The sequence below is a fragment of the Halichoerus grypus genome, chromosome X (genome assembly GCF_964656455.1).
Source record: "Halichoerus grypus chromosome X, mHalGry1.hap1.1, whole genome shotgun sequence".
NCBI lineage: Eukaryota > Metazoa > Chordata > Mammalia > Carnivora > Phocidae > Halichoerus > Halichoerus grypus.
Genome location: NC_135727.1, coordinates 85,957,896 through 86,027,044, shown reverse-complemented (window position 1 = coordinate 86,027,044; position 69,149 = coordinate 85,957,896). Strand labels below are relative to the sequence as shown.

Below are 69,149 nucleotides of genomic sequence, written 5' to 3'. Positions count from 1 at the left end.
TTCCCGAGTTGTTCATTTTAGCCATTCTGACTGGTGTGAGGTGGTATCTCATTGTAGTTTTGATTTGTATTTCCCTGATGCCGAATAATGTGGAGCATTTTCTCATGTGTCAGTTGGCCATTCGTATGTCTTCTTTGGAGAAATGTCTGTTCATGTCTTTTGCTCATTTCTTGACTGGATTTTTTGTGTTTTTTTTGGGTGTTGAGTTTTTTAAGTTCTTTATAGATTTTGGACACTAGCCCTCTATCTGATAAAACATTTGCAAATATCTTCTCCCATTCCATAGGCTGCCTTTTAGTTTTGTTGACTGTTTCCTTTGCTGTGCAAAAGCTTTTTTTTTTTTTTTTTTAAGATTTTATTTATTTATTTGACAGATAGAGAGAGAGCATAAGTAGGCAGAGTGGCAGGCAGAGGGAGAGGGAGAAGCAGGCTCTCTGCTGAGCAGGGGCCCCGACGTGGGGCTCGATCCCAGGACCCTGGGATCATGACCCGAGCTGAAGGCAGCTGCTTAACCGACTGAGCCACCCAGGCGCCCCTGTGCAAAAGCTTTTTATCTTGATCAAGTCCCAATAGTCATTTTTGCTTTTGTTTCTCTTGCTTTTGGAGATGTGTCTAGCAAAAAGTTGCTGTGGCCAGTGTCAAAGAGGTTGCTACCTGTGTTCTCCTCTAGTATTTTGATGGATTCCTCTATACTGTTTTCCACAGTGGCTGCACCAATTTGCATTCCCACCAATAGTGCACGAGGATTCCTTTTTCTCCACATCCTCTCCACACTTGTTATTTCTTGTCTTTTTGATAATAGCCATTCTGACAGGTGTGAGGTGATATCTCACAGTGGTTTTGATTTGCACTTCCCTGATAATGAGTGATGTTGAGCATCTTTTCATAGGTCTGGTATAAGTTCTTTATATATTTGAATATTAACTCCTTATCATTTGATATATCATTTGTAAATATCTTCTCCCATTCAATAGGTCATCTTTTTGTTTTGTTGATGGTTTCCTTTCCTGTGCAAAAGCATTTTATTTAGGTATAGTCCCAACAGTTTAATTTTGCTTGTCTTAGGAGATATATCTAGAAAAATGTTGCTAAGGCTGATGTCAAAGAAATTACTGCCTGTGTTCTCTTCTAGGAACAGTACTTTTTTACATTAGCAGCAAACAAGTAGAAAAAAATGTAATTAAAAATAAGATACCTAAAATTAGTCACTAAGCCAAAATGTAAACTTTCCTAAATATCAGGGTAACTACAAAAATACCAAACAAAACAGACTGCATAATAAAATACTTTTAATATATGAACATAGAGCTAAAAAAGAAAATAAAACTTAAAATAATATGACAATATTAACACCAAACATCTTTTGTATCAATAAATATAAATGGTCTTATTTGTTTAAAGAAAAACATTTTTTTCTATTGGATCACTGAGTAAAACGCAAATGGTGTATTCAGGAAAATCAATTAAGGGGTGCCTGGGTGGCTCAGTCAGTTGGGCATCAGACTCCTGATTTTGGCTAGGGTTATGGTCTTGGGTGGGGTCTTGGAATCAAGCCCTGGGATGGGCTCTGCACTCAGGGTAGAGTCTGCTTGTCCCCTCCCTCTGCTCCTCCCCTGTCTCATGTGTGCGTGCGCTTTCTCTCTCAAAGAAAGGAAGGAAGAAAGAAAGATGGAAAGAAAGAAAGAAAAAGAAAGAAAGAGAAGAAGAAAGAAAGAAAGAAAGAAAGAAAGAAAGAAAGAAAGAAAATCAATTAAAAGAAATTGATTCAGAAAGGTTAAAAATACCAGAAAGGACAAAGGTATACCAGGCAAATGCAATTAAAGAACACATGGGTTGCAATCTTAATTATCAGACAAGTCAGGAACTCAGAACCAAAGGCATTAACTGACTGTCAAGGTCATGAAAAACAAGGATAGACTGAGGAAGTGTCACAGATTGGAGGAGATATGATGACTAAATGCAATATGGGATTCTGGGTTGGGGTCCGGAAAATAAAAGGGATATTAGTGGAAAAATTGGTGAAATCTGAATAAAGTCTGGAGTTTAGTTAATAACAATGTACCAATACTTAGTTTTGACAAATGTCATACAAGATATTAACATGAGGGGCAACTAGGTGAAGGGCATATGGAAACTTTGCACTAACTTTTCAACTGTTCTGTAAATCTAAAATTATTCCAAAATAGAAAGTTTGTTATAAAAAAGCATTAATTGAGGCAAAAAGGCCACAATTTACAATGAACATATAAAGTTATGACTATTTTTATACCAAATAACATAGCAGCTTTCATAAAGCTAAGATATTAAGGGATACAAGGAAAAATAGATAACAGATTGAAACACACTAAAAATAGGAGAAATTTAACTCACCTTTCTCATTCCAGGACAGATCAAATCAACAACAACAACAACAACAACAAACAAAAAACCCAGTAATATAAAAAAACTAAATAACAAAATCAATATTAGGCCAAGAAGAAAATCTCAACAAATTCCAAAAATTAGAACTAATACAATGTTCATTGATCACAATGAATAAAACTGGAAATCACTGTAAAATGGATCTTCCATCTGAATGTGTAATATCTCTCTGTCAAACAACTCTTGGGTCAGAAGGGAAACTCAAATCAAAACTGCTGAATTTCTAGACAATGATAATGAAAATACTAAAGTCAGAATCCATGGATACAGATAAAGCAAAGTTCATAGCCTTAAAATACTTGTTTTAAAAACAAGGGAAGGGCGCCTGGGTGGCTCAGTTGGTTAAGCGACTGCCTTCGGCTCAGGTCATGATCCTGGAGTCCCGGGATCGAGTCCCACGTCGGGCTCCCTGCTCGGCAGGGAGTCTGCTTCTCCCTCTGACCCTCTCATGCTCTCTCTGTCTCATTCTCTCTCTCAAATAAATAAATAAAAAAAAAATGTTTAAAAAAAAAAAAAACAAGGGAAAAATTAAATGAATAAGCATCCAACTCAAAAAGTTAGAGGAAGAAAAAATAATAAAATTAAGAACAGAAGGGGAAAAATAACAGTAAAGTTCAAATAAAGAAGTTAGAAAACAGATAACAATAGAACTAATATATAGATGAGCTGATTCTGTTAAATAGAAATATGTAAGCCATTAAACAGCATAATCAAGAAAAGGAGAAAGCTGGGGCCCCTGGGTGGCTCAGTCGGTTAAGCATCTGACTCTTGGTTTTGGCTCAGGTTATGATCTCCGGGTCATGAGATTGAGCCCTGCATTGGGCTCTGTGCTGGGCATGGATCCTGCTTAAGATTCTCTCTCTTCCTCTGCCCTTCTCCCTCTCCTCTAAAAAAAAAAAGAAAGAAAAAGAATAAAAGGAGAAAGCACAAATATACAAGTTAGGAAATGAAAAGTTGGACATAACCATAGTAAGAGGACATTTTAAACATAAAAGACTTTCTTGTCCAACTCTATGCAAATTGTTTAAGTACCTGGAAGACATGGAAAACATCCTAGGAAAATATAATTTACTTTAATTTGACTCTAAAAGAGAAAAACCCATATAGGCCAATTTCCATGGAAGAAATAGAGAAAGGTATAAAGAGGTACTTTTCCCCAAAGGTACCAGACTATGATGCTTTCACAGGGGAAGTCTATTAACACTAAAAAGCAGGTAATTTGAATGCTATTTTTATTTTCCTGAGTCTAGATGAAGGAGGAACACATTCAAATTCTTTTTATAAAGTGAGTATAATATTGATACCAAGATCTGACAAAGATTCTACAAAAAAAAAAGAAAAGAAAATGATATAGACCAATATTCACTTATAAATAGCAATGCAAAATTCTTTTTTTTAGCAATGCAAAATTCTAAATAAAATATTAGCAAACAGAATCCATGGCTGTGTGGAGTTTATCCCAAGAAAGCAAGAATCATTCAATATTACAAAATCCATTAATATAATCTAACATATTATTAAATCTAAGGAGAAAAATCATATCATCATTTTCAGAGATGCCAGAGTCATTTGGCAAAATTCAATACCCATTCTTTATTTAAAAAAAACATTCAACAAGAGGAATATAAGGTTTCTTCCTTGATATGATTTAATTATGTGTGTGTGTTTGTGTGTATCTCCCCAAATACAGCAGTCCAGTATTTCACTTAACCAGGAAACACTAGCAGCATTTATATGCTAAAATCAGAAACCAGGCAAGGATGTCTACTCTCTCCACTATAATTTAACATTGTATTGGAAGTAGCAAGCATCGTAATTAAAAAAGAAAAAGAAATTAGAAGCATAAAATTGGAATTGAGGAGGTAAAGCTATCATTATTTATAGATAAGATTATATAGCCAGAAAACCCAAGCAAATCAATATAAAAGCTACTATAAACAAGATAAAGTAGGAGGATATAAAATTAATATATAGAAATCATTTAGTTAGAAGATATATAGAAGAGGGGCATCTGACTGGCTCAGTTGGTAGAGCATGCAACTCTTGATCTCAGGGTTGTGAGTTTGGGCCCCGTATTGGATGCAGAAATAAATAAAATCTTTTTTAAAAAAGAAGATATATGGAAGAGAAGGCTCCATTTATTATAGCAACAGAAAAGGTGAAATACTGTCTTAGTCCATTGTGGCTGCTATAACAGAATACCATAGACTGGGTGGCCTACAAACAACAGAAATGTATTTCTCACAGTTCTAGAGGCTGAAAAGCCCAAGATCAAGGCAGACAGATTCGATCTCTGTTGAGAGCTGCTTCCTGGTTCATAGACAGCCATCTTCTAGCTGTGTCCACTGGGGCGCTAATTTCACTCATGAGGGCTCCAACCTCAGGACTTAATCACTTTCCAAAAGCCCTACCTCCAAATACCATCACAGTGGGGATTAGGTTTCAACATCTGAATTTTGGAGGCACACAAACATTTAGTCTATAGCAAATACCTAGAAACAAACTTAATAAGAAATGTCCAAAACCTTTATGACAAAACATTTATAACACTCTGAAGGAACAAACGGAAAGGCATCCCATGTTATTAAATAAGAAGATTCAGAATTATAAAGATGTCAAATTAATTTATAAATTTAGTATAAACTCATTTAAAATACCATTTTTTCTCTTTTTCTGAAACTAGACAAGCTGAATTAAAGTTCAAATGGAGGGGTGCCTGGATGGCTCAGCCGGTTTAGCATCAGACTCTTGGTTTCAGCTCAGGTCACGATCTCAGGGTTGTTAGATCCAGCCCTGCTTCAAGCTCGGTGCTCAGCAGGAGTCTGCTTGAGATTCTCTCCCCGCCCCCCCCGCCCCCCCCCGCCCCTCCCATGGCTCATGCGTGCAAACGCACATGCACGCTCTCTCTTTCTCTTAAATAAATAAATAAATAAATAAATAAATAAATAAATAAAATCTTTAAAAAAAAGTTCAAATGGAAAAATAACGAGCAAGCTTAGCCAGGATATCTCCAAAAAGGAAGAGCAATGATATGGGACTATTGCCATAATAATGCTCTGTGAAAAGACAAAATGAATATTTATGCACCAAAACCTAGAGTCTGGGTCATTTGGGAGGGTCTACAATCTGGATCAGGCTCTGTTGATCTCAACTGGGCTAGCTCATGTGTTTGCACTAAGTTGATGGCTTCACTAGAGATTGGCCACTATAGGATGTCTTAACTGGGAGGACTAGGCTCATTTCTACATGTCTCTCACATCCTTCCAAGGTTAGCTTCGGTATGTTCTTGTGGCAGTGGCAGGGGTCCAAGAGAGGAAACAGAATGTGCAAGAGCTTTTTCAAGTCTCTTCTTAATATCAAGTTTGCAACTATCCTGTTGGTTAAAGCAAGTTATATGGCCACACTCAGAGTTAATAAAGCAGGGCACTATGAAAGGGTGTGGATACACAGACACATGAGAAATTGGGGTCATTAATGCAATCTATCACCAACAACAACTCAAAATCTAGAATCCATAAAAGAAAACATAGATAAATTTGTTTACATAAAATAAAATAAAACTTGCCTGGAAAAAAATCCATTAGCAAAGTCAAAAGGATAACAAACTGAGGAAAAACACTGACAAATCATGATTCACAAAGGTCTAATCTCTCTAATATATAACAACATTCTAGAAATCAAGGAAAGACCAGTAATCCAACAGAAAAATACAGGATATGTATAGACAATTCACAGAAAAAGACGTAAGGGGCGCCTGGGTGGCTCAGTCGTTAAGCGTCTGCCTTCGGCTCAGGTCATGATCCCGGAGTCCTGGGATCGAGCCCCGCATCGGGCTCCCTGCTCCGCAGTAAGCCTACTTCTCCCTCTCCCACTCCCCCTGCTTGTGTTCCCTCTCTCGCTGTCTCTCTGTCAAATAAATAAATAGAATCTTAAAAAAAAAACAAACAGAAAAAGACGTAAAATTGACCCTTAAACATATGAAAAGATGCTCAGCCTCACTCATAATAAGAGAAATGTAAATTAAAACTACCATGAGATACTATTTCTTACCTATCACATTGTAAAAAATCTAAGTCTTTAACAATACACTTTGTTGGTGAGGCTGTAATAAAACAGATAAACTCATACATGGGTGGTAAGTGCAAAATGGTATACCTATGGAGGGAAATTTTGGCAATATCTACAAATATAATTATTGGAATGTACCTTACATAATTACAAATATAATTATTGGAATTTATCCTACATAATTATCTGCATATGTATGAAATGTCTATTCATTATGGCACCATTTGTAATACCAAAGGACTAAAAACATCCCAAGCATCCACAATAGGGGACTGCAGTCATTAAAAAAAACCCTATTATATATCCACATAATGTAACACTTTGAGTAAGTACTCTATACGCTTCCATACAGTGACTTTCTAGGTACAGGAAACTCTAATGCTCTGATATGGAAAGACCTCCAGGATGTATTATTAAGAGAAATAAGCAACATGTATAACAGAATATACATGCATAAGAAAGGGGGAGATGGAATAAGATACATTTATGTTTGTTTGTATCTGCATAAAGAAACACTGGAAGAATAAAAAATAAACTAATAAAACTGGTAACTGTGAATCAAAACAGTATGGTACTATCATAAAAAAAAAAAAAAACAGGCACATAGATCAGTGGAACAGAATAGAGAGTCCAGAAATAAACCCATGATTATATGGTCAATTAATCTATGACAAAGAAGGCAAGAATATATAATGGGTAAACACAGTCTCTTCAACAAATGGTGCTGGGAAAATTGGATGGCTATATGCAAAAGAATAAAATTGGACCACTTTCTTAACACCATACACAAAAATAAATTCAAAATGAATTAAAGACCTAAAATATGAGACCTGAAACCATAAAACTCCTAGAAGAAAACATAGGCAGTAATTTCTTGGACGCCAGCTGTAGAAACATTTTTCTAGATAAGGAAAACAAAAGTAAAAGTAAACTATTGGGACTATGCCAAAATAAAAAGCTTTTGCATGGCAAAGGAAACCATCAATAAAGTGAAAAGGCAACCTACTGAATGGTAGATGATATTTGCAAATATCATTTGCAAATGATATATCTGATAAGGGTCGATATCCAAAATATATAAAAAACTTATACAACTCAACACCAAGGAAAAAAACCAATACAATTAAAAAATGGGCAGAGGGCCTGAATAAGACATTTTTCCAAAGAAGACATACAGGTGGCCAACAGACCTATGAAAAGATGCTCAACATCACTAATCATCAGGAAATGCAAATCAAAACCACAGTGATGGGATGCCTGGGTGGCTCAGTCAGTTAAGCATCTGCCCTTGGCTCAGGTCATGATCCCAAGGTCCTGGGATTGAGTCCCGCCCGCATCAGGCTCCTTGCTCAGCAGGGAGCCTGCTTCTCCTTCTGCCTGCCGCTCCCCCTGCTTGCTCAGTCTCTCTCTCTGACAAATAAATAAAATCTTAAAAAAAAAACCCACAGTGAGATATCACCTCACACATGTTTGAATGGCTATTATCAAAAAGACAGGAAATAACAAGTGTTGGAGAGGATGTGGAGAAAAAGGAATCCTCGAAAACTATTGGTGGGAATGCAAATTGGTGCAGCCACTGTGGAAAACAGTATAGAGATTCCTCCAAAAATTAAAAATAGAATTATATGATCCAGTAATTCCACTACTGGGTATTTACCCAAGGAAAATGAAAACACTAATTTGAAAAGATACCTGTACCCCTACGTTTATTGCAGTATTATTTATAATAGCCAAATATGGAAGCAACCCAAGCATCCATCAATAGATGAATGGATAAAGAAGATGTGGTCTAGATCTATATCTATATATCTTTATGAAATAATAGTACTGATATATATATATATATATTATATATATATATATCAAACTTCTTATCAAATAGATCACTGGCTTTTGAACATAGGGATGTTTCAGTGATGTGATACTTTTCAGTAGAATCTGGTTAACAGAACATTCTGAAGAGGGAGATTGACTGTAATGTACCTACATATCTCCATCGTGTCTTTGTTAATTTTGTCTTTCCTTATTCTAGGGGAGTTGGCGTGTTCAGTTACTGGGTTTTCTATTTAATACATTAAAGAAACAATATACAAAAATCAAAATTAAGGAGGCATTCTCTACTTCCTTCCTTCTTTCCCTCTACTTCTTTCCTTCCTTACAGTCTTTGCTGTCCCTTTTTTGGTACAATTCTTATTTCATAATGTTCTTTGTTGAACTTAAAAGAAAGCAATTCTTAAGGTGGAAAGAAGCTTGAAGTCAGTATCTGTGTACCAAAATGACTGTACAAAGATACCAGATAGAGATCAGTGTGTATGTTTTGTTTTTTGTTTTTTATTTTTTTTATTTGACAGAAAGAGAGAGACAGCTAGAGAGGGAACACAAGCAGGGGGAGTGGGAGAGGGAGAAGCAGGCTCCCGGCTGAGCAAGGAGCTCAATGCGGGGCTCGATCCCAGGACCCCAGGATCACAACCTGAGCCAAAGGCAGACGCTTAACGACTGAGCCACCCAGGCGCCCCAGAATGTCTTGTTTTTTAAAAAGCATGTTAAAATATAGGGTTTTTTGAACCTCTTGTCATTCATAGAGTCTGTCTTGATTGTTGAAAGTAAACTTAAATACAAGAAAAAAATATTAAATATAAAATATTCTGTATATAACGGAATACTATGCAGCCATAAAAAAGAATGAGATCTTGCCATTTGCAACAACATGGATGGACCTAGACGGTATAATGTTAAGTGAAATAAGTCAGAGAAAGACAATACCATATGATTTCATTCACATGTGGAATTTAAGAAACAAAACAAATGAGCAAAGGAAAAAAAGAGACCCCCCCCCAAAAAAAAACCCAACAACATATCAGATTCTTAAATACAGAGACTGAACTGGAGGTTGCCAGAGGGGAGGTGGCTGGGGGGAAGGGTGAAATAGAGGGGATTAGGAGTACACTTATCTTGATGAACACTCAGTAATGTATAGAATTGTTGAATCATTAGACCTGAAACTAATATAACACTGCATGTTAATTATAAATAAGAAATTAAAAAAAAAGTGGTAACTGCTGGGGGTGTGTATAGTGGCAATTGGGTGAAATGGACAAGAGTGACACTTTTCAAAGTATAATTTTTATTTTGTTTTGATATTCAAAATGTATGTGTATTATCTATTCAAAAAGAAATAACTATAAAATATTCACAATAGTAACAAAAACTACAAAACAACTAGGAATTAAATTAGTAAAAACACACAATTCCAAAGAGAAAACTCGACTCTTAATAAAGGACATAGATAGAAGGTGAATTCAACAAATGAGGAGATAGTCCATGTTCTTGGATGAGTTATTATTTTGATGATGTCAACTCTCTCAAATTAATCTGTAAATTTAGTGTGATCCTAATAAGAATTCCAGTCGGATTTCTGAAGAGCTTGATAAACTCTTTTTAAAATTTATGTGGAGATATAGCTAAGACAATACTAAAAGAAGACTAAAGCAGAGGTACTTGCCCTATCAAATCTTATATTACAAAATATCAAAAGCAAGGCGGTATTAATGCAAGAACTGAAACAGACTTGTGCGTGTGTGTTTTATAATATGTGACAAAGGTGGCACAGCAAATCAATGAAAAAGTAAGGATTGTTTGGTGTTTGATGGTGGGAAATGTGGCTCACTGTGTATAAAAAAATAGAATTGCATCCCTACCTATCACTACATATGAGAGTGGATTCTAGGTGGATTAAAACCTAAAGGTGAAAGATAAAACTATAAAGTTAATAGAAAAAAATAAGAGAATATCTTTGTGACCTGGGAGGAGGTAACTAGTTTCTAAATAAAACTCCCAAACCAGAAACCATAGAGCAAAAATTTGATGGATTTGATTGCATTAAAAACAACAATTTCTATTCAAAAAAGGCTAACATGGACAAAGTTAAAATAGGGACAGAATATTTGCAATGTCTGAAACTGACAGGGGACTAGTAGCTAGACTACATAAGGAACTCTAGCAAATCAATAGGAAAGATAGGAAACTCACTGGAAAAATGGGCCAACTATATAAGCAGGCAATTTACAAAAGAGGCATTTAACACACATATGAAGTGATGCTGAAAAATTCATTAGTAATCAGAGAAATGCAATATTAAGGGTATATGGGCTTTCATTGTACTATTCTTTCAAATTTTCTGAATTTTGAAAAAGTGAAAAATAAAAATTTTGAGGAAATAAATGCACCTAAAACAATAATACATATTTTGCAAGAACACATATAAGCAAAAAGATCTGCATAAAATACCATAGAATGGATGCCTATGAGGGAAATAAGAGTTTGAAGTAGAGATTAAGGTGAATTTAAAACAAAAAACAAAAACCTCTCTGTAAAGTAATTCATATTCATTGACTATGTGGAAAACACGGAAAAGCACAATGAAGACAACAAAATTCACTGAGAATCTCATATTCTTTGCCAGTAGGTCTCAAAATATGGTACCTGGACTAGCAGCAGCCCCAGATGATTCTTCTCCCCCTCCCCCTTCTTCTCCATCATCATCATCATCATCATCATCATCGCTTGGAAACTTGTTAGAAATTCAAATTCTTGGGCCCTACCAGACTTACTGAAACACAACTCTGGGCATAGGGCCCAGCAATCAGTCTTCTGACAAGCCTTCCCACTGACTCTGATGCTGGCCAAAGTTTGAGAACCACTGATCTACATTTAACCATCATTAGTTTTTTTTATAGATCCTTGTAGTCTTTCTAAAAAAAAGTATGAAATATTTCAGGCATACAAATAAGTATAGAGAATAATATAACTCACATCCATGTACCTACTACCCAGATAAAGTATTAGACAAACAGTTGAAGTCCCCTGTGTATCTCTCATTCTGTTCCTTTGTTTTCTTCCCCAGAACTAATTACCATTCTGCATTTTCTATTTAATTCCCTGTTTTAAAAATACTGTTTATTTATTTATATAACCTATAACTAATTTAGTGCATTATTTTCTAGATTTAAAAAGTCTATATAGGGGCACCTAGCTGGCAAAGCCAGTAGAGCACCTGACTCTTGATCTCGGGGTCATATGAGTTCAAGCCCTATATTGGGTGTAGAGATTACTTAAAAAAATTTTAAAAATCTATATAAATGTCTCATATTTCATATACCCTTCTATAACTTATATTTTATCTCAGCACTGTGTTTTTGAAATTTATCTGGGTTGATATATGCAACTCAATTTCATTTCTTCTGCTGCTGTATAGTATTCTGTTGTATGGCTGTACTGCTATTTATTCATTCTCCTGTTGGTGAACTTTTAGATTGTTCAGATTTTTTCTCTATTATAAACAGTTATGCAATGTTATATTCTTGCACATGCCTCCTTATGCATATGTATTAGAATTTCTCTAGGACTTAAAGTCTGGAGGTTATATACATCTTTACCAGTAGAATTGCTGGGTCCCAGGGCCCACCTTCAACTATTCTGGATAACTTCCTAATTGTTTTCCAAAGTAGAGACACCAATTTTCTTTCTTATCAAAGATTTCATTGTGTTTTTCCCTTATAGTTTGCACATTTGGGCCTTTGTTGAAAAAATCTTTCCACAGTTGTAGGTGACAAAGATACTCTCCACCATCTTATATGTAAATAAGTAGGGATCCAGTTTTATTTCTCTCCTTATGGTGAGCCAAATTTCCCAATGCTATCTACTAAATTGTCCATTTCCCATTGATTTGTGGTGCAGGCCTATAAACTCACACATTTCACATATATTGGCTGAAGCCTGATTTGTACCAGTCTTGTGCTGGGTCTTGTTGAGGTCTTCAAGATATATGGTCCCTAATCTCAGGAGGTGAGACTGCATCTCCATTTACGTGGAGAGGCATCCACATAAATGATTACAGCATTAAGGAATAAGTGCAGAAAGGTGTTCTGAGTTTCTAACTCAGCTGGGAAAGTTCATAGAAGTGACAAGAGTTAGGTCTTAAAGAAACAGGAAGAATTTGCTAATGCAGGGGTAAGGGGGAAGGTGGTTGGGCCTGGTTTGGAGTCCCCAGGAGTTTTGTTTATCTCCAGGGTGAGAGGTTAGACCCCTTTCATCAGTGTAGGGGCAGTGAGTAGTGTGTATGTAAGGGGTAGGAGTAGGCAGAGATTTCCGCTTGTATATTCTGGAAGTGGAGGAACATACCCTAGGGGTAGAGGGGCTGGGCCCTACCCCAAAGTTCAGGTTTGAAGAAGAGAAGGGGCTGGAATTAAATTATCATAAAGAAGACATATTCAGACTAATATTTACTGTTTTTAAGGGGAGACCTCATTCTCCAACCATGTCAGGAGCTCCTCAAGATGGTTTCTAAAGAAATCCTTATTTGTTCCCACTTCAGAGGTATATATTCATTCCCTTCTTCATTTGCCGCTCTGGGGCCAAAGAAGGAGGGAGGAGGAGGGGAAGAGGACAAACGGGTGGGAGAGACTTCCAGTTGTTCAGCTCCTGGGCCTGACCATGGATTTGAACTTCTGCATAAAGAGCTGGGAGTACCTGCTTCAGGGTTTGTCTGGGGCCTTACAAGCCAGGAAGGTTGTTGGGAATAGCTAACCAAGTCACTTTTAGGTGGGGAGCACTCGGCAAGACATGTGACCCAGGCGGCCATTTTCCCACACCCTGCCCGTCGCCATCTTCCTTTGTAGACAAAGGGACTGACCCCCACCTGCGATCATGGTGATTGCTTGGTCACTATGATTCGGGAACACGCATATTCGGGTCCAGGTAGAGGCCGGCAGACAAGATCTTGGCTTACAAGTAGGTATATGACGACCGGCCGCTACCAACCTACCCCCTCTCGGCTTCTTCCTCACCTCACAGGGCAGCGGGGGAGGCGGGACCAGTGCGCCTGCGGAGTAGGGATGGCGGGCGCGAGCCGTCAATCCGAGGCCCCGCCCCTCGGGGGGGGGGACGTAAGGCGGGCCAACCAGGCCCGCAAGGCTGGGATCCGGAAGTCGGAGCCTAGCGGCGCGAGCGCAGTTTGCAGACCAACCCTATCGTAGTGCCATTCTCTCCTGTCTGATCCCCGCCGGAAGTGGAGGTAAGAGACGACTCTCCTCTTTTCTCGTTGTGAGCGCTCACCCAGCCAGCCGCGCGGTAAGGATCGTGTATTTGAGTTGGAAACTAGAGGTGTCCTCCACCCTGGAATGGAGACAGAGAGAACCGGCTGTCATCCACGGTAGAAGGGCCCAGATGAGGAACAGGGATCGCTCCGCAAATGGGCATGTGCCTAAATGCACTCTCGCTGGGTAAAGGAGCACGGCCCCACCCCATCTAGGCAGGTGTAGACCTCTGGTCACAATATGTGGAAAGTCACAGACCCCACTTGTGTGGAGAAGCATCGAGTGCCCTCTTGCCTTCAGGATAGCAAGGCTCCATTCTGCACTCCTCCAGTATAGACAGGCGTCTCCGTGTGGCGACATCGAGCCCATGGTTATAGAGACATAACCGCCCTCCCCGTCCCCCACTCCCCCGGCTGAGCGGCGCGGACCTTTACTGGCGCGGAGGCACACACAGCCGCCTCGGCGCATCTCTTCTCTTTGGCCAGAGGCTTTGATGTATTACCTCCTCCACAGACATACAATACCGCCTACCCCTGCCGGACCGCCAGTACTGAGGAGCTTAGAAACGTTTAATATACAGAGACGGAAGAGCTGGAGACTTCCTTGCCTCGCCCCCGTGTAACTAATTGTGGAAGCCCCGCCCCCGCTACTGCAGAGATGTTAGATCACCCCTCTTCCAAGTGGTTGGCACCTGCCTCAGCCCATAGAGAACCACGCAGATTTTCCTCCTCTTGCCTAGAGTGAGTCCCCGTTGTGGAAAATCAGACCTGACTCCTCACCCCACCCCATAAGAAGGCACTGGTTTACTGAATTTGTAAAGGCCCGGCCCCAAAAATGCCCTGCAGCAAAGAGAAACAGACCGTAACCTGGGAATATTGTCAGATCTGCCCCTTATTGGGCAGCTGCGGTAGAGGGGCTCAGGTTTGTTCTCCTTTTGAGGTAAACAGAGATCATCCTTCCCCTCCTCCTTCCCCAAAGATTTGGAATCACCAAATGTAGCAAAAGAGAGACACCCCCCCGCAATCAAGGGAGCAGAGAGGTGCAGCTCCCCCTCCGTGCAGTGTTGAGAGACAGTGACATCACTGATCACCCTACATTTTGTGCATGTGGGCTCCCCCCTTACCCAAGGTAGAAGAGCTCAAATCTCTTACTCTCCATTCAGGATAACTGCCCCCCTCCCTGCAAAGTGTAAGGGCTGATCCACTGAATTTATAGTTGTGTACCTACCCCCCACCCCATGTGGAGAACCAGAGGTCCTATTCCCTTCAGTGTTAGCACACTGCTGACTTCAACCCATATAAAAGATAAACAGATTGTTCCCCATCCCACCCCCGTGGAAGGGTCCAGAATAGCCCACAACAGGCAAGGTGCAGACCCCATTCATGCAAGACTGCATATACCCCCCCCCCCCGCTTTGTTAGTGTGTCAACTAATATCACCTTGTAGTGGAGACCAGCATATCATCTTCCCCTCACCCCAGCCCTCCCCAGGGTACAGAGACCCAGGATTCCTACTCGCCAACTTAGAGATGTACAGACCTGCACTTCTCTCCCATGTGGCAGAGATGCACACAGCCACTGTGCTGGTTTTCCCAGTTCCTCTACACCCCAGAGTAGAGCAACAGAAGGCATCTCCTTACCCACGTTCACCAAGGAACAGACCCCAATCACACATGCAGGCATACATCCCCCCCTACTTGGGAAAAGAGGTACTATTAATATGTAGAAACAGGCCATCCTTGTATACCCCATTCTCTCAGCCTAGAGAGGTTTAGTACTAGGGTATATAACACTACAGGGTGGAGGATTGAGGACCAAGGACTTCATCTGATGCATTGAGGCACTGACTCCACCCAGGAAGAGAGGTTTAGACTTAGCTTCCTTTTGGGTGGTGTGATGCTGCTTTCCCTGTGTAGATAGCTACACCAGGCCCCAACTCCATTATAGCCTCTTCTCCTAGTTCTCCAATTGTTAGGGCTTCCTTATCAAGTTCTTTGCACATTTCATTTTGCCTGTAGGGGGCTTGGAAGGGGGCTTCTGGCATTGTGGTTCCCCCCTCTGTCTTCACATTGGTTCTTCCATTCTGACAGGAAGGAAGACTGCAGATTTGAACCTACCTGCTTTCAAGCTAGTCATCATGATGAAACACAGACACAGTGAGTTTCTTTTACCACCCCTCCCAATGCTAAGCTTTAATGAATATTTGTAGTAGTTCATGGCAACTTTTTAAAAATTATTATTTCTTTTTTAAAAAATTTTAATTCCAATGTAGTTAACATACAATGTTATATTAGTTTTAGGTGTACAGTATAGTGATTCAGCACTTCCATACATCACCTAGTGCTCATCACAAGTGCCCTCCTTAATCCCCATCACCTATTTCCCCCATCCCCCCCCACCTCCCCTCTGGTAACCATCAGTTCTCTATAGTTAAGAGTCTGTTTCTTGGTTTGGCTCTCTCTCTCTCTCTCTCTCTTTTTTAACTTTGCTTATTTGTTTTGTTTCTTAAAATTCCACATATGAGTGAAATCATACGGTATTTGTCTTTCTCTGACTTATTTTGCTTAGTGTTAAACTCTCTAGCTCCATCCGTGTCATTGCAAATGGCAAGATTTCATTCTTTTTCGTGGTTGAGTAATATTCTGTTGGATATATACACCATATCTTTATCCATCCCTCAGTCGATGGGGGAGGTGGGGAAGGTGCCTCATGGTGCAGCTAGCTACCTGAGCTTGGGCTGTTTCCATAATGTGGTTATTGTAGATAGTGCTGCTATAAATATTGGGGTGCATGTATCCCTTTGAATTAGTGTTTTTGTATTTTTTGGGTAAATACCCAGTAGTGTGATCACAGGATCATAGGGTAGTTCTATTTTAAAAAATTGCTCAGTATGGCATGAGGGGATGGGGCAAAATGGGTGAAGGGGAGTGAGATACAGGCTTTCAGTTATGGAATGAATAAGTCTTGGGATTAAAATATACAGTATAGGAAATAGAGTCAGTGGTATTGTAGCATTGTATGGTGACAGATGGTAGCTATGCTTATGGTGAGCAGAGCATCATGCATAGACTTAGACTTGTCTTGTGGAATCACTATGTTGTACACCTGAAACTAGTGTAACATTGTGTCAACTATACTAAAATAATAAAAAAAAAAACCCTCAAAAAATTGCTCAGTAGGTACCAGATCATTTAGTCTGTCTTCTACGTATGGTATCGTTGTCTTCCCAACTTCCTTGGAGGTGATATTCCCCTTATCCCCCATTCCCATTTTACAGTTGAGGAAACTGAGACTCAGCAAAGTTAAATGACTTGATCCGAGGTGAATAGCAGTAAATACCAGACAATGGGGACAAATTGCTCTTCTTTTTGCCTTTGAGATGCTTTTCTTCCCTTCTCCCTCATTCTTCAACTGGATAACTCTTGCTCATTTTTCAGATTTCAACTTACACATTACTTCCTCTAGGAATCTCTCCCATTAAGCTTCTCCCTTGGTTTCCATGGTCTGTACCCCTAAGAACTGGGGCTGTTGATACTGTATGACTGGGTCTGTCTCCTCCACTGCACTGTTAACTTCTCACCCACATCTGGTTTATCTTTTTGTCCCAAGGGCCCAGCATAACTGGGCATAGCTATTTGGTACTTACTGTGTGCCGGGCACTAGAATGTCTCAGTTGTCCTAACTCAGTTCCTCCTCCTCCTTCCACTATGCTTACAGCCTAGAGAGAGAAGACAAATGTGATACATGACTCTCCCATATAAGAAGGAAGGCGAGGGCATTAGGGCTGGTCTGGTTCTGTGCTTCCTGCCTTTATCTTGCTATAGTCCACATAGAAAATGACATCATAGGCTAGACAAGACTTGTGCAACCCAGTGACCCCATACTCTGTGTGAATGGTGGCCCTGCCTATGTGGGCTTGGTGAAAAAAAGTTCAATACACTTACTTTATATAATCATAAAAAAATCAACAAGAATCAGACTTTGGTTATGTGAATACCAAAAGCAAATAATCATTTTTTTCAAGTAACACAAGAAAAATGAACAAAATTAATTATTTTCTATTTAAGAACATCAAATACCAGATGATAATAAAATATTGATAGTGATGAAAAAGACAATAATGAGCTGGTTGAATGAAGTAGAGTATATGCATACAAAAGAACATTGGCAGTTTATAAAGATTTTATTTATTTGACAGAGAGAGAGAGAGAGCGAGCACAAGCAGGGGGAGTGGCAGGCCAAGGCAGAGGGAGAAGCAGACTCCCCGCTGAGCAGAGAGCCCGATGTGGGGCTCGATCCCAGGACCCTGGGATCATGACCCGAGCCGAAGGTAGATGCTTAACCGACTGAGCCACCCAGGCGCCCAAGAACCCTGGCAGTTTAAAATAAATGAGGAAGTACTGAATGGAAAGAATATATAGAAAGACTATTATATGGAAGAAGTATTAGATGGAAAGATCTCTAGGATTTGTTAAGTGAAAAAAGCAAGTTGTCAACGGGAGGACGTACTATGTTATCTTTAATGGAGAAAATGGGGGAAATAAGATTACATATATTTGCGTTTGCACTAATAAGTGGTTTCTTGTTGCAGTGAGGAGAGTGCAGTGGCTAGGGACAAGTGTGGAAGACCTCTCAAAATACACCTTATTTTGGAACCATATGACCATTACCTGTTAAAGAACAATCATATACATCTGCATGAGTGGGAAAAATGGTGACTATTAAACAAAAACTTAACATGTGCTCATAAAACACAGACTATGATTGGTAAATTGCAACTAAGTAATGATCAGACTAAGTGGAATGACTGCAGTGGAAGGTGGGAGAGGTGCCTCATGGTGCAGCTATTTGAGCTCTCAGCAATACCTTGGACCCAGATGGTAATGATAATGGTTAAATCTGGGGAGGTTATTGAGGAGCCCTGCAAGGAGTGTTTTCTCCTTACTAAGTGATTTATTTTGTTTTTATTGTGTGCCTGTATCCGGCACAGGCCCTCAGTTTCCAGGGAAGTTAGGCAGATAGAAATTGTTGAGTAAAATGGCCAGTCCTGGTTCATTCCCAACCTCACATTCTTTTCATTACAACATGAGTACTTTGGAAGAAAAGGAGACTTGAGGTCTGTTTTTTGTTGTTGTTGTTACAGGAAAATTTGATCCATTCATATTCATATATTTGGTCTAATTTCTGCCATTTTATATTTTTTGTTTGTTTCTTCTTAGTCTCTTATTTATTTACTTTTCAAGTTCAAAAAAAATCCACCAGTGATTATAAAGTTTTTTTTAAAGATTTTATTTATTTATTTGTCAGAGAGAGAGAGAGTGTGAGTGAGAGGCAGGCAGAGGGAGAAGTAGGCTCCCTGCTGAGCAAGGAGCCCGATGCAGGACTCCATCCCAGGACCCTGGGATCATGACCTGAGCCGAAGGCAGACGCTTAACTGACTGAGCCACCCAGGTGTCCCCCAGTGATTATAAAGTTATGTTAGTAGTTGCATTCATGTTTATATCAAACATAATTAAACTTGAATTTCTCTGTCACTTTACCAAAGTTAAGTAATAACTATTTTATCCTATCCTTCCAAAGTAAGATCATGCTTTCATGATTTTACTTTTCCATCCCCTATTGCTTGATTCTAGGATTTTGTTGAAATAATTTGGTATTTGGTACTGAGCTATTTCCTATAATATGCTTCCTGGTTTTTAAAAATCTTTTCTAAACATGTATTATAGTTCTTAGCTACGTTAGTAGCATTTTGAAGATTTAATGGTAAGTTGTTTTTTTAATTTAATGGTAAGTTTTAATCGATTTCCTGCCCATCATTATTTGTTTCCTTTAGCTTGAGATCTTTATTCTGAATTAATTTTTATTTTTGCTGGTATACTTCCTTAGTACAATTTACCCTTGAACAACATGGGGCTTAGGGGCCTCAAGCCCCTGTGCAGTCAAGAATCCACATAGAACTTTTGACTCCCCAAAAACTTCACTACTAATAGCCTACTACTGACGGGAAGCCTTACCAGTAACATAAACAGTCTATTAACACATATTTTGTTAGGTGTGCTATGTACCGTATTCTTCCAATAAAGGAAACTAGAGGAAAGACAATGTTATTAAGAAAATCGTAAGGAAGAGAAAACACATTTACAGTACTACACGTATTTATCAAAAAAAAAAAATCTGTGTATAAGTGAATCTATGGAGTTCAAACTCAAGTTGTTCAAGGGTCAACTGTAGTTTTACCAGAACACAGGTGGTAATCTTTGCACATCTGAAAATGCCTTTTAACTTTGTGTAAGAGTAATCTGTTGGTTAAGTATAGGAATTTAGCTTGGTACACAGTTCTTTGTTTCAGAACTTTGTAATTGTACAGGGCGCCTGGGTGGCGAAGTCAGTTAAGAGTCCGGCTCTTGGTTTTGGCTCAGGTCGTGATCTCAGGGTTGTAAGATTGAACCCTGCGTCCGGCTCCGTGCTCAGTGCAGAGTCTGCTTCAAATTCTCTCTCCTTCTTCAGCTCTGCCCCTCCTGCTCGTGCTTGCTCTCTCTCTCAAATAAATCTTTTTAAAAAAGAACTTTGTAGTGGTTATTCTGTCTTAAATGTTAAGAGTTGTAGATTTGAGAAGGCTGTCTGCTTCTCTTGCCTTTGTTGGAAACTCCTGTTTGGAAGTTTATAAGATTTTCTTTTTATCCTTAGAGTTCAGAGTTTTCATCAGGGTATGCCTATGGTATTTCTTGTTTTGTTAATCTTGGTGTCCCATGAGCCTTTCTAATCTGAACCCTCAAGCCTGTTTTCAATTTAAGGAACTTTAATCTATTATTTTAACAAAATAATTGCTTCTCCATTTGTACCTTTTTCTCTTTCAGGAACTCCTGTTATTTAGATATCAGCTCTCCTGGGCCCATTCTCCATTTTTTATTTTTACTCATAATTTCCATTTCTTTAGATTTTTGTTTTAAGCAAGCTCTTCTCTTGATTTTCCAGCTTATTAGTTTGGTTGTTAATGGTGTCTGTGTTGTTTTTCACTACATCTATTGAATTTTTATCCAATATCAGGTTTTGGGAATTTTTTTTTTCTCACACAGTTCCTTTGAGGTATCTTCTTGAATCTCCTTAAGTATTTGCAATAGTATCTAAATTCTGTTTCCTATATTAACTCTGCTTTGGTGTGAACTACCTTATGTGATTGGGGAGCCTGTTCTCTGGTAATTCCAAGCTGCTCCTATATTTGTTTGTATATATCCTGACCTTCCAGAACCTCCCCCTCTAGGAATTTCTTTAGCCCCCTTGCAGGTAGTAAGCATTAAGGCAACCATTCTTCCCCAAGGGCCAGCTGTGAAGGGGATGACAGATGGGACTTCTCATGAAGAGGGTGAGGCCTCTTAAGTTCTTGGGCTCTGTTTAGATGTGATTGAAGAAGATGAGCTCTCTCTTCCTTGTATCCAAAGGAGGCCACAGTTTGGCTAGATAGGACAAGTCCCTTTGGAGTTAATGGCCTGAGCAGGGTCAGCAGGAAGGAGTAGTTCTCTCCCCATGTGCTGAGGGCATCTGCCCTGGCTTAGCCACCTGGGACTCCTCAGATCACCTTCCCATGCCAGCAGCCCCCAACTTGAGCCTGGTGCAGCAATTGTTGAGTTGCCCCCAGCCAGAAGTTAGGGGAGAGAGAGGAGTTAAAAACATGCATTCAGGTAGCCCTCTTCACAGGGTTCCCATAAGCATTGTTTCAGTCCACATTGAAATAATGTCTCAAACATTTTCTCCAGTACTTCCTCTGACCCTGTTGCTGTCATCTCCATGTCTTTGTTGTTCTGGGCCTGGACAGACATGGTAGCTCAGTCCTCCTTAGGTTCCCAGTGTGGCCTGGCTTTGATTAAGGTATAAACAGATGTTGGGTAGGTGGATAATGGCTTTTTTTTTTTTTTTTTTGTAGAAAATAAAAAACCAGGTAAAGGTTCCAAAGGCTGCAAGAAGGTAAGTTGGCTTGACCCCCAGGTAAGGTATACCCATTGTTGGTAAGGTCAGGAACAGGTTCCCTGCCTTAGAAGAGGTCTACAAACCCCAGTAGATGTTGGGTCATTCCAGACAGAGCAGCAAATTGGAGTCAGAGGATCTGGCTTTCCCTCCTTCTCTGGTTGGCTGCGGCAGAGAATCAGCAGCATTTATTAATTTTCCCCCATGAGCCATGTGCTGCTTTGTGCTTGAGTTACCTTGGTGTAGGGATCGCTCCATTTTTAAGATGAAGAAACTGAGCCTCAGTGAGAAAGTTCCTGCGTTCAGGGTAGCATGGCTGGGACTTGGGTCTGTCTGGCTCCCAAGTCCCTATTGCTCTTGTTGAGGAGGGAGGCCAAAACATAATCTTTGGCTCCAGCTCCTGGTCCTGCTAGGAAAGGTGGAGACAGGTAAGATGGGCCAGAGCAGTGGTTCTCAAATTTTAACGTGGTTAAAGTTTTCAAACCTTAACCAGCCCTCCAGGTAATTACCCAGAATTACCTGGAGGGCTGGTTAAGACACAGATTGCTGGGCCTCACCCTTGAGTTTCTGATTCGGTAGGTCTGTTGTGGCATCCCATAATTTATATTTCTAACCAGTTTCCAGGTGATGGTGCTGCTCTGGTCCACGAACCACACTTTGAGAGCTACTTTAGCATTTCCCTTGGCCTTTACTTGGGAAACTTTTCCATTTGCCCTGGGGTTCTTCAGTCAGTCCCTGCCTAGGAGAGGGAGGGTCTCTTCTCTAGCCAGATGGGCAGACCTCTGAGGACAGAGCCCTTCTTTTTGCTTATTCCTCTCTTTTCCCTACAACTACACTTTTGAGCAGCTTTAACCCTCCAGGAAGGGTGATTTCCATGGGTTCATTCGCTCTGTTTGATTGTTTCCTTTTGTGTGGTGACCAGCCTGCAAAGCAGAATGGAAAGAAAGCAGCTTCCAAAGTGGCTTCTGCTCCCCAGTTTGTTCACTCCAATGATCATGCCAGTCGGGAGGCTGAATTAAAGAAGAAGAGGGTAAGCCCTTGACCTTGGGGGAGGGAGAGGGCCTGGCCTGACTGCCAGGTCCACAGAAGTGGTGACTGGAAGGGCAAAGACCAAAGTTGTTAGGGTTGTTGAGGCTGTTTGTGGAAGAAGGAAGAGAAGGGGGTCACTTTGATACTTGATTTAGTGTCTCCGTTTGCTTATCTCCCCCTCACCTCCCCGTCCCTTGCTGCCCTGCTGTGTTCCCACTGCCCCACTGAAAACTCTCCTGTCAGCCTCACCAGTTCGTTCTGTGACATCACACTCAGGGATAGTCTCCTTCCATCGTCTCATCCGAATTGTCAGAATTTGAGACCATGCTTTCTTTGAAGCACTCTCACTTTGACTTTCTTGTCATCTCACTCTCCTGGATGTCGTCCTTCCTCTTTCCCAGTCTCTTTGGCTGTTCCTTCCTTTTCCTGCTCTTTAGATGATGGAGCATCCCAGGACCTTGTCCTCTTTCTCCCTCTGGTCTTAATTGATTCCCTTTGCCTAGAACACATTCTCTCTCCGTTTCACATGCCCTCTTTTTATTGTTCTCTGCCACACTTTCCCTTCCTTCATCTTTTGTTTCCTTTCTCTCAAACCCTGTATCTCCTGCTATCATATCTGCTCTCTCCCTGCATCCCTGCCCGTCCTACCTCTGCCACATCAACACTGTTTCTTCCCTCTGTCACGCGCTCTCTGTTACTGTAGGTCTCCCACCCCTCCCTTAGGTTACAGACCTATAACTATAGTCCTGCTGTGTGTTCCTTTGTTAGGTTGAGGAGATGAGGGAGAAGCAGCAGGCTGCCCGGGAGCAAGAGAGACACAGACGCAGGACTATCGAAAGCTACTGTCAGGATGTCCTGCAACGCCAGGAGGAATTTGAGCATAAGGTAAGAGGACAGCCTTTGCTTCTGGTTCAGATGCGTTCGGGTTTGCTGAAAAGCATCTATTGCCGTTGCTCTGTGAAAGGGAAAGAGGAAGGATGGGAGATTGTTGCCGGGGGGACGGAGGAAATAGGTGCAGAGAAGATGAGAAACAGTGGGGATGGAGGGAGGGAGGTATGAGAGGGAAGCAGAGAGCCATTTTGAGCCTTATCTGTGACTGGACAACCCTGGATAGGCCCCAAAGACAGGGTTGGGAGTAGAGGAAGGGAGACCTAGGACCAGGGGACAGGGGGAGAGGGAATAAGTGGGAGGGAAGGGTTGACAGAGGAGGGTATGTGAGGGGGATGCCAGCTTCCTTCTTGGACTTACTGCCCTTCTGGCATATGTTCTCACTTCACAGAATATGCACTTTCCAGCTCAAAGTTCCTTTCCTAAGGTAAAGTGCATATTTTGGCTCCCCCATCCCATGTTCCCACATGGGTTGTTTTTCTCACTTAATACTTCCCTCTCACATTCCTTCCTTACACACACAGGTGCACACTCAGGTCCCTAGCTAGTGCTTGAATACATATTTAAACATAGGCACACACATGCATTATGTGGTTCCATCCATTCTTCCAGTTCCCAGCTTTATTGGCTGGTCAAAGTTACTCTCCAGTGGGCTGGGACTCCCATGGCTCCCCCAGCCTGTCATGGTTTCCGAAGCCCTGACTTTCACTCCCTCTTTCCTCTCTGGACCATTCTTTCTTTTTTTTTCCTTTAGGAGGAAGTTCTGCAGGAATTAAATATGTTTCCTCAGTTGGATGATGAGGCGACAAGGAAGGCTTATTACAAGGAGTTCCGTAAGGTATGGAGACCCATTTCTTAAGGTTTTTTAGGGAGGGCGCCAATCCCATCCCATCGCCCCTCCATTTCTGCTTTTCCTGACTGAGATGGAGACTTTTCTTTTATGGGCCTGTGTGATTCACACCCAATCCTTGCCCTGCCTTCATCCCCTGTCCTTTCCCCTGCAGGTGGTGGAATACTCTGATGTGATTTTGGAAGTCCTGGATGCCAGGGACCCATTGGGCTGCCGCTGCTTCCAAATGGAAGAGGCTGTCCTGCAGGCAGAAGGCAACAAGAAGCTGGTCCTGGTCTTGAACAAGATTGGTGGGTGTTGGGGCAGAATTGGGTAAGGCAGGACAGGGGCCAGACCTTCTTGAAAGACTAGTTCAGACCAGACCCTGAGACTCAGCAACTCAGTGGTAATTATAACAGTTGTGTGAGGTAGGAATTTGTGTTCAGTTATTTAAAGCCAGGAATCTGAGAGGTGAAATCACTTGTTTAAAGACACACACACACATACACACACACACACACACACACAAACACACACACACGGTATAGCAGAAGTTGGGGATGGGGTCCAAGCCTGTTTGCCTTCAGTCCCTTGTTCTTGCCATTTTGAGCCTTATTGGCCAACCCCGGAGAATTCCTGTCTGCCCCGAACTGGAACCCAAAGACTAGGGCAGAAGAGTACATGGGCTCAGGAGTCACTGAGGTCTGGGTCTTATCCCAGTTGTACTGTCAATTTTCTCTAGGGTCTTGGACAAGTCGTGTCACCTGAGAGCTTCCGTTTCTCCAGCTGTAAAATGGGCTGTGATTGTCCCAATCTCACAGGGTTGTTGTGAGAATTAATGATAAAGTGCTTGGTGTATGCATGGTTAGTACCCCACAAATGGTAGCCATATTCTTGTCAGAGTTACTCTTGACATTTGGCCCAACCTAGAAGGATCTACAAAGAGAGTGGGAAACAATCTTTAGGAAGCCTGGCTTGGAAGGAAGGCATCTGGGACCAAACAGCTAATTTGCCCATTTTCCCCAAGGACAGAGGTCCCCTCAGAGAGGGCCAACTAGTCTCCTAGACTAGACTTTCCTTTCTAATTTTAACCTGGGAGCTGGACAGGTACTGATAGGGCCAGGGAGACATCTGTAGGCAGGAGGTGGGCCTAGCCTTGGGTGTGGGTGGGTATATCTTTAGAGTGAGCCATTGAAGTGATGTGCTCCTTATTAGTCCTACCTATTTCTATTTTCCCCAGACCTGGTCCCCAAAGAGATTGTAGAGAAGTGGCTGGATTACCTTCGGAATGAGCTGCCGACCGTGGCTTTCAAGGCCAGCACACAGCATCAGGTCAAAAACCTGGTAAGCTGGGGCCAGGGTTGGAGGATCATGACTTGGACTGGGGCCTCCAGCCCTTTGGCCTTCAACTTTGAGCTTTTTGCCTTACTAGATGACCTTTTAATATTTGTTTCACTTTACTTCTTCCTATATTTTAGCTTTTTGGGAAGGTTTTTTTTTTTTCTTTCTCAGATGTAAGGGTAATACATACTGTCCATAGAAAATTTGGAAAATATAGTTAACTATTTGTTAGCTTTTAAAAACATATGTCTTCATTTTTCTCCTTAACACAAATCACACTATTTTCTAATTGTTTCATTAACACAAATACATTTTAGTTGTAAAATATTAAAGTGCTACAGAAACATTGGTTGCTTCTGAGGAGAGAAACTGGGTTCTGGGGGATATTTTTTCAACTTTGCACTAGGTGTAGAAGTTATTATTTATGAAAAAATAAAGTAGAAAAAAATAAAAGCAATTACAGACAGCTTAAATACCCTTTACCAGTACCCTTAATTCTAGGCTCCTTTATCCATACCCAGATGTAACCACCATTGTTAGCTTGGTGTGTGTCCTTTCAGATACTTTTCTGTGCTTTATATATATGTAGATATATATAGAGAGAGAAGGAAGTGTTTGGGAGTGTCCTATGTGTCATCCCGGGGCTTGCTTTTTTTTCCCGTGGCAATTTTTTTTAGAGATGTACTTTTTTGATGCTAAATAAAATTAGTTTCCAATTTTTAATCATTATAAGCATTACTTTAGCACATACCCTTGCATATGTTATCTTGACTGGTGGGCGAGTGTTTATATAGGTTGGATACTGAGGGGTGGAGTGGGTATGTATTTTACATTTTCTTAGACACTGACAAATTGCCTCCCTTCCAGTGGCTGTACCAATTTATCTTCCTACCCCTGGGGTAGATGAATGTGTGAGAGGGCTTATTTCCCTACACCTTTTCCAACACTTGCTATCATTAAACATTTTAATCTACTCATTTGGGGAAACCTGATACCTCATTTATATAATTTTTGGCCTTCTCGATGGCAAAAATGTGGTGAGCATCCTTTTCTAACAGCTCTCTTTCATTTGTATTCCACTTTAAGGATGTATTTCCTTAACCTGTTTCTTACTGATGGAGATTTAGCTTAATTCCTAATTTGTAGTGCTGTGGTGGGTAAGTAAGGAGAGAGGAAGAGGTGGAAGGTCATTCTGGGCTGAGGAGGTGGCATCATGAGTAAGGAGATGGAAGCTGGAGTGGCCTTGTCTTATGTGAGGAATTAAGGGAAGGTAGGCTATGGGCCAGGCACTGTCTTCCCACCACAGGCAGGGAGGGCAGTGTCCCCATTTTGTGGATGAGGGCACTGACACCCAGAGAAGGAAAGCAGGATTTGATGCCCACACACCTGTGAGAGGCAGAGCTGGAACTCAAACTTGGCCTGACTAGAGGCCGGGGTGCCATCCTTTCCCTGCTGAGGGAGGCAAGAGATATGTGTGTCTAGAGAGAGGCAGGGACAGAGAAGACTGAAGACGCAACGACAGTAGAAAAACAGGCCTTGTGCAAGCAGGGAAATGGCAGGTATTCAGGGCCTGCATGAGAAGCCCTCTGCTTCAGCCTTGGGGAGCTCAGTGATCACAGGGAGGTGGCCCTGAAAGTTTCATTGAAAGTTGGAAATCTGGACTCAGACTGCATTTCCCACCTGATGCCTCTTCTGTAATACCCCTTGGTTTCCAGAATCGTTGCACTGTACCAGTGGATCAGGCCTCCGAGTCACTGCTGAAAAGCAAAGCCTGCTTTGGAGCTGAAAACCTCATGAGGGTTTTGGGGAACTATTGCCGCCTTGGCGAAGTGCGCACCCATATCCGTGTGGGTGTTGTGGGTAAGACCTGTGGGGAGGTCATGGGGCCCAGGCTCATTCCTTGGGCAGGGGTTTCACTGGGCAAAGGATTCTGGGAGCTTTGTGTTACCCCTCTGAGGAAGAGAAGAGCAGTTCAGGAACGGTTTTGTGACTTGTGATACATATTGGTGGACATAGGAAGGCATACTGGGAATCACCACCATGCATTGAGTATTAGAACCGTGGATCAAATACACAGGGTTGTGCTTGGATTTGGTGCCATCTCATCCTACCAGAGCTGTGGGTGGTTGGGGGGAGGAGTGAACATATCTCTGACAGATAAGGACACTGAGGCCCAGAGAAGTGAAAGGGACTTGTGGGGATCAGCTCTGTGTGAGACAAGGTAGAGCTGATACTCAAACCTGGGCCAGTCTGGAACCCAGGGCACTGAGGGAAGGATGATAGGGGAGAGAAGAGGGAAATTGAGAGAAGCAGAGATAGACTGTCAGGGAGAGGAAGTGAAGCCAAAAGAGAAAGACATTGGGAGAGATCTAGACACTGAGAAAAAGATAGAGATATATAGACCTGAATAGACATAGAAAAAGAACTGGGAAATGATGGGATTGGTGGGGAGTGGAAAGGAAGGGTGGATTTAAATGACAGAGGCATGCCGAGAGATTGAGATAATGATCAGAAAAAGATACCAGAAGGACTATAGAAGACCTGCAGAGAGAGACATAAGAGAGCTAGATACTTTATGCATGTAGAGAGGCAGACATGCATACCAAAGAAACAATGAGAAAGGGACACCTGGGGGCTCAGTCGGTGGAGTGTCTGCCTCTGGCTCAGGTCGTGATCCTAGGGTCCTGGCCCGCATTGGGCTCCTTGCTCAGCAGGGAGCCTGCTTCTTCCTCTGCTTGCTGCTCCCCCTGCTTGTGCTTGCACTCTCTCGCGCTCTCTCTGACAAATAAAATCTTTAAAAAAAAACAAACAAACAATGAGAGAGACAGGCAGACACAGATAGAGAGACAGATTCAGAGAGAGGTACATATGGAAGGAACCGGGAACAAAGAGTTAGACCTAGAGGAACACACACACACACAGTCCTGGAACGTATGCAGATCCACAAATACATGTACAGACCCACACTTGTGCAGACATGTCCACACCCAGAGGCAACACACGTGTAGACCCAGGTCCTTCCCACATACTCGCCCCAACTCTGCTCACAAGCGAATAGAGGCACAGAGAGACATGTGTGCCCAGATACACTGGACCCTTGGACCCAGTCACATCCCCAGAGTCACAGAGGGAGACAAATACACAAACATGTCTATGATGAGATAGATACATGTTCATAGAGAAATAGAGTCAGAGGGAGGGCTAGGGATATACAGACAGAGACAAGGAAGCACAGTGAAACATGTACAGAGAAGCATACAGAGACAAGCCCATGGAGAGAAGAAACACCGAAAGAGACTGAGAGAAGTTGGTGTCGAGGGAATTAAAAAGAGGGGCAGAATAAAAAAAAAAATGAAATCTTGCCATTTGCAACAACGTGGATAGAACTAGAGGGTATTATACTAAGTGAAATAAGTCAATCAGAGAAAAACAAGTATCATATGATCTCACTGATATGAGGAATTTGAGAAACAAGACAGAGGATCATAGGGGAAGAAAGGAAAAAAATGAACCGAAGAAATCGGGGAGAAAAACTGTAAGAGACTCTTAATCATAGGAAACAAACTGAGGGCTGCTGGAGGGGAGGGGTGTGGGGGGATGCAGTAACTGGTGATGGACATTAAGGAGGGCACAGGATGTAATGAGCACTGGGTATTACATAACACTGATGAATCACTGACCTCCACCTCTGAAACTAATAATACATTATATGTTAATTAATTGAATTTAAACTTAAAAAAGCAAAAAATTAAAAAAAGAGGGGCAGAATTGGTGGGGTGGGGAGAATCAGAAATGACAGTGGCCAGAATGAGAGACAAAGAGACAAACCAGCAGAGTAAGGTGCTTAGATAGAGCTACACAGAGAAAGAATATGATAGAGAAAAAGACTGAGCGGGAGAAAGTAAACATGGAAAAAAGAGTAATATTTAGAATGAGAACAACCAAGAGATATGGACATGCACATGTGTACACACACACACACACACACACACACACACACACACTGATGTACAGAGACTTCCACACGTGAGGGGTACACACACATAGGTACATCCATAAGAGAGGTGTCTGGGGGCGCCTGGGTGGCTCAGTGGGTTAAACGTCTGCATTCAGCTCAGGTCATGATCCCAGTGGGATTGAGCCCCACCTCGGGCTCCCTGCTCAGTGGGAGTTTGCCTCTCCTTCTCCCTCTGCCCCTCCCCCTCCCGCTAGTGCTCTCTCTTGTTCTCTCTCTCAAATAAATAAATAAAATCTTAAAAAAAAAATCAGAGAGAGGTCTGTGCATAAACTCTGGCACACAGAGAAGGAGAATGATGAGGAGAAGAGACCTAGTGAGGGGGTAGCACACAAAGACATCCACAGGCCTAGAGGTGCTCACAGATGCTTGAACACAAAACATGCACCACAGGCAGACAGCTGCTTAGAGAGACTGACATCTAGAGGGGGCTCTCCCACCCCCCACCAGGTGAATTTTACACCAGGACAGATGGTTCTCTGTTTCACAGACATTTCCTGATGTCTGCCCTCTGTTGGATCGTGTTACAGAGGCCTTGCATTGAGCACCTTTCCCAGGCTGGTTGTAGGTGGGAGGTGAGTGTCCTATCTAGAGAGAGGGACATGTCTACCCAGTATGCTCACAAATGGAGGAAAGGGGTAGGTAAGCCATGTTGGGGCTTGGTCAGGGCCTGGGATGGGAAGGCAGGAGGCCAGGCTCTGTTTTTGGCTTCCCCATAACTTGGTCATTGTCCCCTCCTGGGCCACCCACGTACAGGCCAGCCCAAATGTTCCTGAGGGCCCTTCCTGCCCTGAGCCATCTGCCGCCCCTTTGTAGGTCTTCCTAATGTTGGGAAGAGCAGCCTGATCAATAGCCTGAAGCGCAGCCGTGCATGCAGTGTGGGAGCCGTTCCTGGTGTCACCAAGTAAGCACCTGCCTGCTTCCCCACTCCACAGTTCCTTGACCCTCCCATTCCCCCATCTCTCATGTCTTCAGCCCCTGCCCTTTTCCTTATCTTGGCCCAGCCTCTGATTCTTCCCTGGGCACTCTCACTAACAGCTCTCATTTACTTGGTACGCCATAGGTGCGGGCCAGGCACTGAGCTGGGTGGTTTCCCCCTTAGCTTCTTCAGGTCTCTTAGCAGCCATGCAAGATTGGGCTACAGATAAGCAACTCCACTTTGTAGATGAAGCAATGGAGGCTCAGAGAATCAGAAGCTTGCCCACAGCCCTGCAGCTCAGTCCCCAGTGGCAGAATTAGACTAGTATTAGTAGACTAGAATTAGTCCCAGGTCTGTAGGCCCCAGAGCCCCCAGCCCCACATCTCTCCCATCTTCATCTGTATGCTGTCTGTCCCTCACCCCTCTCCCAGCTGTATGCCTGGGGCCTGGGGGATACTAGATACATCCCAGCTCATCAGTGTCCTGCATTCTCTCTTATCTCCTTTCCTGTCCTAGGTTCATGCAGGAGGTCTATCTGGACAAGTTCATCAGGCTGCTGGATGCCCCAGGCATTGTCCCAGGACCAAACTCAGAGGTGGGCACCATCCTGCGCAACTGCGTCCACGTGCAGAAGTTGGCAGACCCTGTGACCCCGGTAGAGACCATCCTGCAACGCTGTAACCTGGAGGAGGTACAGAAGGCTCTTGCTCGTGCCCTGCCCCACTCCAAGGGCCCTTCATTTTTCCTCATGATTTCTTTTCTTTCTCTCTTCACCAGATTTCCAACTATTATGGCATCTCTGGGTTCCAGACCACTGAGCACTTTCTGACTGCGGTGGCTCACCGCTTGGGGAAGAAGAAGAAAGGAGGCATATACAGTCAGGAGCAGGCAGCCAAAGCTGTTCTGGCTGACTGGGTGAGGTGAGGAGAGGGCTAGGGGTGAGGGTGCACCTGCCGAGAGTCAGGCTCCACAAAGGGGGGTGCATCTGTGTTTATTGCAGCGGTGGGGCAGCCTGGCAGCCTGTTTCCTAGGGTAGGGGAAGGCCAAGGCACCAGGTCATGTCCCCATCAGGAATTTGTGGCCAATGACTATCCGGCAACTCAACTTCTTGTTGTTCGGAAGCTACTGTGGGTTTTCTTGTTGTTCCTCATTGTTTCTGACTTGGGAACTCATCCTCTCTTCGATTGGTCATTTGTTCTCTTAATGACATCACCAGTTTCCTCCCATCTCCCAATGCAGTGGGAAGATCAGCTTCTATACACTCCCACCTGCCACCCACACTCTGCCTGCCCATCTCAGTGCTGAGATCATTAAGGAGATGACCGAAGTCTTTGACATTGAGGATACCGAGCAGGCCAATGAAGACACCATGGAATGTAAGTAGGGGCAAGTGGACTGGCCTGCCTGGTACTTTGTCTTGCCCTGGGTGGGAGCCAGACCCAACAACAAATCCCATGTTTGGGGTGCCTGGGTGGCTCAATCATTAAGCGTCTGCCTTCGGCTTGGGTCATGATCCCGGGATCCTGGGATCGAGCCCCACGTCGGGCTCCCTGCTCTGCGGGAAGCCTACTTCTCCCTCTCCCACTCCCCCTGCTTGTGTTCCTTTTCACGCTGTCTCTCTCTCTGTCAGATAAATAAATAAAATCTTAAAAAAAAAATCCCATGTTTGATCTTCCCCTGCCGTGGCCCTACTCTGGCTTTGGGAAAATTATTTAACCAACTCTAAGCTTAATGTTTTCTCCCACAAGGCGGAGAATTCTAATCTGGGCCTTGGGGGTGGTTGTGGGCTCTTGGTAGATAGGAAAAAAGTCAGCAAAGTACTGTGTACACAGTGAGTTGCTCAGGAAATATGAGGGTCCTTTCCCCATCTCTTGGGACCTGGAGTGGACTAAGACACTCCTCTCTAAAACCCCTTCCCTCGTGTTGCCCTAGGCTTTGCCTCAGCTACTGCATGTCTGTTCCTAGATTTTTGTTCTCACCCCCACTGGCGGGGAGGCATCTGAGTCACAGAAAGCTGCTATTTCCTGAACGATGCATGGTCAGTGGCAGGCAGAGGTGGCATTTAAAGCAACTCTTTTGCCCTCTAGTCTTTTTTTTTTTTTTTTTAATTTATTTATTTGACAGAGAGCGAGAGAAGGAACACAAGCCGGGGGAGTGGGAGTGGGAGAGGGAGAAGCAGGCTTCCCGCGGAGCAGGGAGCCCGATGCGGGGCTCGATCCCGGGACCCCGGGATCATGACCTGAGCCGAAGGCAGACGCTTAACGACTGAGCCACCCAGGCGCCCCTGCCCTCTAGTCTAAGACTGTCCCAGCTTGGAGTAGCTAAGTGGTTAAAAGAATGGACTGCCTGGAGTCAAATTCAAGTTTTGTTTCTTGTTAGCTGTGATTAAGTTACTTCATTTCTCCATGTCTCAATGGCATCCTCTGTAAAATGGGGACAGTAGCACTCACCCAATAAGATGGTCACGAAGACTTACTTAATATGTAAAAACGCTCACAGCAGTGCTGGCTTAGAGTACGTGCTTGGTGAATATTGTTACTAAGATGATCATTTGCTGGGGTACAGAGGTGTGGCTTTGAGAAATTCCTGTGGGAAATTTGTTCTCTTCAGGTACTACAATCTGCAACCTTGGCTTATGGCTCCTCCTTCCTTCTCTACCCCACCTCGGAGAGGTGCCTGGTGCTCTCTGGGCCTGTCTGTGGACACTCGGGCAGTGGAAAAAGCCCTGGCTGGCCTGGCTTCTGGTTTCTCTGTTTCTCTTGAGGGCCACTAGCTTTCCTTCTCTGGGCCTTTTAGTGTCCTTAGATTATAGATGAGGACAAGAGGACTTGCCTGCTTCAGAGTTTATTCCCCAGGTGGCTTCTGGCAAGTCAGTTCTTTTTCTGAACTTTACCTCCCTCTTCTACCAAGTGGGTAGTTGGGAGGAATTCGAGCTCACGTTCCTATGATGATGCTTGACCCTGGCTGCATGTGAGGGCAAGAGGGGCTCCATCACTGAGAATGGGCTTTGGCAAAAGATTGAGGTCTGGGAAATTGAGGAGAGGGAGAGGTTAATGGTGAGAATTTCCTAGGGAAGTTGGCCCTAGTGTTGTATCTTGAAGAGTGAGTAGGAATTAGAGGAAGGGGATGGTAGCAAAGTTTAGAAGTAGGTGGGAGGATAGCATGGGCCCAGGGCAATGGGTGCATTAATGGTTTGCAGTGGAGGCCAACTCCAGGCAAGGGGCCAGAAGGAAGGGGAGAGAGGCCTGGTCCCAGGGAAGGAAACCCAGTGGCTGCCATTTACTGAGCAGTATCTCAGGCCAGTGCATTTCAGGTGTCCTCTGCTGTGACAGCAGCCCCATGTCATAGGCTTGTGGTATTCTCATTTTCTAGATGAGGAAGCTAAGGCTCCAAGACCAGCTCCCAGCAGGCGAATGCCCTACTGCAAAACCCATGCCTTTAATCCTTTGTCATGTGGCCTCCCATCAGGAATGAAAGAGCCTTCCCTCCCCAACTCCCTTGGGCAGCGTCCACATACCCTTTCAACTGAGGCCTGAATGGGTGGGGGGGCTGGCAGCAGGGAGGAGCTAGGGCCCTGACAGTGGTGTTGGTTGTGTTAAAGGCTTAGCCACCGGAGAAGCAGATGAACTGTTGGGTGACATGGACCCGCTTGAAATGGAGATCAAGTGGCTCCATTCTCCGATGATGAAAATAGCAGATGCCATGGAAAATAAAACCACTGTGTACAAGGTACCCATCCCCTTTCTTCATGGTAACCCTCTCCTCTACCCAGGGCTCTGGGGAGTGGTTGGTCCCTTCTCTCTGGCTCCCACAAGGTCTGCCTATAATGGTGGGTAGATGTAGGTCATTCATTCACTCCCCATGGGCCCCCTGGGCATCAGGTGGTGTGCATCCTTTACCAGGCAATGGCAGGTCCAAGGAGGAGGCATGCTGTCTCAAGCAGCTTTTCCAGCCTGGGTCCAGCCTAGAAAGCAGGTATCCCCTTTCAGCCACTCAGTTGTTCAAGTTCCAAACCTGGGTACCCCTGACTCTTCCCTCCAACTAGCTTCCAGTAGTATCCCAGACAGTCAGTCAGCAAGTCCTGTGGCTTTTCCCTCCTAAGTCTCTTGAGAAGCTATCAGCTTCTTTCGATCCCTACCATTTCTATAACTCTAGTTTAAGCTTCTAACCCTTTCTCACCTGGACATATGTCCCGTGGTTTCTAATGGCACAATCTGACCATGTCACCTCCCCTGTCATGGCTCCCCAGTACCTACGTGATCAAGTCAATATGCCATGCTTATGATTCCTGGAGGCTTTTTCAGCTTCTACTGCCAGTGTCCCTATCTCTGCCCTTCAGGAGGTCACAGTTTAGTGGGTTTCACATATAGACCTCTGCACTGTTATGGGAGACACACAGACTAGGGGTGGGGGCAGAGTTTGGGAAAGCATGAATCTGAGGGCCCTAACCTATACTACTTGTGGGTCAGGGAAGTCTTCCTGAAGGCCTTGATCCTTGTGCCCCTTCTTGGAGGCTGAGGAATTCTCTGTACGAGGCGGGCAGCAGCCCGTGGCTAGGAGCTCAGACAGTGCTTATGCCGAGGCCCAAAGAGGAGAGAGAGTGGTGTTTTAGGGGGAAACGTTAGTGATGTGGGGTGGTTGGAATGAGAGTGGAGGCAAGGAAAGATGAATCCGGAATCAGATCACAGCAGTCCTTTAGACCTTATACCATGGATATTAGGAAAACATTGAAAATCGGTTATTTTTTTCTGTCAAAGGGTTTTCTATTTTTCCCCATTTTGTTTATTTAAAATATTTTTTATATTTTATATTTTTTATAAAAAAGATACCTTTTATTTATTTTTTGACTAGGTAGTATGTGTACGTGGTATAAAATTTAAAAGGTACTAAAGGGTATACAGTGAAAAGTAAGTTTCTCTCCTGCAGCTGTCTCCCAGCCACCTTGTCCCCGCTTTGGAGGCAGTCATTAGCACACTTGAATGTCCTTTTCATAGCTATCCCATCTTTATGCACATGCATACATACATATACGCAGATAGATCCATTTTAATTCAAATAATAGCATGCTATTTGTATTCTGTATTTTGCTTATTTCACTTAAAAATTCATCTTGTGATTGTTCCACATCATTACTTAAAGAGCCGTCCTTTATTTTTGATGGCTCCGTGATATCTGGAAGGGTTTCTTAAGCAAAGAAATGACACGGTTAGGTTTGTGTATTAGAACTGTCACTCTGGGGGCACCTGGTGGCTCAGTGGATTAAGCATCTGCCTTTTGCTCAGGTCATGATCCTGGGGTCCTGGGGTCAAGTCCCATGGGAGCCCGCTTCTCCCTCTCCCTCTGTCCTTCTCCCCCTCCCCACGGACTCGTGCTTGCTCTCTCTCTGTCTCTCAAATAAATAAATAAATACAATCTTAAATAAAAAAAATGAACTGTCACTCTGGCAGCCAGAGTAAAAATCAGGTTGGAAAGAAAGGGACCGGGGTGGAGGCAGGGGGCCTAGGAAGGAAACTGTCACTTATATTCTATAAGAGATGATGAGGCCTACCGTGTGGTAGTGACAGGAATTATGCCATTCTCATTCTCACATAGTTTTAAAGATTCCTCTTGTGCTTACAGGAAAACCAGTGTAAAGTTGTGTGCTTAAGGCCATCTGGTAGTATTTCTCAATGAGCCCATAAGCCCCAGAACATACCATTTTTCCTTAGGGACCTACAGTACTTCCCTGCTCTATGCTGCAGGTTCCAGACTCAGGTTCAGGGAACCTGAGCAGGGCCACTTCATTGTACAACTCTGGGAGATACCATTTATGTGTGCCATATTGTGAATGGTGCCCCCTGCTGCAACCCCAAAGATGTATAGTTTGGTAGCCTTGCCTTTTCCCCACCATAGTGTAACGGGTAGTCATACATACATATAAGCCTTGCTGCTAGGGTTCTTATTCCATTCTTTACTAGCTGTATGACCTTAGGTGCTTTGTTTGTCATAGCATTGTTGCAAGGATAATATGAGTTAACATGTGCACGTGCGCATGTGTGTACATATATATGTATACACACATGTATTTGTGTGTGCTTAGAATGGTACCTGGCACAGAGTGAGCTTTCTGTCAATGTTAGCTTTTACTACCCACATGTACCCACGTGTACTCCAGCCAAACAGATACCCTTTTGGGTGCCCAGCTATGTTCTGTGCTTTTCCATTGTTCACAGTCAGGAATGACCTTCCCATCAGTAGAAGCATATTGACCACCACCTTCCCCACAACCTCTGCTACTTAATGCTGTGTCTTTCTGGTGGGCACTTAACACACTCTGACTTGGCTTGTGGTATGGGTTGGTTGTATCCTCTTTAGACCAGTTGCTTCTCAAAGATGGGACTGCATCTGACTCATTTTTCCAGCATTTCCCCACATAGAGCTGGGCACAGAATAGACCTCCGAAAATACTTGTTAAATTGAGTAAGACTTTGTAGTGTCACTTGAAAAAAGAATCATAATACCAATTGTCATTGATCAAGTAACTCTGCTTTTTTATTTTATTCTTGTAAAAGGCATGCAAGCTACCCATTGTCTACCCCATTTGACAGATGAGCCAACTACAGCTGAGAAATTAACTAAGCACCTTCTAGTTTGTGATGGAGCAAGACTTGGAGCTTAGTTCTGTGAGGCTCTAGGCTTCCTGTTCTTAATCAAACCTTTCCCTGTCTCTTCTGCAGAAGTCTTTGGCGGTACTCTGGGGGCCCAGACCTCACTGTTGTCCTTTCTTTCTCCAGATTGGAGATCTCACTGGGTATTGCACCAATCCGAACCGACATCAGATGGGGTGGGCTAAACGCAACGTGGACCACCGCCCCAGGAACAATAGCATGGTGGATGTCTGCCCTGTGGACCGCCGCCCAGTGCTGCAGAGGATCATGGAGACCGACCCCCTGCAGCAGGGCCAGGCTCTTGCATCTGCCCTGAAGAATAAGAAGAAGATACAGAAGCGTACCGGTGGGGGCACCTGACCATACCCCTCTTCCCCATGCTCCAAAAAGCACCCACTTGGGCCCTGATTAGGAGCTCCTCCTGAATGAGCATTTACATATGTCCAGCATCAGGCTAACCCTGGTTAAGGGGCAGGGATGGGTTAGGCTCACCTACTAGCACAGTGGTTCTCGAACTTAAGCTTGTTAGAATTGCCTGGAAGGCTTGTTAAAACACAGATTTCTGGGACTCACCCCCAGAGTTTCTGATTGAGTATGTTGGCCATAGGGCCCAAGAATTTGTGTTACTAACTAGTTCCTGGTTGATGCTGATGTTGCTCTTCTGGGAACCACACTTGGAGAACCATTGGCCTAGTCTATGTGTCAAATAGCCACCATTTATTTCTTAGCTGCTTTCTATGTGTTTGGAAGCTTATAGGTTATATGTAATGTTTACTTTATCCATAGGCAATATATTCAAAATTCAAAAGGTACAAAGGGATATACAGTGAAATGTTTTTCTCCTTCCAGTCTCCCAGTCATCTAGGCCTCCTCACAGAGTGACCAGTTAATTTCTTCTATCTCATTCCTGAGATAGGTACACAGGCAAATATTTATATATTTTTTGTTCTCTGTTTCTGTGCAAACACTAGTCACCTGAACATAATTTTGCCACATCATGTTTCCATTTAATGGCCGTTCACAAAAGAATTTCCTTCTTCATTTTAATGGTGGTCTGTTGTATGGTTGGCTGATTTAGGTCTTCATGCTATACTAATCTTTACTAACTCATTGCAAGTCTTATCCCCATTTGGTAAGTGAGGACACTGAGGCCCAGAGACATTAAATGACACACTCAAGGTAAAACAACTAGTATTTAATGGATCCAAAATGTAAACCTAGGATTGATTGACCCCATAAGCCCAATTCTTTGCTCTTGGCCTGGTTTCACTCTGAGTGCTGGGAATCCAGAGGTGAATTACCCTTGAACTCCTGGTCCTATTATAAGGGAGTGAGGAGGAAATAAGAAAACAGACATTGGCAACACAGAGTATTCACAGACACAGAAAGCAGAGTGAGGAAACCTAACTCAGCCTGGTGAACCTAACCCGGATGGTGGTGGGGTAGGGGTGATCAGAGAAGGCTTCCTGGAGGAGATGATGTCTGAGGGGAATCCTGAAGAACAGCAGGGTATGGCTGGAGGATGGGAGGTGAGCATTCAGGCTTAAAGCCCTTACATCCATGCTGCCCTTTTGCTGTGAGAGCTTTGAGGGTAATGGCAGAGTGCTAAGCTCAACACAGTAAAAGAAAATTGCTGTTTGGTTACTAGGAAGGGATAAAAATACCTGGAGCCCAGTGAGTCTGACACTCTGAGATAGAAGCTATATTGGGGTGATCATTTCACAGGTAGACAAATGGTTCTACTTGTGAGATTGCACACTGGCTGCCAACACCCCCCACCCAGTTGTTTTGTTTGGTGTTGGGGGTAAGTGAGCCAGTTTGGGAGTTTGATGTAGAACAAGGTAGATCTAGGCCAGCTCCTGCAGGCATCCTGTTGGCGAGCCAGCCACCAAGTGACTGCCTGTATTTCTCCATCTGCAGATAAACTCGCCAGCAAGTTGTCTGATTCCATGATGTCTGTCCTCGACCTCTCTGGCAACGCTGATGACAGTGCTGGTGACTGATCGACTAATCTCACCTTCTCCCCACCGCCCCCCCCTTCCCTCCAAGCACCAGTTCCAGTGGGATGGGGGAATACAGATGAAATGGTGTGCTTCTCCCTGAAGTACCAGCATATTAAAAGAACTCTTCACCTACCATGCCCCTTTTCAGTCTCCCCTCCATTCTTCCAAAAAAGAGTCCCAAGTTGCCAAGGAACTAGCAAACCCCATACCCTTTATTTAACCCCAACTCTGTTTTACAAGAGAAATAAAATTACTATCAGATTCCTGATGCTAACAATTTATCCCTCATCCTGTAGGTTGGTCTGGTTGGAGGAGTAACTCTCACAAAACTCTTGAACAGCTAAAGGTACAAGGCGAGGCTGCTGGTAGACCTGGGGGTCCCTGGCAGGGTGATGATTTCTTTATCAGTGCAACAGATCTCAGTGGTAAGACATTCCTGTGATGGGCTGTAGGCTATGCATCTTCCACCAAGTCTGCAGATCCTCACCTGGGTGGCAGTGATGGTAGGGGGAACAGTGATGAGCCTTGTCTCTGGAGGGGTCTGGGGCTGGGATAGAGGGAAGAAGAGAACATAAGCCTGGCTGGGTGCTGAAGTGTGGTAAGTGCCACCTTGTTTGCATGAAAGGAAAACAAGGTGCCTGTTGGTAGGGTGGCTAGATGTGTTAGGGGCAAACCATACCTTGGGGCATTTCTAGGCACACTGGGTTGGAGGATCCCTTGAACTGAGGCACTCTGGCTGGGCCCCACCCTTCCATGACCACTTCCCATCCAGCACCAGTGTTTGAATTCTGTGATTCAAAAGGGTTATGGTACCATTTATTCACAGCCTGCATCCTCAAGGGAGTTGCTATATTGGAGGTGCATTGGCTGATGTCATTATACTCCATTAAAATATAGTTAGCCACCCTGGGCGGGGGGCTACCCCATCAGACAAAGATAGTGTCAAGGGGCCCTCAGGAAGGGACTGGAGTAGATGGCAGCAGGAACACAATCTTCTTACTTTACCCAGGTTTGTTTGGGTTGTGCACATGACCTCTGTCCCAGCAATCTACCTGAAACTGAACATATTTGAGGGGAGTGGCTGTTAGATCACTTCAGTCTTTTCCCCCTACCCCAAACTTCCACATCATCTTTGGACCCATAGCTGCATCTTAGCCTTGCCTCATGCTGTCACCCCCTAATTTACCTATTCAAATTCTAAGAGCAAAACTACATGATGGACTGGAGCAGTTGGCTGCAGGCTGATTGGCAGGGAAGTGCAGCCCACTCCTGCATTCTGGGGCAGCCAAAGAAGAGAATGAAGTACTACTTGAGCACAAATTATACCAAACCCTGAAAACCTGTTAGCTCCATTAACCCTCAATACAGCTCTGCCAGTAAGGGATTAGTCTCCCCATATGAAAGATAAACAGGTTCAGGAAGCTGTTAGGACATACCCAAAACATATTAAATGTTGGTACCAGGATTGAAACCCAGATGTGATAAAAGCTGTGTGCAGGTTCTTTCCTCTGCATTGTACTGTCTCCTTAACATTGATTAAGCACCTACTCTGTGCCAGCCTCTATTATCAAGCCCTTTAAATATATTCTGGTTTTAGTTTTTAAAAAAAACAGGGTCTTGCTAAAATTCCACTTCAGGTCCCTTTAGATGGGGTCCAACTTATTTCACACTATCTTATCAAACTCTCCTGGTGGGTAAATGATGTTATAATGAAAAATTGGATACTAAGATAGGTAAGTCCATTTTACAGCTTATATGGCATTTCATAGTTGAACATTTAAAATGTTTTCTAGTGCTCCTAAGAGATACTGGTGAACTACTAGACATAAGAGGTATCTTGAGTAAGAAAGAGTATGGGAGGGGAACCTGCCTGGCTCAGTAGAATATGCAGCTTGTTCTCTTGGTGAATTCAAGCCCCATGTTGGGCATGGAACTTAATGTAAAGCATGGGAACATAATTTGGCTTAAACAGAAGAACTGAAGTAGTCATGTCAAAATAAGAATGTGGGACTCCAGATTCTCTACAACATACCACAACATTTTATTATTTTTTTTTAAAGATTTCTTTATTTTAGATGAGCCAGGGGGAGGGGCAGAGGGAGAGGGAGAGGGAGAGAATTTTAAGCAGACTCCCCAATGAGTGTGGCACCTGACTATGGGGCTCCATCTCATGACCCCAAGATCATGACCCAAGCTGAAACCAAGAGTGGGGCACCTGACCGACTGAGCCACCCAGGCGTCCCATCACAACTTTTTAAAAAAGGTGTTTCTTGAGTCTTTCCCCTCATTTTAAAAAGAGATTTATTTATTTATTTCAGAGAGACAGCACGTGAGTGGGGGGTGGGGGAAGGGACAGAAGGGGAGGGAGAGAGATCTTAAGCAGACTCTGCGCTGAGCAGGGAGCCCAACAGGGGTTTCGATCTCAGGGTCATGAGATTGAGAGATCTCAACCTGAGCTGAAACCAAGAGTTGGACACTCAAAACTACTGCACCACCCAGGAGCCACACCCTCATTTAAAAATGTTTTTAATTTAAATTCAATTTAATCAACATATACTGTATTATTAGTTTCAGAGGTAGAATTCACTGATTCATCAGTTGCATATAACACCCAGTGCTCATTACTTCAAGTGCCGTCTTTAATGCCCATCACCCAATTACCCCATCCCCCCCATCCATCAACCCTGTTTGTTTCCTGTAGTTAAGAGTTTCTTATGGTTTGCCTCCCTCTCTGTTTTCATCTTTTATTTTTCCTTCCCTTCCTCTATGTTGATTTGTTTGGTTTCTTAAATTCCACATATAAAAGTGAAACCATATGGTATTTGTCTTTCTCTGACTGACTTATTTCACTTAGCATAATACCCTCTAGTTCCATCCATGTTGTTGCAAATGGCAAGATTTCATTTTTCTGATGGCTGAGTAGTATTCCATCATACACACACACACACACACACACACACACACCACGTCTTTATCCATTCATCTGTTGATGGACACCTGGGCTCTTCCCATAATTTGGCTATTGTGGACATTGCTGCTATAAACATTGGGGTGCAGGTGCCCCTTCAGATCACTACATTTGTATCTTTACAGTATAAGTATAAATACTTATACTGCAATTGCTGGGTCATAGGGTAGCTCTATTTTCAACTTTTTGAGGAACGTCCACACTGTTTTCCAGAGTGGCTGCACCAGCTTGCATTCCCACCAACAGTGTAAGAGGGTTCCTCTTTCTCCGCATCCTTACCAACATCTGTCGTTTCCTGACTTGTTCATTTTAGCCATTCTGACTGGTGTGAGGTGGTATCTCATTGTAGTTTTGATTTGTATTTCCCTGGTGCTGAGTGATGGTGAGTGTTTTTTTCATGTGTCTGTTGGCCATTTGTATGTCTTTGTGGGTAATGTCTGTTAATGTTCATGTTTCTCTATGCCCTTGTGCCCTTGACTTGAATGCCTGTTTCCTTCCCCAGATTATGGAAGTTCTCAGCTATAATTTGTTCAGATAAATATTCTGCCCCTTTCTCCTGCTCCTCATCTTCTGGGATCCCTATTATCTGGGTATTATTTCACTTAATGGAATCACTGAGTTCTCGAAGTCTCCTTTCGTGATCTAATAGTTTTCTTTCTCTTTTCAATTTCCTTATTTTCCATCATTTTGTCTTCTATATCACTGATTCTTCTGTTTTGTTCATCACTTTTATGGGATCCACTTGGGACTGCATCTCAGTAATAGCATTTTTAATTTCAGCCTGACTAGATTTTATTTCTTCTATCTCTACAGTAAGGGATTGTCTGGTATCTTCTATGCTTTTTTCAAGCGCAGCTAGTATCTTTATAATCGTGGTTTTAAATTCTAGTTCAGATATCTTAATTATATCCTTAAATCCCTGGCGGTGAGTACTGCCTCCTGTTCTTTCTTTTGGGGTGAATTTCTCCATCTTGTCATTTTGTCCAGAAAAGAAAGGAAGAAAGAAGAAGAAGAAAAACAATGAAAATAATAACAAGATCAACAACAAAAACTTCAGAAGTGTTTCTGGTGTATGTTTTGTACAGTCTGCTGTACAGTCTGCTGTGTTTTGACGGCTCTTTCCCACTGGCCTGTCCTCTGCAGAGTTCCTCCTTGTTTGTAGTGGGGAGTGTTTGGATCTTTAACTAGTTGTGCTTTGATTTTTTTTGTCAAGAATGTAAAGTAAAAAAAAAAAAAAAAAGGAGGGGCGCCTGTGTGGCTCAGTCGTTAAGCATCTGCCTTCGGCTCAGGTCATGATCCCGGGGTCCTGGGATTGAGCCCCACATCGGGCTCCCTGCTCAGGGGGGAGCCTGCTTCTCCCTCTCTCACTCCCCCTGCTTGTGTTCCCTCTCTCGCTGTGTCTCTCTCTGTCAAATAAATAAAAATCTTAAAAAAAAAATAAGAAGAAAGAAGAAAAATAAAGCCTGATCCAAGACAAGAGAAAGGGAAAAGGAACAAAAATGCAAACAAGAAACTATAAGCCTGACTCCAACGAATAAGAAAGAAAAAGAAGAAAGAATAAGGAAAGAAGAAAGAAAAAAATAAGCCTGATTCGAAAAATAAGGAAACAAAGCAACAAATGAACAAAAAATTATAAGCCTCATACCAAAAAAAGATAAAGCAAAAAGAATAAAAAAGGAAAAAAATATAAAAGATAAAAATAAGAAATAGAAAAGTAAAAAAGTAAAAAAATTAAAAAAGAAAGCAAATCTGGTCCTATTTTCATCAGAAGCTGATGTTTTAGAGCATTCTTTCATCAGTAGACTTGATATATGCAGGGACCTATGTTGGTCTTTTGAGGGAGCATCCTGCTGGGCTGGCCCACAACCTGACTTGCCCCTGTAAAGATGCCCCTGCCAGGTGCAGGAGAGTAGGGTTTAGTGTAGGGGACTCCGGTCTCCACTAGATGCGCTTGTTTCTCGCTGAAGTTGGACTGTTCTGGTGGGTGGTGGGGAGGGAAGGGTGGTGGAGGAGGATGAATATGGTCCTCGTTCCTGGGGAGGGGAACTCCCAGCTACTGTTGTTCAGGAGGCCCTCTCAGAAAAGCCAACAATCTCCTGTGTCCTGGGCTTTCATCAGTTCCATGAGCCTTAACCAGTCTGTTCCTGGCCATTGGTGCACCTGGCAGTACAGATCTCCAGTATTTTATCTCTGGCGGGTGGCTGGGACTCAAAACTCCAAGTTTTAAAGGGCCTGGTAATGTGTGGGCCCACTCCCCTCCCTCGGAGGAGAGTCTTGAGGTATGCCCAGCACCATTCTGTCCCCGAAAAGCAGTCATACAGTGTGCGAGCAGAGGCTAGAGTTGATTTTAGCACTCAGTAAACAGCTGGAACCAGGTTATCGGCAACTGTGTGTGACTCTGTCCCCTACTCTGTTCTGTCAGAGAAAAGCAGTCATACAGAGGCTTGAATCTATTGTGGCAGACAGGGAAGAGCAGTGGCCAGGTTATCTGCAGTCTGCCCGTCTCTGCTCTCTGTTCAGTTCTGCTGCACACAAGCAGCCGCTCTGTGCACACAGGTTTAAGCCTATTGTGGCTCACAGCAAAAAGTTGTTAGGAGGTTTTCTGCCCTCTGTGCACACCTCTGACCCTGCTGTTGAGCACTGCTCAATGGCTCCTGTCTGTCCCTTTGTCCTTGCAGAAGTAAAATACCCTTTTCCAAATGCACTCCAGGAAGGGGAGCGATCTCTCCCAGTGAGACCCAGGGGAGCTCCTCACCACAACTTAATGTACGATCCCTACCCACTGTGCTCTCTTCCACTTTCTCCCTCTCCCTGACTTTGCTCCATGAAAAGGGTTCCCTCCCCATTGTGGCACGGCTTTCCTCTCCCCCAATTCAGGGCTCTGGCCCCCTCATCTGCCATGTTCTCTCCCTCCAACAGTGCAGATTGTTTTCTTAATCCTCAGATTGTATTCCTAGTTGTTCAAAATGGTTGGATGTTGATCTAGCTGTGTTCAAAGGACAAGGCAAACTCCAGGTCCCCCTACTACTCTGCCATCTTAACTCCATACTAATTTTTTTAAAAATTAAGTTTAATGTACATACAATAAAGTTCATCCTTTATAGTGTAAGTTCTGTCACTTTGGACAAATATATACAGTAGTAAACTATTAAAATCAAGATATGGAATAGTTATTTCACCCCCAAAACACTAGGGCCCCTTTGTAGTCAACCCTTACCTCCACCTTCAGATTCTGGGAACCACTGATCTGTTTTCTGTCCCTATAAGTTTTGCTTTAGTGTGAATGTGATATGAAAAGAATCATACAACATGTAGGCTTATTTTATGCCTATAGGTTTTTAAATTTTATTCATAATTTACATAGAATAAAATTCCTTTTGGTGTACACTTCTATAAGCTTTGACAAACGCAGAGTTGTGTAAACAACACAATCAAGGTACAGAACAGTTCCATTATTCCCTGCACTCCACCACCAAATTTATTCCTGCTAGTTTATTTTTATTTATTTTTTTTGAAGATTTATTTATTTATTTTAGGGAGAGAGAGCATCAGCTGGGGGAGAGGAAGAGGGAGAGGGAGAGAAGCAGACTCCTCATTGAGCGTGGGGCCTGATACTGGGTTCGATCCCACAACTCCGAGATCGGGACCTGAGCCAAAATCAAGAGTTGGATGTTCAACTGACTGAGCCAGCCAGGTGTCCATTCCTGTTACTTTATAGTAAAAACCTCCCTACACCTAACTCCTGGAAACCCTGATTTATTATTCGTCCCTATAGTTTTATCCTTTGGAGAATGTCAGGTAAGTGGAATTGTATGGTATTTAGCCTTTTGAGACTGGCTTCCTTCACTAGGCATAATACATCTGAGATTCATTCATGTTGTTGGGTTTATCAATAGTTCCTTATTTCTGAGTCATAATCCATTGTATGGATATACCGCCATTTGGTTTATCCATTCCCCAGTTGAAGGGACATTGATTAGGTTACTTCCAGTTTTGGGTGATTACAAATAAAGCTGCCATAAACATTTGTATGCATTTTTTTGTGTTTTCATTTCTTGAGAGTGAATACTTACAGTCGGATTGCTGGCATATGTGGTAAGTATGTGTTTAACATTCTCAAAAACTGCTATACTGTTTCTCAAAGTAGCTCTACCATTTCACATTCCCATCAGTGTCTGAAAGTTTAAGTTGCTCTACATCCTTTCCAGCACTTGGCATTGTTGGTTTTGTGACATTAGCTATTCTAGTAGGATGTAGTGGTATTTCGTGATTTTGATTTGCATTTCCTTACTGACTAGTGAGTTGAACATATTTTCATGTGCTTCTTTGTCAACCATATATGTTCTTTGACAAAGTGTTTAAATCTCTTCCGCATTTGGTATTTGGTTGTTTTATTGTTGAGTTTTGATAATTCTCTATATATTCACTGGATACAAGTTCTTTGTCAGATATATGCTTTGTAACATTTTTACCCAGTTCCTGGTTTGTCTTTTCATTCTCTAAAAAGTGTCTTTATTTTCCATTCCAAAGAGCTCTTTAAAATTTTTTTTTTAATTTAAATTCAATTATTAACATATAATGTATTATTAGTTTCAGAGGTAGAGGTCAGTGATTCATCAGTCCTATATAATACCCAATGCTCATTACATCAGGTGCCCTCCTTAATGTCCATTACCCAGCTGCCCCATCCCCCCGCCCCCTCCCCTCCAGCAACCCTCAGTTTGTTTCCTATGATTAAGAGTCTCTTATGGTTGGGCGCCTGGGTGGCTCAGTTGGTTAAGCGACTGCCTTCGGCTCAGGTCATGATCCCAGGGTCCTGGGATCGAGCCCCACATCGGGTTCCCTGCTCGGCAGGAAGCCTGCTTCTCCCTCTCCCACTCCCCCTGCTTGTGTTCCCTCTCTCGCTGTGTGTCTCTCTCTCTGTCAATTAAATAAATAAATAAAATCTTAAAAAAAAAAAAAAGAGTCTTATGGTTTGTCTCTCTCTGATTTCGTCTTGTTTTTTTTTCCCTCTCTTCCCCTATGATCCTCTGTTTTGATTCTTAAATTCCACATATGAGTGAGATCATATGATCATTGTCTTTCTCTGATTGACTTATTTCACTTAGCATAATACCCTCTAGTTCCATCCACATCATTGCAAATGGCAAAATTTCATTTTTTTGATGGCTGAGTAGTATTCCATTGTGTGTGTGTGTTGTTATATATATATATATATACACACACCACTGCTTTTTTATCCATTCATCTGTCGATGGACACCTGGGCTCTTTCCATAATTTGGCTATTGTGGACATTGCTGCTATAAACATTGGGGTGCAGGTACCCCTTCAGATCACTACATTTATATCTTTGGGGTAAATACTTATACTACAATTGCTGGGTCATAGGGTAGCTCTATTTTCAATTTTTTGAGGAACCTCCATACTGTTTTCCAGAGTGGCTGCACCAGCTTGCATTCCCACCAACAGTGTAAGAGGGTTCCCCTTTCTCTGCATCCTCACCAACATCTGTTGTTTCCTGACTTGTTCATTTCAGCCATTCTGACTGGTGTGAGGTGGTATCTCATTGTAGTTTTGATTCGTATTTTCCTAGCCGAGTGAGGGTGAGCGTTTTCTCATGTGTCTGTTGGTCATTTGTATGTCTTATTTGTGGGTAATATCTGTTCATGTCTTCTGCCCATTTCTTGACTAGATTATTTGTTCTTGGGTGTTGAGTTTGATAAGTTCTTTATAGATTTTGGATACTAGTCCTTATTCTGATGTGTCATTTGCGAATATCTTCTCCCATTCTGTCATTTGTCTTTTGGTTTTGTTGACTATTTCCTTTGCTGTGCATAAAATATTTTATCTTGATGAAGTCCCAGTAGTTCAGTTTTGCCTTTGTTTCCTTTACCTCTGGAGACGTGTCTAGCAAGAAGTTGCTGTGACCGAGGTCAAGGAGGTTGCTGCCTGTGTTCTCCTCTAGAATATTGATGGGTTCCTGTCTCACATTTAGGTCTTTCATTCATTTTGAGTCTATTTTTGTGTATGGTGTAAGGAAATGGCCCAGTTTCATTCTTCTGCATGTGGCTGTCCAATTTTCCCAACACCATTTGTTGAAGAGACTGTCCTTTTTCCATTGGATATTCTTTCCTGCTTTGTCGAAGATTAGTTGACCATAGAGTTGAGGGTCCATTTCTGGGTTCTCTATTGTGTTCCATTGATCTATGTGTCTGTTTTTGTGCCAGTACCATGCTGTCTTGATGATTATAGCTTTGTAATAGAGCGTGAAGTTCGGAATTGTGATGCCACCAGCTTTGCTTTTCTTTTTCAACATTCCTTTGGCTATTCAGGGTCTTTTATGGTTCCATACAAATTTTAGGATTATTTGTTCCAGCTTTGTGAAAAAAGTTGATGGTATTTTGATAGTGATTGCATTGAATGTGTAAATTGCTCTAGGTAGCATAGACATTTAAGCAATATTTGTTCTTCCAATCCATGAGCATGGAACATTTTACCATTTCTTTGTGTCTTCCTCAATTTCTTTCATGAGTGTTCTATAGTTTTCATAGCACAGATCCTTTGCCTCTTTGGTTAGGTTTATCCCAGGTATCTTATGGTTTTCGGTGCCATTGTAAATGAGATTGCTCCTTAATATCTCTTTCTTCTGTCTCATTTTTAGTGTATAGAAATGCAACAGTTTTCTGTGGATTGATTTTATATCCTGCCACTTTTCTGAACTCCTGTATGAGTTGTAGCAATTTTTGTGTGGCGTTTTTTTTTGGGTTTTCCACATTGTTATCATGTCATCTGTGAAGAGTGAGAGTTTGACTTCTTTGCCAATTTGGATGCCTTTTATTTCTTTTGGTTATCTGATGGCTGAGGCTAGGACTTCTTCTTTTTGAATTTTTAAAAAATTTATTTGAGAGAGAGAATGAGCGAGAGAGCACAAGCAGGGGGAGCAGCAGAGGGAGAGGAAGAAGCAGGCTTCCCACTGAGCAGGGAGCCAGAGGTGAAGCTCCATCCTAGGACCCTGGGATCATGACCTGAGCTGAAGGCAGATGCTTAACCAACTGAGCCACTCAGGCGCTCCTAGGCTAGGACTTCTAGTACTATGTTGAACAACAGTGGTGATAGTGCACATCCTTGCCGTGTACCTGACCTTAGGGGAAAAGCTCAGTTTTTCCCCATTGAAAATGACATTCGCTGTGGGCTTTTTGTAGATGGCTTTTATGATATTGAGGTATTATCCTTCTATCCCTACACTGTGAAGAATTTTAATCAGGAAAGGATGCTGTACTTTGTCAAATGCTTTTTCTGCATCTATTGAGAGGATCATATGTTTCTTGACCTTTCTTTCATTAATGTGGTGTATCACACTGTTTGATTTGCAGATGTTGAACCAACCTTGCAGCCCAGGAATAAATCCCCCTTGGTCGTGGTGAATAATCCTTTTAATGTACTGTTGGATCCTATTGGCTAGTATTTTGGTGAGAAGTTTTGCATCTATGTTCATTAAGGATATTGGTCTCTAATTCTCCTTTTTGGTAGGGTCTTTGATTTTGGGATCAAAGTAATGCTGGCCTCATAGAACGAGTTTGGACATCTTCCTTCCATTTTGATTTTTTGAAACAGCTTCAGAAGAATAGGTATTAATTCTTCTTTAAATGTTTGATAGAATTCCCCTGGGAAGCCATCTGGCCCTGGACTCATGTTTTTTGGGAGATTTTTGATGACTGCTTCAATTTTCCTGCTGATTATGGGTCTGTTCAAGTTTTCTATTTCTTCCTGGTTCACTTTTGGTAGTTTATATGTCTCTAAGAATGCATCCGTTTCTTCGAGATTGCATAATTTGTTGGGATATAATTGCTCATAATATGTTCTTATAATTGTTTGTATTTCCTTGGTGTTGGTTGTGATCTCTCCTCTTTCATTCATGATTTTATTTATTTGTATCCTTCCTATTTTCTTTTTGATAAGTCTGGTTAGGGGTTTATCAATCTTATTAATTCTTTCAAAGAAGCAGCTCCTAGTTTCATTGATCTGTTCTACTGTTCTTCTCATTTCTAGTTCATTGATTTCTGCTCTAATCTTTATTAATTCTCTTCTCCTGCTGGGTTTAGGCTTTATTTGCTCTTCTTTCTCCAGCTCCTTTAGGTGTAAGGTTAGGTTGTGTATTTGAGACCTTTCTTGTTTCTTGAGAAAGCTTGTATTTCTATATACTTACCTCTTAGGACCGCCTTTGCTGCATCCCAAAGGTTCTGAACTGTCATGTTTTCATTTTCATTTGTTTCCATGAATTTTTTTTTAATTCTTCTTTAATTTCTTGGTTGAACCATTCATTCTTTAGTAGGATTCTCTTTAGTCTCCATTTATTTGGGTTCTTATCAAATTTCTTCTTGTTTTTTTTATTTTATTTTATTATGTTATGTTAGTCACCATACATCATTAGTTTTTGATGTAGTGATCCATGATTCATTGTTTTCCTATAACACCCAGTGCTCCATGCAGTATGTGCCCTCCTTAATACCCATCACCAGGCTAACCCATCCCCCCACCCCCCTCCCCTCTAAAACCCTCAGTTTGTTTCTCAGAGTCCATAGTCTCTCATGGTTCATCTCTTCCTCTGATTTCCCCACCTTCCTTTTTCCCTTCCTTCTCCTAATGTCCTCCATGCTATTCCTTATGTTCCACAAATAAGTGAAACCATATGATAATTGACTTTCTCTGCTCGACTTACTTCACTTAGCATAATCTCCTCCAGTCCCATCCATGTTGCTGTAAAAGTTGGGTGTTCATCCTTTCTGATGGCTGAGTAATATTCCATTGTATATATGGACCACATCTTCTTTATCCATTCATCTGTTGAAGGGCATCTTGGCTCTTTCCACAGCTTGGCTATTGTGGACATTGCTGCTATGAACATTGGGGTGCATATGGCCCTTCTTTTCATTACATCTGTGTCTTTGGGGTAAATACCCAGGAGTGCAATTGCTGGGTCATAGGGTAGCTCTATTTTTAAATTTTTGAGGCACCTCCATGCTGTTTTCCAAAGTGGCTGTACCAACTTGCATTCTCATCAACAGTGTAAGAAGGTCCCCCTTTCTCCACAACCTCTCTAACATTTGTTGTTTCTTGCCTTGTCAATTTTTGCCATTCTAACTGGTGTAAGGTTGTATCTCAGAGTGGTTTTGATTTGGATTTCCCTGATGGCTAATGATGATGAACATTTTTTCATGTGTCTGTTAGCCATTTATATGTCTTCTTTGGAGAAGTGTCTGTTCATGTCTTCTGCCCATTTTTTGACTTGATTATTTGTTTCTTGGGTGTTGAGTTTGACAAGTTCTTTATAGATCTTGGATACCAGCCTTTTATCTGTAGTGTCATTTGCAAATATCTTCTCCTATTCTGTGGGTTGCCTCTTTGTTTTGTTGACTGTTTCCTTTGGTGTGCAGAAGGTTTTATCTTGATGAAGTTCCAAAAGTTCAGTGCCATCCCGATCAAACTTCCAATGACATTTTTCAAAGTGCTGGAACAAACAATCCTAAAATTTGTATGGAATCTGAAAAGACCCCGAATTGCCAAGGAAATGTTGAAAAAGAGAAACAAAGCTGGGACATCATGTTGCCCGATTTCAAGCTATATTACAAAGCAATGATCACCAAGACAGCATGGTACTGGCACAAAAACAGACATATAGACCAATGGAACAGAATAGAGAACCCAAATATGGACCCTCAACTCTATGGTCAAACAATCTTTGACAAAGCAGGAAAAAACATGCAATGGAAAAAAGACAGTCTCTTCAATAAATGGTGCTGGGAAAATTGGACAGCTATATACAGAAGAATGAAACTGGACCATTCTCTTACACCATACACAAAGATAAACTCAAAATAGATCAAATTCCTTTTGTGATTGCATTCCATTTTCAAAGGATTGTGGTCTGAAAATATGCAGGGAATGACCTCAATCTTTTGGTACTATTTGAGACCTGATTTGTGACCCAGTATATGATCTGTTCTGGACATTGTTCCATGTGTACTTAAGAAGAATGTGTATTCTGTTGCTTTAGGGTGGAATGCTCTGAATATATCTGTGAAGTCCATCTGGTCCAGTGTGTCACTCAAAGCCCTTGTTTCCTTGTTGATCTTCTGCTTAGCTGATCTGTCCATTGCAGTGAGGGGGGGGTGTGTGTTAACGTCCCCTACTATTATTGTATTATTATCAATTTGTTTCTTTGATTTTGTTATGGTTGATATAATTGGATGCTCCCATGTTAAGGGCATAAATACTTACAATTGTTAGATCTTGTTGGTTAGACCCTTTATGTATAATGTAGTGTCCTTCCTCCTCTCTTATTAGTCTTTGGTTTAAAATCTAATTTGTCTGATATAAGGATTGCCACCCCAGCTTTCTTCTGATGTCCAGTAGCACGATAAAGTGATTTTCCACCCCCTTACTTTAAATCTGGAGATGTCTTTGGATCTAAAATGAGTCTCTTGCAGACAGCATATTGATGGGTCTTGCTTTTTTATCCAATCTGATACCCTGTGTCTTTTGATTGGGACATTTAGCCCATTTACATTCAGGGTAACTATTGAAAGATATGAATTTAGTGCCATTGTATTACCAGTACAGCCACTGTTTCTGTATATTGTCTTTGTTCCTTTCTTCTTTTTTTTTTTTAAGATTTTATTTATTTGACAGAGAGAGACACAGCGAGAGAGGGAACACAAGCAGGGGGAGTGGGAGAGGGAGAAGCAGGCTTCCCACGGAGCAGGGAGCCCAATGCGGGGCTCGATCCCAGGACCCTGGGATCATGACCTGAGCCAAAGGCAGACGCTTAACGACTGAGCCACCCAGGTGCCCCTCTTTGTTCCTTTCTGATCTATGTTACTTTTGGGCTCTCTCTTTGCTTAAAGGATCCCTTTTAGTATTTCTTTTAAGGGCTGGTTTAGTGATCACAAATTCTTTTAGTTTCTGTTTGTCCTGGAAGCTTTTTATCTCTCCTTCTACTTTGAATGACATCCTAGCTGGTTAAAATATTCTTGGCTGCCTATTTTTCTCATTTAGCACTCTGAATATATCATGCCAGTGTTTTCTGGCCTGCCAGGTCTCTGTGGATAGATCTGCTGCCAGTCTAATATTTCTACTGTTGTAGATTATGGACCTCTTGTCCTGAGCTGCTTTCTGGATATTCTCTTTTCCCTGAGATTTGCAAATTTCACTATTATATGTCAGGTTGTTGATCTATTTTTATTGATTTTGAGGGGGGTTCTCTGTGTCTCCTAGATTGAATGCCTGTTTCATTCCCCAGATTAGGGAAGTTCTCTGCTATAATTTGCTCCAATATACCTTCTGCCCCCCTCTCTCTTTCCTCTTCTTCTGGGATCCCACTTATTCTAATATTGTTTCTCTTTATGGCATCACTTATCTCTTGAATTGTCCCCTCATGATCCAGTGGTTGTCTCTCTTTTTCTCAGCTTCTTTATTCTTCTATCATTTTGTCTTCTATATGACTAATTCTCTCTTCTGCCTCATTTATCCTAGTAGTTAGAGTTTCCATTTTTTTATCTTACATTTTTTTTATTTTATTATGTTATGTTAATCACCATACATTACATCATTAGTTTTTGATGTAGTGTTCCATGATTAATTGTTTGCATATAACACCCAGTGCTCCATTCAGTACGTGCCCTCTTTAATACCCAACACCAGGCTAACCCATCCCCCCACCCCCCTCCCCTCTAGAACCCTCAGTTTGTTTCTCAGAGTCCATAGTCTCTTATGGTTCATCTCCGCCTCCACAACGTGGATGGAACTGGAGGGTATTATGCTGAGTGAAATAAGTCAATCAGAGAAAGACATGTATCATATGATCTCACTGATATGAGGAATTCTTAATCTCAGGAAACAAACAGGGTTGCTGGAGTGGTGGGGCAGTGGGAAGGATGGGGTGGCTGGGTGATAGACATTGGGGTGGGTATGTGCTATGGTGAGCGCTGTGAATTGTGTAAGACTGTTGAATCACAGACCTGTACCTCTGAAAGAAATAATACATTATATGTTAAAAAAAGAAGAAGAAGAAGATAGTAGGAAGGGAAAAATGAATAGAGTTTCCATTTTTGATTGCATCTCCTTAATAGCCTTTTTGATTTCAACTTTATTAGAGTTTAGTTCTTTTATTTCTCCAGAAAGGGATTCTCTATTGTCTTCTATGCTTTTTCCAAGCCCAGCTTGTATCTTTATAATCATTATTCTGAACTCTAGTTCTGACATCTTACTAATGTCCATATTGGTTAGGTCCCTGGCAGTCATTACACCTCTTGTTCTCTTTTTTGAGGTGAGTTTTTCCGTTTTGTCATTCTTGCAGAAAGTGGTCGCTTTTCTATTTGTAGAGTTGCAGCTATTCTCTTCTTAGTTCTCCAGTTGAGTTCACATGTGTTCAGAATGATTTGATAGCTATCTAGCTGAATCTGTGGGACTAGACGAAACTAAAGTCTCTTCTGCCATCTTGGACTCAGACCACTTTTAACAGATTTTTTTTATTTTTAAAAATTATGGTAAAAGTTCTTTTAGCAGATTTTTTTAATTTTTAAAAATTGTGGTAAAATACATATAACATAAAATTTACTATCTTAACCACTTTTTCCCAAGGAAATAAATGTTTGCTGTATTTCAAAGCAGTAACTTTCTTATGTTGTAGCACTGGCCAAAATTCAATACTGATACAAATATAAACTTCTCAGGAGGTCAAGATATGTATGTCAGGCAATTTTTCTGAATTTCTTTTAAAGACAGAATTTTTAAGCCATATGAAACAATTAGAAACGATGTACATAAACAACATGTGTAAAGCCATGTTCAAATTTATGCTGAATAACCATACCATGTAAACTACTTCAACTAATATTTGCTAATATTTAGAATATTGCACATAATTTCAATAACTTAACTGAATGTCTATTTCTCTTCTCATCTCCCAGTCCCCCCAGGAAGTACAACTTTTCTTCTTTCCTTACTAGATTTAATAAATCCAAATATTTACTCAGGAGATTCTGGCATTAACTATAGCTGAATTTAACAGAAATATGTAAAAGTACAAGGATTTATCAAGTATTCACAAATGATTACTTACAACTATTCCTTAGAAGCCCTTGATGAAAAAGGCCTTTATCCACTTTTTAATAGCACCTAAGGCTTGCTGCATAATATAATTCAACAGAACAGTATTCTGACCAATGATAAACAACTTATAGGAAATTCTTTTGCCTATTCAATGTTTCATTATAAGGCTAATACATTTGACCAATATTGAAAACTTAAAAACTCCATTATGCTGACATTTCCACAAGTCTTATCAACAAGTCATCCTTATGATGCCATTTATTAAACAAAGAAAAAGAAGATGGTACATTTTGGTATTCACTATTTAGAGATTTAATGAAATAATTTGATTTGTCACCATTTGAAAACTACAACTACATTTTCTTTATCAGTGCTGGTTGGCACTGAGGTGGAGGCAAATTTCATGTCCTTGACTTCCCTTTAAAGGAAAACATTTTGGAATTTTTTTTTTTGTAGTTTTTAATTTTATTATGTTATGTTAGTCACCATACAATACATCATTAGTTTTTGATGTAGTGATCCATGATTCATTGTTTTCGTATAACACCCAGTGCTCCATGCAGTACGTGCCCTCCTTAATACCCATCACCGGGCTAACCAATCCCCCCTCCCCCCTCCCCTCGAAAACCCTGTTTGTTTCTCAGGTCCATAGTCTCTCATGGTTCATCTCTCCCTCCAATTCCCCCCACCCATTTTTCCCTTCCTTCTCCTAATGTCCTCCATGTTATTCCTTATGTTCCACAAATAAGTGAAACCATATGATAATTGACTTTCTCTGCTTGACTTATTTCACTTAGCATAATCTCCTCCAGTCCCATCCATGTTGATGTAAAAGTTGGGTATTCATCTTTTCTGATGGCTGAGTAATATTCCATTGTATATATGGACCACATCTTCTTTATCCATTCATCTGTTGAAGGGCATCTCGGCTCTTTCCACAGTTTGGCTATTGCGGACATTGCTGCTATGAACATTGGGGTGCATATGGCTCTTCTTTTCACTACATCTGTGTCTTTGGGGTAAATACCCAGGAGTGCAATTGCTGGGTCATAGGGTAGCTCTATTTTTAAATTTTTGAGGCACCTCCACCTGTTTTCCAAAGTGGCTGTACCAACTTGCATTCCCACCAACAGTGTAAGAGGGTTCCCCTTTCTCCAGAACCTCTTCAACATTTGTTGTTTCTTTCCCTGTCCATTTTTGCCATTCTAACTGGTGTAAGGTGGTATCTCAGTGTGGTTTTGATTTGGATTTCCCTGACGGCTAATGATGAACATTTTTTCATGTGTCTGTTAGCCATTTGTATGTCTTCTTCAGAGAAGTGTCTGTTCATCTCTTCTGCCCACTATTTGACTTGATTATTTGTTTTTTGGGTGTTGAGTTTGAGAAGTTCTTTATAGATTTTGGATACCAGACCTTTATCTGTAGTGTCATTTGCAAATATCTTCTCCCATTCTGTGGGTTGCCTCTTTGTTTTGTTGACTGTTTCCTTTGCTGTGCAGAAATTTTTTATCTTGATGAAGTCCCAAAAGTTCATTTTTGCTTTTGTTTCAATAGCTTTTGGAGATGTATCTTGAAAGAAGTTGCTGTGGCCGATGTCAAAGAGGTTACTGCCTATGTTCTCCTCTAGGATTTGGATGGATTCCTGTCTCACATTGAGGTCTTTCATCCACTTTGAGTTTATCTTTGTGAGTGGTGTTAGAGAATGGTCGAGTTTCATTCTTCTGCATGTGGCTGTCCAATTTTCCCAGCACCATTTATTGAAGAGACTGTCTTTTTTCCATTGCATGTTTTTTCCTGCTTTGTCAAAGATTGTTTGACCATAGAGTTGAGGGTCCATATCTGAGTTCTCTATTCTGTTCCATGGGTCTGTATGTCTGTTTTTGTGCCAATACCATGCTGTCTTGGTGATCACTGCTTTGTAATATAGCTTGAAATCGGGCAACGTGATGCCCCCAGCTTTGTTTTTCTTTCTCAACCTTTACTTGGCAATTCGGGGTCTTTTCTGATTCCATACAAATCTTAGGATTGTTTGTTCCAGCACTTTGAAAAATGTCATTGGAATTTTGATCGGGATGGCATTGAAGGTATAGATTGCTCTGGGTAGGATAGACATTTTAACAATGTTTATTCTTCTGATCCATGAGCATGGAATATTTTTCCATCTTTTTGTGTCTTATTCAATTTCTTTCATGAGTGTTCTGTAGTTCCTAGAGTATAGATCCTTTACCTCTTTGGTTAGGTTTATTCCGAGGTATCTTATGGTTTTTGGTGCTATTGTAAATGGAATCATTTCTTTAATTTCTCTTTCTACAGTTGTGTTGTTAGTGTATAAGAAAGCAACTGATTTCTGTGCATTGATTTTGTATCCTGCCACATTACTCAATTGCTGGATGAGTTCTAGTAATTTGGGGGTGGAGTCTTTTGGGTTTTCCACATAAAGTATCATGTCGTCTGTGAAAAGAGAGAGTTGGACTTCTTCTTTGTCAATTTGAATACCTTTTATTTCTTTTTGTTGTCTGATTGCTGTTGCTAGGACTTCTAGTACTATGTTGAACAACAGTGGTGAGAGTGGACACCCTTGACGTGTTCCTGATCTTAAGGGAAAGGCTCTCAGCTTTTCCCCATTGAGGATGATATTCGCTGTGGGTTTTTCATAGATGGATTTTATGAGCTTGAGGAATGTTCCCTCTATCCCTATACTCTGGAGAGTTTTAATCAGGAAAGGATGTTGTAATTTGTCAAATGCTTCTTCTGCATCAATTGAGAGGACCATATGGTTCTTCTCCCTCCTCTTATTAATGTGTTCTATCACATTGATTGATTTGCGAATGTTGAACCACCCTTGCATCCCGGGGACAAATCCCACTTGGTCGTGGTGGATGATCCTTTTAATGTATTGTTGGATCCTGTTAGCTCGGATTTTGTTCAGGATTTTGGAATCCATATTCATCAGGGATATCGGTCTGAAATTCTCCTTTTTGATGGGGTCTTTGCCTGGTTTGGGGATTAAGGTAATGCTGGCCTCATAGAATGAGTTTGGAAGTTTTCCTTCTGTTTCTATTTTTTGAAACAGCTTCAGTAGAATAGGTATTATTTCTTCTTTGAATGTTTGGTAGAATTCCCCAGGGAATCCATCAGGCCCTGGACTCTTGTTTTTTGGGAGGTTTTTGATCACTGCTTCAATCTCGTTACTGGTTATTGGCCTAGTCAGGTTGTCAATTTCTTCCTGTTTCAGTCTTGGCAGCTTATAGGTTTCCAGGAAGGCCTCCATTTCATCCAGATTGCTCAGTTTATTGGCATGTAGTTGTTGATAATAATTGCTAATAATTGTTTCTATTTCCTTGGTGTTAGCCGTGGTCTCTCCCTTTTCATTCATAAGTTTATTAATTTGGGTCCTTTCTCTCTTCTTTTGGATAAGTCTGGCCAGTGGTTTATCAATCTTATTAATTCTTTCAAAGAACCAGCTTCTAGTTTCATTGATCTGATCTACTGTGTTTCTGGTTTCTAATTCATTGATTTCTGCTCTAATTTTAATTATTTCTCTTCTGATGCGTGGCTTAAGTGTCATTTGTTTCTTTTTCTCTAGTTCTTTAAGGTATAGAGTTAGTTGGTGAATTCGGGATTTTTCTATTTTTTTGAGTGAGGCTTGGATGGCTATGTATTTCCCCCTTAGGACCGCCTTTGCAGTATCCCATAGGTTTTGGACCAACGTGTTTTCGTTCTCATTGATTTCCATGAGTTGTTTAAGTTCTTCTTTGATTTCTTGGTTGACCCAAACATTCTTGAGCAGAGTGGTCTTTAGCTTCCAAGTGTTTGAATTTCTGCCAAATTTTTTCTTGTGATTGAGTTCCAGTTTTAGAGCATTGTGGTCTGAGAATATGCAGGGAATAATCTCAATCTTTTGGTATCGGTTGAGACCTGATTTGTGACCCAGTATATGGTCTATTCTGGAGAAAGTTCCATGTGCGCTCAAGAAGAATGAGTATTCTGTTGTTTTAGGGTGGAATGTTCTGTAAATATCTATGAGGTCCATCTGGTCCAATGTATCATTCAAAGCTCTCGTTTCCTTGTTGATTTTCTGCTTAGATGATCTGTCCATTGCTGAGAGTGGAGTATTGAGGTCTCCTACAATTAACGTATTGTTATCAATATGACTCTTTATTTTGGTTAACAGTTGGCTTGTGTAGATGGCTGCTCCCATGTTGGGGGCATAGATATTTACAATTGTTAGATATTCTTGTTGGATAGACCCTTTAAGAATGATATAGTGTCCTTCTACATCTCTTACTACCGTTTTTAGCTTAAAATCTAATGTGTCTGATATAGGGATTGCTACCCCGGCTTTCTTTTGAGGTCCGCTGGCATGGAAGATAGATCTCGATTCCTTCACTTTCAGTCTGGATGTATCTTTAGGTTCAAAATGAGTCTCTTGTAGGCAGCATATGGATGGGTCCTGTCTTTTTATCCAATCTGCAACCCTGTGCCGTTTTATGGGAGCGTTTAGGCCATTCACGTTGAGAGTGATTATTGAGAGATATGAATTAATTGTCATCATGTTGCCTGTGAAGACGTTGTTTTTATAGATTGTCCCTGTAAATTTCTGTTGTAGATCACTCTTGGGGTCTTTCTCCTTTTATAGAACCCCCCTTAATATTTCTTGCAGGGCCGGCTTAGTGGTCACATATTCTTTCACCTTCTGCCGGTCGTGGAAGCTCTGCATCTCTCCATCCATTCTAAATGAAAGCCTTGCCAGATAAAGTATTCTTGGCTGCATGTTCTTCTCGTTTAGTACCGTGAATATGTCTTGCCAGGCCTTTCTGGTTTGCCAGGTGTCTGTGGATAGGTCTGACATTATTCTGATGTTCCTCCCTCTGTACGTGAGGAATCTCTTCCCCCTAACTGCTCTTAAGATGGTTTCCTTGGTTCTAAGATTTGCAAGTTTTACTATTACATGCCGGGGTGTTGGCCTGTTGTCCTTGATCTTAGGAGGGGTCCTCTCTACCTCTAGGACTCGAATGTTTGTTTCATTCCCCAGATTAGGGACGTTCTCAGCTACGATTTGCTCAAATACATCTTCTAGCCCTCTCTCTCTCTCCACTCCCTCCGGGATTCCAATGATTCTGACATTGGAACGCCTCATGGTGTCACTTATTTCTCTGATTCTATTTTCATGGATTCTGAGTTGTTTTTCCCTGGCCTCCTCTTTTCCCTTTTTATCTATTATACTGTCTTCCAGATCGCTTCTTCTCTCTTCTGTCTCAGTTACCCTAGCTGTTAGATTATGTAGATTGGATTGGATCTCATTGATAGCATTTTTAAGTTCTGCCAATTCACCTTTTATTTCTGCCCTTAGAGACTCTATGTTGCCATTAATTAATTTCTCCATTCTAGCCATTGTCTTCACAATTGCTAGCCTGAATTCCATCTCCGACATCTTGGTTATATCTGCATCCATTTGTAAATCTGCAGCATAAGTCATAATCTCTGAGTCTTTTCTGTTTTGGGGGCTCTTCCTTCTAGTCATTCTGTGGATGGGTGTTTGAGGGAATGTATAGAGTCGAAATTATTGACCAGAACCCAAGCAAGATGCACCTGTTTTCTTGGGACCTTAGGGTTGCTGGCCTCTTGTTTTCCCAGCCTGTCTTCTGGGGGAGGGGCCTGCCGCGCTGTTAGTCAGGCAACCCTGTTTGGGCGGAGTTGCCCTGCGCCCCTGTGGCGGGGGATGGGTTCAGTGGGAATCAGTCTTTGGGGCTTTTGTTCTCTGGCGCCTTTCCCTGGCGGCTTTCCGCGTCTCTTCCGCGAGTCAGAGCAGAAGAGACCGTGTCCAACCCTCTGCCTCAGAGCAGAGAGACCTCAGTCTGTTCTTCAGTGAGCTCTCCAGGCCACACCGTCTCCGTTTCTGTCCGTGCTGCTATAAACTGCAGCGTCTTGGGTTGTGCGCCCCTCCACAGCGCTCCCAGTCCTGCCTCCAGGTCGGGGCACGTCTCTGTCCTTTGTGCTTCTAAAACCGCCAGCCGCTCCCAGTTCGCGTGCAGGCGACTCTGCCGCTTGGGGTTTCCACCCCAGGGGTTGCAGTTCACCGGCGCACCGGGTTTCCGCCTCGGAGGCTGCAGTTCGCGTGCGCGGGACCGTCGCTCCAGTTTCTGTCCAGGGGGCTGCGGTTCGCGTGCAGGCGTCCCCGCCGGTCTGGTTTTCCACCCCGGGGGCTGCCCTAAAGTTCTTTCCCGACGTTACCAGTCTGCGAGTCTGTGCCCGTCCACAGCGCGCGAGGCTGTCACTCACCGGCGGTGTAGGATCCCCACGTCCAGGCTCCCTCCCACTGCCGTTTATCCTCCAATATCTGCCCACAGAATCACGGCTCTCCGCTTAGTACCTCAAAACCAACTACCTGCGATATTCTGTTTGTAGAGATCCAGATCTTCTTACATCTCAGGCTGGTTTCGTGGGTGCTCAGAGTGGTCTGGTAGATATCCAGCTCAATTCCGGGGACCAGTTGAAATAGGGTCCCCTACTCCTCCGCCATCTTTCCCCCGTCCAACATTTTGGAATTTTTCAGCAGTGAACATTATCTTGTTCCTATTCAAACCCCACCTTTAAAAAAATATGGAAGGAATGTAAGGTAAAAGTCCTGTTCACGGGGTGCCTGGGTGGCTCAGTCATTAAGCGTCTGCCTTCAGCTCAGGTCACGATCCCAGGGTCCTGGGATCAAGCCCCACATCGGGCTCCCTGCCCGGTGGGGAGCCTGCTTCTCCCTCTCCCACTCCCCCTGCTTGTGTTCCCTCTCTCGCTGTGTCTATCTCTGTCAAATAAATAAAATCTTAAAAAAAAAGTCCTGCTCAAGGTAAGAAAACTCCAATCTCAAATATTTTACTCCAACAACCTGGGTTATACCAGCTGTCCATCATTGAATAGTAAATGATAACTGAAAACTAATAATGTTAACAGTACCCTCAACTGCCATCATTGCTAAATTTTACGTAGACTGTTTTATACCCAAATATATGCATATAAAACATTTGCACAGATAAATTAGTGTTAAGAATTAAAAACTCACATCTAAAAATATCTTTTCTTCTGAAATCCATCTAATCGTTTTCAAGACTGGAAACCTAAATATCCTGGCTACACATGAAAAATATGTCAGAATACACATATGTTATGAAAAACTTTAGAACTGACCATTTCATAAAAGCAAACATAAAAGCAAACTTAGAGTGCTTTTGTTGTTGCTTAATCCTCTAAATTTAAAAGGAGACCTCTGACTATTACAATCAGGTATGTACTAAATAGTGTTGTTTTCTACCAGCAAACAGCTGAACAAGGATAGTTTTCCTCAGGTCATTGTCTATTAGAAGTTAAAACATTTTCAATTAAAACATTCATTTTTTTTTGTAGACTTCAGCATGTGTGGCCCAAACAAAACTGTTTCTGGGGCGCCTGGGTGGCTCAGTTGGTTAAGCGACTGCCTTCGGCTCAGGTCATGGTCCTGGAGTCCCGGGATCAAGTCCCACATCAGGCTTCCTGCTCGGCGGGGAGTCTGCTTCTCCCTCTGACCCTCCTCCCTCTCATGCTCTCTGTCTCTCGTTCTCTCTCTCTCAAATAAATAAATAAAATCTTTAAAAAAAAAAAAACTGTTTCTGAGGTGGCCTCTCATTCATACTTTGGAATTCCTTTTTCAACTTCACCTTGGCTATCACTTTGATACTGATAAGCAAGTTTCTTTTTCAGAGTCTCTGCTATGATGGCAGCAGTGTCAGTAACATCCACCAGTTTGGGCTTTATATCTTGTTTTGACCTTTTTTATTGACCAAAGTTTTACACTGTTCATATATTTTTTAAAAGATTTTATTTATTTATTTGACAGAGAGAGACATAGCGAGAGAGGGAACACAAGCAGGGGGAGTGGGAGAGGGAGAAGCAGGCTTCCCGCTGAGCAGGGAGCCTGATTTGGGGCTGGATCCCAGGACCCTGGGATCATGACCTGAGCTGAAGGCAGACGCTTAATGACTGAGCCACCCAGGCACCCCACGCTGTTCATATCTTTAAGGATCTTTAGCATATTTGGTATATCAGGTTTCTTTGGAGCTATTCTTAACGGAAGTGTTTCCAACATAGGTTTTTTTTGTGTGTGTCTCTTCACTCTTTAATTAGATCAATAGCAGATACATTTTGGTGGAGCCCTGATGGAGGGATGGGCAGGGGAAGTGGCAGAGGGGAATGTGGTGGGACAGAGAGTGATGTGGTAACAGATATGGTAGAATCTAAATCACCTGCAATGAGCTTTTGCTGTTCATGCCAGGGTCACAATTTTGGCAATCTGAGCTGAGAGCTGCAGTTTTATTTTTAAGGGCACAGGTCTTCTGCAGTGGTTCCTCATTTACCAGTGTTGTATTCTTTAGTTGAGGCTCTTCTGGAGACAAGTTTGGTGAGGAAAGCTGCCTGCTTGGGGGCTTCTCAAAGAAAGGAAGGTCATCCTGAAGGGGTTGCCTTGACCTGACCTCTGTCCATTGTCTTGTTGAATACTCTCCTTCTTTGGCTACCCATCCAACATCAGCAAAAGACACCACTCCATCCTCTCCTGGGTGGCTGGCACTCCATTCTGCTGTAGGGGTGGTAAGCTGAAACCGATCTCTTGGACACTGGATCAGAGACATATTAGTACCAATTTTCCTTACAATACTTTGAGATGAACCATATAGTTTCCCAGACCAAAGTAATAGTTGCATGCTTATTCCAACCTGTTGAAAAAAACATCCTAATTAGGCACTTAATCCAGTCATGAATTTAGATGGCAAAGTCTCTCCAAATTTGCATTTCTAGTACTTCAGTCATACATAGCAGCACATGGTCCATTAAGCACACTCAGCTGTGTAGCAGCCAGGTGTCTTCTTCAGCTTCTCAGGCTTCCAGCTTAGCTGTTCCTGGGTGTTATTCCATTATAACCAATTTTTTAAAAAAATAATTTTATTTACTGAGAGAGAGAGAGAGGAGAACAGGGAGGGGCAGAGGGAGATGGAGAGAGAATCCCAAGCAGACTCTGTGCTGAGCACAGAGCCCAATGAGGGGCTTGATCTCACCACCCTGAGATCATGACCTGAGCTGAAATCAAGAGTCAGATGCTTAACTGACTGAGCCACCCAGGAGCCCCTCCATCATAACCATTTTTAAGTGTACAGTTCAGTGGCATTAAATACATTCGCATTGTTTTGCAACCATCACCACAATCCATCTTCAGAACTCATTTCATCTTGTGTAACTGAATCTATACCTTCTAAAAACTAATTCCCCTCTTCCCCTAGCCTCTGGCAACTCCCATTCTACATTCTCTCTCTGAATTTGACTACTCTTGGTATCTCATACAAGCAGAATCATACAGTATTTGTCCTTTTGTGATTTGTTTATTTTACTTAACATAATGTCTTTGAGGTTCATTCATGTAGCTTATGTCGAAATTTCCTTCCTTTTAAAGGTTGAATAATATTCCATTGTAGTATACACCATATTTTGTTTATCCATTCATCTGTTGATGGACACTTGGGTTGCTTCCATCTTTTAGCTATTGTGAATAATGCTGCTTTGTACATGAATGTATAAATATCTCTGAATCCCTCCTTTCAGTAGAGTTTTGGGTATCTTTTCAAATTAGCATTTTCGTTTTCCTTGGGTAAATATCCAGTAGTAGAACTTCTAGATCATACAGTAATTCTATTTTTGATTTTTTTTGGGGGAGGAAATGCCAAATGTTTTTTGTAGCAGCTGCACCATTTTACATTCCCACCAACAGTGCATTAGAATTTCAGTTTCTCCACATCCTTGCTGACACTTGTTCTTTTCTTTTTCCTTTTCCCCCCACAAGTAAAGAGGTTTATTCTTTTCTCTTTTGTTCAAAATAACAAAACTATACATCATATTCTCCCTTTTGTCCCTGTTCTAGTTTCACTATAGTACCCAGTCTCATCCCAGGCACCCTGATTAGCTTCCCAGTTGCCATAGTTAATTTTAAAAAGAGTTTTTATCTGAACACACAGATTGTGCTTAATGCTTTGCAACCATTCCATTGATCTCATTCTTTCTTCTCTGTGTTGTTGTTGTTATTTTAAGTTTTTATTTTAATTTTGTATAGTTAATGTACAGTGTTGTATTAGTTTCAGGTGTAGAATTTAGTGATTCAACATTTCCATACATCCCCCAGTGTTCATCACAAGTGCCCTCCTTACTACCCTCACCTATTTCACCCCCCCACCTCCCCTCCAGTAACCACCAATTTGTTCTCTATAGTTGAGAATCTGTTTCTTGGTTTCTCTTTCTCTCTTTTTTTCCCTTTGCTTGTTTTATTTCTTAAATTGCACATAGGAGTGAAATCACATGGTATTTGTCTATCTCTGACTGAATTATTTCCCTTAGCAGTATTTATACTCTCTAGCTTCATCCATATTATTGCATCTTTTTTTTTTTTGATAGTAGTTATCCTAATGGGTATGAAGTGATATCTAATTGTGGTTTTGATTTGCACTTCCTTAATGATTAGTGATGTTGAGCATCTTTTCACGTATTTACTGGTCATTAGTATATCTTCTTTGAGTAATGTCTTCTTTGCTTATTTTTTAATTGGGTTGGTTTTTTTATTGGTGTTGTTGAGTTGTGGAGATTCTTTTTTTTTTTAAAGATTTTATTTATTTATTTGAGAGAGAGAATGAGCTAGAGAGAGAGAGCATGAGGGGGGAGGGTCAGAGGGAGAAGCAGACTCCCTGCTGACAGCAGGGAGCCCGATGCGGGACTCGATCCTGGGACTCCAGGATCATGACCTGAGCCGAAGGCAGTCGCTTAACCAACTGAGCCACCCAGGCGCCCCGAGTTGTGGAGATTCTTTATATATTCTACATACTAAACCCTAATCAGATATATGATTTGCAAATATTTTCTCCCATTACATGGATTGCCTTTTCATTGTATTGTCTGTGTCCTTTAATGGCACAGTTTTTAATTTTGGTGTAGTCCAATTTTTTTTTCTTTTGTTTCCTATGCTTTTGATGTTATATCCAAGAAATCATTGCCAAATCCAATGTCATAATCTTATGTTGTCTTCCAAGAATTTTATAGTTCTAACTCTTATTTTTGATCTATTTTGAGTTAATTTTTGTATATTGTGTAAGGTAAGGGTCCTACTTCATTCTTTTGCATGTGAATATCTAGTTTTCCCAATACTATTTTTTGATCTAAACAGTGTCTTTTGAGGAAAAGAAATTTTTAATTTTGATGATTTTTATCATTTTGTTCTTTTTTGGATCATGCTTTTCACATCATATCTAAAGAATTTTTTTTTTTAAGATTTTATTTTTAAGTAATCTCTACACCCAACATGGGGCTCGAACTTAAACCCCGAGGTTGAGTCACATGCCCCACCCACTGAGCCAGCCAGGTGCCCCTAAAAAATCTTTGCCTAACATAAGAATATAAAGATTTTCTCTTATGTTTCCCTTTACTAGTTTTATAGTTTCAGGTTTTATATTTAGGTCTATGGCCCATTTTAGGTTAATTTTGTATATGGTACAAGGTATGGATCCACAATCTTTTTTTTTTTCACATATAGTTATCCAATTGTTCTAGCAGTATGTGTTGAGAAGGCTATCCTTTCTCCATTGCATTACCTTTGTGCTTTTGTCAGATGACAGTTGTCTATGTGTGTGTGTGTGTGTGTGTGTGTGTGTAGGTTTATTTCTGGACCTTCTGTTCCACTGTTGTATTTGTCGATCTTTAGGCAAAATAACACTGTTTGATTACAGTAGCTTTATGCTAATTTTTGAAATCAGATATTCTTAGTCCTTCAACTTTGTTCTTTTTTCAGAGTTGTTTGGCTCTTTCAGGGTCTTTTGCATTTCCATATGAATTTTCAAATTAGCTTGTCTATTTCTACAAAAGAGACTGTTGGGATTGCATCAAATATGTAGATCCTTGTGACATCTTAATATTGAGTCTTTGGCTCATGAGCAAGATATTATCCTCCTTTTATTTAGGTCTTCAACTTTTCTCAAGAATATTTTGTAATTTTCAATGTACAGGTCTTTCACATTTTTTTCCAGATTTCTTCCTAAATATTTCATATATTTTTTCACTCTTTTCAAAAAATTTTTATTGTAGTTGAAGCACAATGTTACATTAGTTTCAGGTATACAACATAGTGATTCAAACTCTACATGTTATGCTATATTCACCACAAGTGCAGCTACCATCTCTCAGCATATAATGCTATTATAATATCATTGACTATATTCCCTATGCTGTGCTTTTCATCCTCATGGCTTATTCATTCCACAACTGGAAGCTTGTACCTCCCACTCCACCCATTTTTCCCATTCCCCCACCCTTCTCCCCTCTGGTAACCTCCAGTTTTTTTCTGTATTTATGGATCTGTTTCTGGATTTTTTTGGTTTAAAAACATTTTTTTTTCAGATTTCACATATAAGTGAAATCATATGGTATTTGTCTTTGTCTGACTTATTTCACTTAGCATAATAGTCTCTAGGTCCATCCATGTTGTTGCAAATGGCACGATCTCATTCTCTTTTATGGCTGAGTAATATTCCATTATATAATACACCACATCTTCTTTATCCATTCATCTATTGATGGACACCTAGCTTACTTCCATATCTTGGCTATTATAAATAATGCTGCAATAAACATAGAGGTGCAGGTATCTTTTCAAATTAGTTTTTTCATTTTCTTTGGATAAATATCTAGTAGTAGAATTATTAGATAATATGGTATTTCTATTTTTAATTTTTGAGGAACCTCCATATTGTTTTCCACAGTGGTTGCACCAATTTCCAATCCCACCAACAGTGTATGAGGGTTTCCTAATCTCCACATTCTTGCCAACACTTGTTATTTCTTGTCTTTTTGATACTAGCCATTCTGACAGGTGTGAGATGTGATATCTCACTGTGATTTTGATTTGCATTTTCCTAATGATTAGTGATGTTAAGCATCTTTTCATGTGATTGTTGGCCATCTGTATATCTTCTCTGGAAAAATGTTTATTCAGGTATTCTGTCAAAGTTTTAATCAAATTTTTTGGGTGTTGAGTATATTTCATATGTTTTTTTAAAGATTTTATTTATTTATTTTAGAGAGAGAGGGAGGGAGAAAGAGAGAGAGAGAATGGGGGGAGGAGCAGAGGGGTAGGAGAGAGGGGGGAAAGAATCTCAAGCAGACTCCAGTCTGAGTGCAGAGCCGGCACAGGGCTTGATCTCACGACCCCAAGATCATGACCTGAGCTGAAACCAAGGGTCGGATGCTTAACCAACTGAGCCACCCAGGTGTCCCGACTATATTTCATATATTTGAAGGCTATTATAAATGGTATTTTAAAAATATTTTATTTATTTATTTGAGAGAGAGAGAGTAGAGCAAGAGAGAGAGAGCATGAGTGGGGGCCGGGGTGGGGGTAGGAGTGGAGGGAGAGGGAGCAGCAGGCTTCCCTGCTGAGCAGGGAGTCTGATGTGGGGCTTGATCCCAGGACACTTGACTTGAGCCAAAGGCAGATGCTTAGCCAACTGAGACACCCAGGAGCCCCATAATGGTATTTTTAAAAATTCAATTTCAGCCATTTACTGCTAGTGTATATAGATACAATAATTTCTTTATATAGATATTAAATCTTGAAACTTTGCTAAACTTACTTAGTTCCAGTAGCTTTTTGAAAATTGAATGGAGGGGCGCTTGGGTGGCTCAGTCGTTAAGCGTCTGCCTTTGGCTCAGGTCATGATCCCAGGTTCTGGGATCCAGCCCTGCATCTGGCTCCCTGCTCCGCGGGAAGCCTGCTTCTCCCTCTCCCACTCCCCCTGCTTGTGT

General features: G+C 41.8%; 1 protein-coding gene and 1 pseudogene across 2 annotated transcripts; one reads left to right on the top strand and one right to left on the bottom strand.

The window, feature by feature from the left end:
• Positions 1 to 13,166: 13,166 nt before the first annotated feature.
• On the top strand, positions 13,167 to 39,476 carry GNL3L (G protein nucleolar 3 like). 2 transcript variants are annotated; one of them, XM_036096658.2, is made up of 16 exons: positions 13,167 to 13,278; positions 15,673 to 15,738; positions 21,504 to 21,544; positions 22,467 to 22,574; positions 23,342 to 23,458; positions 24,216 to 24,299; positions 24,466 to 24,601; positions 25,531 to 25,634; positions 27,347 to 27,491; positions 30,463 to 30,550; positions 31,082 to 31,256; positions 31,343 to 31,485; positions 31,805 to 31,941; positions 34,167 to 34,294; positions 37,339 to 37,558; positions 39,133 to 39,476. In XM_036096658.2, the coding sequence occupies exons 1-16, from the start codon at positions 13,215 to 13,217 to the stop codon at positions 39,213 to 39,215; spliced, it is 1,839 nt and encodes a 612-aa protein (XP_035952551.1). In that variant the 5' UTR covers positions 13,167 to 13,214; the 3' UTR covers positions 39,216 to 39,476. The 2 variants fall into 2 exon arrangements, with proteins under 2 accessions (XP_035952551.1, XP_035952552.1); XM_036096659.2 differs by lacking the exon at positions 13,167 to 13,278 and adding an exon at positions 13,417 to 13,561.
• Positions 39,477 to 62,390: 22,914 nt separating this feature from the next.
• LOC118529157 (mitochondrial fission regulator 1 pseudogene) lies at positions 62,391 to 64,073 on the bottom strand (annotated as a pseudogene).
• Positions 64,074 to 69,149: the final 5,076 nt, after the last annotated feature.

What these genes read in the sequence shown, in the direction of transcription:
- GNL3L (XM_036096658.2), top strand. Translation starts at nt 13,215, where the DNA reads ATGATTCGGGAACACGCATATTCGGGTCCAGGTAGAGGCCGGCAGACA. An exon ending in CATGATGAAACACAGACACA is followed by an intron (nt 15,739 to 21,503) that starts GTGAGTTTCTTT and finishes TTTTTTTTGTAG; the next exon opens with AAAATAAAAAACCAGGTAAA. An exon ending in CAATGAAGACACCATGGAAT is followed by an intron (nt 31,942 to 34,166) that starts GTAAGTAGGGGC and finishes GTTGTGTTAAAG; the next exon opens with GCTTAGCCACCGGAGAAGCA.